At 44.3% G+C, this 71,497-nt stretch overlaps 2 protein-coding genes across 2 annotated transcripts; both read left to right on the top strand.

The window, feature by feature from the left end:
* The first annotated feature begins 16,040 nt into the window (after nt 1-16,040).
* On the top strand, nt 16,041-17,009 carry LOC104355681 (olfactory receptor 10AC1). Its single transcript, XM_009963073.3, has one exon. It carries the CDS (start codon nt 16,041-16,043, stop codon nt 17,007-17,009), a length of 969 nt encoding a protein of 322 aa, XP_009961375.3.
* A 10,504-nt stretch (nt 17,010-27,513) lies between these two features.
* Nucleotides 27,514-71,268, top strand: EPHA1 (EPH receptor A1). Its single transcript, XM_042788859.1, has 18 exons — nt 27,514-27,833; nt 30,961-31,028; nt 43,381-43,656; nt 45,312-45,702; nt 50,895-51,050; nt 51,979-52,311; nt 53,557-53,681; nt 53,784-53,943; nt 56,076-56,172; nt 56,978-57,033; nt 57,305-57,427; nt 57,531-57,716; nt 58,159-58,220; nt 58,596-58,805; nt 65,617-65,766; nt 68,694-68,887; nt 69,207-69,362; nt 70,245-71,268. Exons 1-18 carry the CDS (start codon nt 27,737-27,739, stop codon nt 70,321-70,323), a joined length of 2,919 nt encoding a protein of 972 aa, XP_042644793.1. The 5' UTR covers nt 27,514-27,736; the 3' UTR covers nt 70,324-71,268.
* The last annotated feature ends 229 nt before the right edge of the window (nt 71,269-71,497 follow it).

The following is a 71,497-nucleotide window of genomic DNA, read 5'->3' as shown; positions in this document are numbered from 1 at the left end:
AAAAAAATGTAAGACACATTCAGCATAGTCATTTCTTATTTTATAATGAGGAGATATCATAGGTTATAGTATCATGCATTTCTTCTTTTGAAAATATAGTTAGATATGGTCATTTTATCAAGTTCCCCTCATACTTCTAGGGATGCCTGATGTGTCTATGTATAAAAAAGATAAAAATCTGGTTTTACTTGCCCCAACAGAGCTAGCTGCCTCTATAGGTGGTGTTTGCAATGTGACAGCTGACCTTTACTTTTCTCGCCTTTTATAAACACTAAAAATGCTCCACTGGTTTATTAGCGCTAAATACAAATAAATTCCTGATTTTGATTTCTCTTGAAATCTTCCTTGTGTCAGCCATTTTTCATGAGAAAACTAACTGTGCAATCCAGGTGTAGTTCACAAAAAAACAGAATTTATATCCTGATATTTCTAATGGTAGCTTGTACAGGTGGATGCTTCCAGCTGCAGTAAAAATCTCCAGTTAACACTCCAATTTTGCATCTCTGAAGTGAAAACAAGAACATAACCTAAAAAGTTGTAAAATTTAACTTTTCACATTGCCCAGTTTAGAATTTGCATTAAGTCCCTGAATAAAAGGACCCTTCCCATTAATTTCAGTAGTGTCTGGATAAGGATGATGTAATATATGACTCTTAGGGTATCTTTTCCTGTACCAAGGGAATAATAGTAATAAATTCAGCTTAAATATGTATTTAAGTGTTAGAAGAGGTCACCATTCTCTGTGGCTATTTTCTATATTCTATGTGGCTATTTTTTAAAAAAAGATTTAGACTTGGTTGCGTGCTGTGGACTTCAGCTCCAATAATAAGCATGAAGAAACCGTCTACCTGAGGATCCTATTTAGTAAATGAATGTTAATAAGGGAATTTTATATTTAGAAGATGTTGTGTACTTTGCAAGTATGAATGTTCCAAATTGGGCCCACTGGTGTCCTAAACAGTGACTGACTTATAACATGTCACGTTAAACAATCAAGTACCACCTTAATAACTCTGTAATTATACAGCCAATCGCAATCAATTGCTAGAAAATCTAATACTTCCTCTTCAAAATGTTATCTTGACTATTAACATAATATCACATGTAGCTGTAGTAACTGATAATAATGAAAGGACATTTAACACTTGTGGAGCACTGCATGACTTCAGATTTGGTACAAACATTTGACTCTTGAAGTGAAGTGCTAGTTCTTTAGAACTTTGTTTTGTTTTTTAAATTAGCTTATTTTTTAAAGGCTGAGCCATCCCATTTTCTGCCTCCCTACCTCCCCTAAGGTGAAGAGTACAGAGGAAAATTAAACCTGGTGTGTTTTTTTTTTACCTTTTCTCATTTTTCAGGACAGCTTCTGAATTCATAATTCATGCTTCTCTGAATTGAAACATTTAAATTTGGGGGGGAATTTGCCGTCCCCTGGACTTGTCCACAACAGCAGAATAAGTGTGGCAGATATGTTTTAATTGAAGATGAAGAGAGATCCTTTCTCTCTGTGTGATGGTAGCTGGTAACAACCCCTTCCAGCTCTAGTCCCAGCTGGGGAAGTCTATACAGACAAACAGGAGATGTGCCGTGTCCTAGAGAAGCTCACAGAAATGTACTCTATCCATCAAAGCCCAGAACAAAAAAATCAGTTTTTGTAACATGCAACATTTGCAGAGTTTCAGCTCTGATATTTCCAGCTGGCGTTTAAGAGATTTCTGTAATTTCATATCATTCAAAGCCATGGGTGATCCATCCTCATCATGACTAAGGTTGTATTCAGATGCATGAGGGGGGTGAGTATGGCTGTATCTGTTACAGCGTAAATTAGGATCAACTTTCCCAGCTGACTACTCACCTCTTGAGACTATAAGAGGTGTTGTAGGATGATCTTAATTTGTCTAGATCCTCAGCAGAGAGAAAACAGTCTACATTCGTGCACTTGTGATGATAGAAAAAAAAAAATGGATTGCCAACTTCCCTTTCATTTATCTCATTGATGGACTTTCATATCTGCAGCCCCTTTGAACTGTCTGCCCTGTCATTTGGAAGACCTGACCACTGTGAACTGAAAGTAGTGAATAAGAGAGATATGGTGATTCATGATCTTATGATGGGGAAAAAAGCAAACACAAAAGAAAAATTCTAAACAGAGCTTTGCTGTCAGTGTGTCCCAGGAGTATAAGATATTTGTCATGCACAGACTCAGTTGCAGTAGGTCCTCCATCCATCTGTATGGGAACCAAAACAGAAGTGGGACTATACTGGAGGCTGAACTGTTTCACTACACAGCTACCTACAGTCAGCTCAGCTCAAGCTCAAGCAATGCAATAGCCAACAGGCTCTGCCTGCTGAGCTCTTGCCCCATAGCACAGAAGACAGTAGATTTCATGATTTTCATTCCAGTACCAGTTCAAATGCAGTTGCTTAGCATGGAAAGACTGCTGGCTAATGAACACAGCAGTTTGAAGGAAGGCATTGCATTTACATGGTGCTTTCTGCAAAGAAGCTCTAGACTTCACTGTCTCTCTGCTCCTTCTACTCTTTCACCTTGGGACTTCATGCAAAAAAGAGTAAAGAAGGCTACTCCTTTATGCTTTTCTAACAGGCTGTTTTCCAACATGGTCTTGATGTACCGACCTGTTTTTCCTCCTTCCTGTCCCATTCCTTTCTTCCCCCCACCTTCCAGTCCCAAATAGCAGAGGTTTATGACAGCTCCATTAAATCAACAGGAATGGTCAATCACAGTTTGGGAGGTTCTGGTTGGACATTGGGAAAAACTTTCACCAAGAGGCAGCACAGCACTGGATCTGGGATTCTCCAACCCTGTAGGCTTTCAAGACTCAGTTAGACAAGGCCATGATGATGTGATGTGGCATTAGTGACACTGCAGCTCTGAGAAGGAGGCTGGATCTTACGTTTGTGTGATTCAGTGAAGAGCTTCTGTAGAGCTGGAGAGCATTTCAGTATCACATCCACTTGATGCAGTTTCATTACATTTCCCATTCATCAGCCTGGAAGAACATCTGAGTGCTTAGCTTGGTTTGCTGCTCAGGCTGTCACAAGATTTTTAGCCTATGTTCCCTAATTAGGGAAAGTTAGGTTTTGCTAATAAAAAGTTCCTGAAACTGAATATGGAGAAAGCTCTTCTCTGTGTTTGAATATACAGGAATAGGCATAGACATGCTTCTCAGCTAGCAGGTACTCTAACAAGCTGTTTATTTCTAAATACAAGTTTTTGCACCGGATATATCCATGAAAATACAGCTTGAAATACACTAGGGGCACCAGAGATATCAGGCTTTTGGTCACCTATCCAAGGCCCAGCTCTGCTACTTTGGTCAGCAATCATGTAAACATGAGCACTGTCTTTTGCAAAAGGTAAGTGTGCCCACAGGTCCCCTGCCCAGGACAGGGTTCAGGACTCTGACAGCTGAAGGATGCTTGTCAGGGCTGTAAAGCAAGGTGACACATGAGGCTCCAGAGGGCCCAGCCAAGCACAAGTCCTCTGTTACTGCCACACCTTCACTGAGACTCCCAGAAGGTGATAAGGGCCTAATCTTTTTGTCCTTTGTTTACAGTGAATAATCAATGTCACCTCCCCTGCCGACTATTTGTGCTAGGGGAGTCCCAGTAACAAAACTGGATGGAAATGGGCAGTGAAACTGACTGGTATAATTTGCTTGCTCAGCAGAAGAATAATAGGGCTATTGTCCCCTTCTTCCCCCAGTTCCTCCATGCAGATCATGATTTTGTTGTGCCATGTGATGTCTCCTTTCAGATAAGGGCACAATGAAGAAATTAAATAAATGACACATCTGCAGACAAGGACCCCTGAAGGCTCTTTCCCATATCTCTAACAGGCCCTCAGGAAGAAAAACTATTAAAAATCTGTCTCTTTTGCATCCACTTATCTTTAAACTATTTCCTGTAAATGTGTGTTCATGGACACCTGCACTAGTATCATTTTACTGCATCTCACTCTGTATTCTTCAGTGGTCCTGCAATGCTTGGCTTTGTATTAAGGATAGTTTGATGGATTCTGAGTTGTTTTATTTTTTGCTCTTATGCTAGATAAGTATACAGAGATGTTGTGAACACAAGGAACAGAATAATAGTAGTAGATAATGTATACATCATTGTGTGAGACAACAAATAGAAATAATGCTAAAGAATGCTGAAGGCAAGAGCTGGATGGCTCTTTGTTTGTGCATCTGCTGCCCTGCTATCCAGTCCAACAAACAGCTATATATGGTTTCTAAAACATAGGTTCTGTCCACTATTAGTGACAGATTGTTCTTTTTTTCCACCTCCAACTAACCTGCTCAAAACAACCTCAAGAGTTCAGTGCTAGAATGGATTCTGCAGGTCGCCTACTTTCTCTGACCACACATATATTGACTGTCTACCATGGCTGCTCTGTCTAACTGCGATCCAGTTTATCTGGAGTTTGTTCATTTAGTCTGGGATGCTGGTTTACTTTCTGCAGTAAGCTGCTTTGGAAAAACATGTTGGTCTAACGGTTACTTGCCTTGCTACCCTGAAAATGAGCCTTGTGTTCCTAAGTGACAGAGGTGCAAAACATTAACCTAGATGGCTAAACATGAGATGGGAGGAGGAGGAAATGAGCAGTAGATCGGGTGCATTGGGGATGGAGTGTGTGCGGCATCAGCTTGGGATGGTGTCACCTGTGGAATACATCATAAAAGAATGAGTTTTTCTACCATTCCTCTTAGGAGCTGCAGTTGCATTGGATCAAATTAAGAGAAAACAAATGATGTCCCCAGGTGGAGCGTCTCAGCCACTTCCACCCTAAGGAAGAGCTCAGGTGGGACAATGCCTCGTTTACCACTGCACAAAGAACAAAAGGAGGGAATAAATACATGATTTTCAGATGTCAACACCAGTGATTCTCAGCAAGGACCCAGAGTGCTGTGATCCCTGTCCCAAGAGGGGCTGAGCACTGCTGAGCTCCTTTAAGGACTGTAAGAGATGTATCTACTCTGTTCCTTTCCAGATGAGCCCCTCTGGCTGCAGGTTATAAGCTGGCAGTTAGAAAACAAACTTTTAATTAGATCCACAGAGACATCCACAAAGTTGTCCAAATGACTCTGAAACTAACTTCCAATAACATTAAGAGCTACATTCTCCAGATATCTCCTGGTCAGCAGCTCGTTTTGGACAACTGGAAAAGTCTTCCAGGCTAAAGTTTAAAGGGATTTCAGCCCCCATTAACATCACCTGGTGTCATGTATGTACTCATTTCACATGACTGGGGTGGACTTTCTCAGTTCTTGGTCTCACAGTGGTCAAGTCCCACCACCTTCTTCTCCACCCCAATATTTCTAAGGTCCATGTTATTCTACTTGAATTTTTTCACTCTTGTATGCTTTTAGTTACTAATATGTGACTATGTCATGCTTCTTCTCTTGCCCTACAGCAATATGAGGCCATGTCATTTTGTGTTCTTGAGGCCTGACATTTGAGGCTCATGGGGTTATCTTGTTGAGAACTTGACTGAAGTTGTAGATAAGATGGAGTGGTCACAGCATGAGACCTAATGTGATGGGCTGTCACATGGCAAGAGGAAGAGTTGAAAAGGGCAGCTACTGGGCACCTCGAGTTTTTCAGAATTAGTGAAGGGTGCTGCCTGTAATAGCTGTGAAGGGCTGAGGACATCTATACTGATTACTTCACAGAAACAACCAGATGCCCAGGAAAGCTGAAATCCAAGAATAATCATGAAGCAAGTTCTCAATCAGATGAGAAAACTTTAATCTGTCTTCAAAATGTCAGCCTTCCTTACTACCTTCACCTTCTTTCTTGTCTTAATTACAGTAGTTCAAGTTAATTTTTTCCAGGGTCTGTAGCTTGATTTTCAGTTTCTCTGTCCTTTTCACTTTCACCTGCTGTTTTCAGTTTAAACCTTTCCATCCTCTCTTTCATGGCTTCCTTTTTTAGATTTGCCCTTTCTCTCTCTAATTCTAAACAAGTTTTCTTTCAGTAACTTTTTTTTTTTTAAGAGGAAAATCCTGCATGTTTATGATAGCATTAACTGATGTATGCAACCGTTTTCTTAGCAGAGGTGCAAGACAATGCCTTTGGCTGAGTTAGAGTATAAGTACGATGAGGTGAAAGAAATGCCCCACCTCTAATGAACCATGAGGAAAAGCCAGCTGCCAGACTGCCTAGCCCTTTTTTACAAAACTCTGTTTTGGTTGGTTTAAGGTTCAGCATTTTTCCTGCAGTGAGTTCCCAGCCAGTGTTCATCAAGTCAAACAACAGAAACACAATGACAAAAGGGTGATGCTTTTTCTCACCAAGGCAAATTGATGTCAGTCATCCTGCTGTTACTACCTCAGACAGTTTCAGTTCCTGGTTTCCAGAAAGCTCTGAACATTACAGGAATAAGGAAACACTGCTTCTCCTAAAGGCAATGCACAATTGTTTCAGTGTCTTGCCTCTGTGGGAGGCAGCATTTCTTGACTGCTGTTGACTACAGAGTGGGATCCAGTACCTGTTAAACAGTCTCTGTCAAGACGCTGCAGTTTCCAACCCCTGGCCCAACTACATCCTGATCATAACCAGCCTTACTGCAGTCAAAAATGTACTTTCTCAAATGATATTAACGTTTATTTTCATATTGCCACAGTTACATTTTCATTAGTGTGAATCTTACATTTACTCAATCACCAAAACCAATTCAAGCAATCTACCTTAAAACTGCCATAGTTTCTCTAACCAGATAAGTCACCATAATGTTTCTGAATAACAAAGTAGCTTCTGCTTGTGAACATACCTGCAGCAGAACATCAGTGAAGCTGCTAAGGCCAAAATCTTTGCTTCCTACAACAGTATGATATCCCTGGAGGATTAATATTGGCGTGCTTTTGCATGCAAAGATCATCTTCAATCTTTCTTATCCTCTTTATTCTCTTTTACCACTGGCTAGTTACTTCATGCTGTTCAAACTTTATTTTCAATCACTGGCTGACTGGAGAGACTTGAAGTTTGCATAACCCAGCAATGGGGCAATGTTCTGTGACCATCTTCACAGGCCAAGGGCATTCATCCTACCTGACTCTCAAGGCAGGACGGCAGGAGCTTGTCTGAGAGCGGAGGCTGCAGCTCTGGCTGGGGGGTCTGCACCATCTGCCCCAGTGGTTGCCAGTGCTTCCATCCAGCCGGAGCTGCTCAAGGGAGAAGCAGCAGTGCAGGGCTCAGGCTGCAGGAAGCGCCTGGACCTTTCTCCTTGGGTAGGGACAAGCAGCAGACCTCCCAGCAAAAGGTGTGCCCAGGTAGAGGCCCTCCGGCTACAGGTGGCTGAGCTGCAGGAGGTGGTGAGAAGGCTGTGTAGCATCAGCGAGGCTGAGAAGGCGTGTCATGGTTTGAGCCTGGTCAGCAACCAACCCCCGCAGCTGGTCACCCACCCTTTCCCCTCCCCACCTGGGAATGGGGGAGGGAATTAGAGGGGTGAAGGGAGACTCGCAGGTTGAGATAGGAACAGTTTAATAATGGCAATAAAATGAGAACAATGACAATAATAGAAAAAAAAATATAAACGGGCAATGCACAATGTAATTGCTCACCACCTGCTGACCAATACCCAGCCCGTTCCCGGCCAGCGACCCCGAAATACCAAGATCCTGTAATCGCAATCCCAGAAGCGAGAGAGCTCCTTCCCAGCCACCCCTCCTTTATATAGTGAGCATGACGTTCCATGATATGGAATATTTCACTGGCCAGTTTGGGTCAGGTGCTCTGGCCGTGCTCCCTCCCTGCTCCCTGTGCCCTGGCGCACGGGCAGGACATGGAGAGTCAGAGAGTCCTTGAAATCTCAGTAGCAGCTGAAAACATCAGTGTGCTATCAGCATTCTTCTCATACCAAACCCAAAGCTAAATCCAAAACACAGCACTCATCTAGTCCCGAAAAGGAATATTAACTCTATTTCAGCCCAAACCAGGACAAGGCGTTAAATAACTGGATGCATAAGCAGTCTGCAGCGGACCCACAGCCCATGACCAAGCAGCCAACTCCCCCACCAGCACACACAGAAGGGAGGGTGAGCAAAAATGCAGAAGAATGGAAGCTGCAAGGAGGAAGGACATGCAGGAGGAAGAGGCTTTCCCCCAAAGCCTGATGTGCCCTTGCAGAACTGCTTCACTGCTCTGCAGGCTGAATAGGAAAGACCCATCACAGCAGGAGAGGCTGTGGAGCTGAGTAAGGCAGCCTGGTCTGCCCCTCGTATAATCAGCACAACTAGGAAAAGGAAAAGGATGATAGTGGTAGGTGACTCTCTTCTGAGAGGTATGGAGGGAGCCACGTGCTGACCTGACTCACTCTCTAGAGAGGTGTGCTGCTTACTGAGGGGTTTGTATCAGGGATATCACTGAGAGACTGCCAAGCCTTGTACAGTCCACTGACTATTATCTGATGCTGTTGTTTTGTGTGGGCACCAATGATACAGCCAACAGCAATCTGAGGAGTATCAAGGCTGGTTAATACTCAAGGATCACCACCTCCAAGCTTAGGACAAAGAAGAAGTCAGGTAAGACCATCAGGATGCCTGCATGGAGGAACAAGGAGCTCCTGGACAAGCTCAAGCATAAAAAGGAAGTGTACAGAGGGTGGAAACAAGGACGGGTAACATGGGAGGAATACAGAGAAACTGTCTGGGTATCCAGGGATCAGGTTAGGAATGCCAAAGCCCTGATAGAATTAAATATGGCCATGGATGTGAAGGGTAATAAAAAAAGCTTTTACGGGTATGTTGGTGATAAAAGGAAGACTAGGGAAAATGTGGGCCCTCTCCAGAAGGAAACAGGAGACTTAGTCACCTGGGATGTAAAGAAGACTGAGGTACTCAGCAACTTTTTTGCCTCAGTCTTTGCCAGCAAGTGCTCCAGCCACTAAGATGCAGAAGGTAAAGGTGAGAACTGGGAGAAGGGAGAACTTCCCACTGTAGGAGAAGATCAGGTTTGAGACCATCTAAGGAACATCAAGGTGCACAAGTCCATGGGACCTGATGAGATGCATCTGCAGGTCCTGAGGGAACTGGCAGCTGAAGTGGGTAAGCCACTATCCATCATATTTGAGAAGTCATGGCAGTCTGGTGAAGTTCCTGCTGATTGTAAAAGGGAAAATATTACCCCCATTTTTAAAATAGGAAATAAAAAGAACCTAGGGGACTACAGGCCAGTCAGTCTTACCTCTGTGCTCTTCAAGATCATGGAGCAAATCCTCCTGGAAAAATATGCTAGGGCACATGTAAAATGAGGAGGTGACTGGTGACATCCAACATGTCTTCACTAAGGGCAAATCGCGCCTGATGAATCTGGTGACATTCTACAATGGGTTTTGGATTCTACAGTGTTGATGGACAAGGTGGACAAGGGAAGAGCAACTGGTATCTTCTACCTTGACTTGCGCAAAGCATTTGACACTGTCTCGCATGACATCCTTATCTCTAAATTGGAGAGACATGGATTTGATGGATGGACCACGTGCTGGATAAGGAACTGGCAGGATGGTTGCACTCAACGAGTTGCAGTCAACAGCTCAATGTCCAAGTGGAGAGCAGTGACAAAGGGTGTTCCTCAGGGTTCGGTGTTGGGACCAGTGCTGTTTAACATATTTGTTGGTGACATGGATAGTTTGCAAATGACACCAAGCTGAGTGATGTGGTGGTGTGGTCGACATGCTGGAGGGCAGGGATGTCATCCAGAGGGACTTTGGCAGGCTTGAGAGGTGGGCCTGTGAAAACCTCATGAAGTTCAACAAGGCCAAGTGAAAGGTCCTGCACATGGTCAGGGCAATCCCATGCACAAATACAGGCTGGGCAATGAGTGGATTGAGAGCAGCCCTGCGGAGGAGGACTTGGGGGGTATTAGTGCCTGGAAAACTGTGATCCAGCAATGTGCACTCGCAGCCCAGAAAGACAACCATTTCCTGGGCTGTGTCAAGAGCAGTGTGGCTAGTAGGTCAGGGGAGGTGATTCTCCCCCTCTACTCCACTCTTGTGAAACCCAACCTGGAGTCCTGTGTCCAGCTCTGGGGCCCCAAACATAAGAAGGAGATGGGTCTGCTTGAGTAGGTCCAGAGGAGGGTCATGAGGATGTTCAGGGGGCTGGGAGAACCTCCCATAGGATGACAGACTGAGAGAGTTGGGGTTGTTCAGCCTATATAAGAGAAGCCTCTGGGGAGACCTTATATCTGTCTTTCACTACTTAAATGGGAGCGACAGGAAAGAAAGGGAGTGACTCTTTATCTGGGATTGTAGTGATATGACAAGGGGTAATGGTCTTAAACCGAAAGAGGGTAGATTTAGATTACACATAAGGAAGAAATTCTTTACTGTGGGGGTGGTGAGACACTGGAGCAGGTTGCCCAGAGAAGCTGTGGCTGCCCCCTCCCTGGAAATGTTCAAGGCCAGGCTGGATGAGGCTTTGAGCAACCTGATCTAGTGGAAGGTGTTGCTGCCCATGACAGAGGGGTTGGAACTAGATGATCTTTAAGGTCCTTTCCATCCCTAATCATTCTAAGAAAAAAAGTTTTGTGTTTCTCTGTCATGTCAGAGCCACAGGGCTGTCTGGGCTGCGAGTGCTGTTTCCTCAACTGTCATTGGGACACTCTGTCCCTGTCCTCCAGGATTCCTGATAGTGTGTCTCAGGTGTTTCCATTTTTGTCCAGATTGCTCCAGATTACTTTGAGCTTCCCAGTAATGCTTCCCAGGCAACTTCATTGTTTCTCTTGCCTTCTTTGGAGCTGGCTGGCAATTCATGGTTGTGGATAGTCAAGCCAAGTCCTCGTCCTTTTTCTGAAGTATGTTGCAATTGCTGATAGAAATGGATATGATATGATTCATAAACTGTAGCTGGATTCCAATAAACTATACAAATTTGGGCTAAGGCAGGTCCCAAAGCCTTACAGGTGTGTACCAAAAAAAAAAAAAAAATCACACACTTAGAGTGTGGGGGAGGAGAGCAGAGCTGAACTCTGTAGCAAGGAAGAAGGTACATCTCTCTAACATGCTGCAGACTCAAGACATGCAAACATTAATGCCAACATGCAGATTTTATTAATCTGTTATGAATCTGGCTGTAAGCTGATGCAATGAAAATTCTGGGAACCTGAAAGGTGTGGGCTAGAGGAGGAAGTATGGAGTCACTTTGACATGCATATTCTCATCCTTTCCTGCTCGTTGTTTGTCCCGTTGCTGTGTGTTCTGGCACTGGGATGCGTATGCCACTCTGGCCAACGCTCCCCTGTTTGGTGAGCCGTGTTTTGGAGGTGATGTGTAGGCATGTGTTGAAATGTTACAGGGAGGGGTAAGTTGCATGTTAATAAATGACACCTTGCCTACACACACACAAACAGAAACAATAATTTGCCTTACTTATTTCAGTGTAAGGCTGGTCGCTATGGTAAAAAAAATTAGTGTGTATTACTCTGACTGTGTGGTCTTGGTTTACCGTGTATATGCTGACTCACCTAGGTTCACCTCCAGTCCAGCATCAGAAAAGGACCATCTGAAGATGAGAAAGTAGGAACAGGCTTGTCAAAATAGTTCCTTGTAATTATTTTTGCATTTTTACTGAGGTAGCAGATCTTCTCCTGTGGTTTGGGTTAGAGAAGAGGATAAATATAAATTAAAGTAAGAAATGGCACCTAAGCCCCTGAGTTTTATTTTACAACACAGAAAAACTATACATGAATTAATCAGCTGGTGTTCTGAAATTCTCACAGAGTTTGCTAGAGGGAGCAATCTTACTCTGCAAAGCATTTGACTAAAATAGACTCCTCATTGTAAAGAATTATTTCCACTTATAATCTGCCCAATTTGCTATATGGAATTATAAAATAACCAGCTCCTCAATTTTACTCCTGTTACAGCTGCAGAGACAACATGGCACAGAGAGAGGCTTCAGGGTTGTTGTTTTATCCATTATTATACAGCAGTATCTAGAAATTCCAGCCAGATTCAGAGTTCAGTTTTGTAAATGCTTTAAGGACACTCTGTACCCTGAATTGTTTGCAGTATCTTAAACAAAAAAAAAGCGTAGGGAAAAAACTTGAATTAAAAAAAATGTTTTAAAAGTTGAAAGTTAAGAAAGTGAATTGAGAGACTAAAGAGGATAGCTTCCACTGTCATAGCTTTAATTGCAAAAAGTTACACGACAGGTTTAAAAGAGAGTAAACCCACTTAAATACAACTTTGGCATTTAAGTTCTGCCTAATTTCAAAATTGTGTGACAATATAGAATCCCAGTTAGGGGCACTGCAGGATCCATAACTCCACAAGCATTTCAGTTTGTGACAGTGAAGCTTCTCAGGTACACACAGTTCTGCTCCTGTCCATATTGGACATCTGACCAAGGCTGAACAGAAGGCTCAAATAAAGGTTTAGATGGGAGGGGACCTATGGAGGTCTCTAGTCCAACACCCTGATCCCTGTACAGCTAGCTCCAGAGCTAGATCAGGATGCTCATGGCCTTGTCCAGGCAACATGTGAACATCTCCAAGGAGGAAGACCTCCCAGCCTTTCTGGACATCTGTTCAGTGCTGAACCACCCTTGTGAGAAGAAATGTTTTTTTCTTTATGGCCAATCAGAATGTTTGCTGATGTAAATGTGACTGTTTCATGGTGCCCTTGTGAGACTACTCTGGCTCTGTTGTTTCTGTAGCCCTCCCACTAGCTAGCTAAAGTAATCTGTTAGACCCCCCTTTGGCCTCCTCTTCACCAGGCTGAACAAACTTAACTCCCTCAGACTCTACCTGTACCTCACGTGCTCCTCTTGAGCCTGTTGTCTTCTCTTGTATGGGGGACTTCAACAGTGGGCACAGTGTTCCAGATGTGGCTTCATGTATGACAGATAAAGGGGAATAATCACTTCCCTTCAACTTATAGCCACATTCTTGCGATTGCAGCACAGTATGTGGTTGATCTTTGTTGCCTCTTCTGGTTCATGTTCATCTTGTGGTCCACTGGAAGCCCAGGTTCTTTTCTGCAGACCTGCTTCCAACACATTTAGTCCCCAGACTATACTGATGCATGGTGTAGTTTTGTCCCCAGATGACAATGCCATATAAATAAGATATTACAGGAGAATATTTTGAAAGGTAGACTTCCTCTAAACCCTGTACTGGGGAAAATCTTAAGGTACCATACTGACACATTTCTGCCAAGCTGGGTGAACAGAAAGCAGTTCCATTCTAGCAGTGAAAAATCTCGAATTTGCCTCTCTTTTCTACTTACATAAGCCTACAGTTACCTTCAATTATTTCAGTGTAAGAAAGGCCAGGAATGAATGTAACAATGGTAATAAAAATAAATTGGGCCCAAATAATCTCAGTCCTATCCACTGCTGAACAGCGATTTCATCTGTATCAGTAAGAAATAACGGATTATCTGATTGGTGAAAACTCCACACACAGTGATACGGATGATTTTAAAGTTTTTATATCTGTTTTGCTTTGACTTTAAGTGTGAGTTTGATTTAAATTTACTTAAAGACCCACAGATTTATTTTTATTTAAGAGGAGCACCAGTGTATTCTGTTAATTAAATTGTTGCCATTTTGAGTACAAACCAGCCCAATGTATAATCAGCTCCTTTCAACTGCTTCAGTGAGCTCTCTAGGAGGGTGTTACAACACTGCCTTTCTCTGAAGGTGCAATTACATCCTGTTGCTTGATCTACAGAAAAAGCGCAAACCCCCTTTTCTTGGGAGGAATGGAACTGCCTGCTATTCATGCAGGGAGAGCAGAGGCAGTGTGGAAGAGGAAAGACCTCTGTGTCGTACTGTATATAAGGAACTGGGTCCTGCAGAAGAGAAGAGAGGATGATTATGAAACGCTGAATGAAAACATTTGCTCCAGGGACACTCACAGCAGAGGGACCCCAGACTGGGCAAGAAACAGAATCTCAGCCTAGACTGAACTGCAGACATCACCAAGAGGAAGAAGTCTCTATTTCCTTATCTTCTAACCCAGAGATGGTATGTTGTCACTGAAGTGATCAGCTCCAAATGAAAGGAAGGGAAACCCCTGTTTCTTCCCCACTCTTTAGCTTTGTTGTATTTAGTAGAATCCTCCTAAAGTCTCAGTACTTGGAGTGAGGGCAGCCCCAGCTGGTCCCCAGTGATTGAGTCCACAGTCTTGAGACCCAATACTTCTGCCTTCTGTATATACTTGCATACAGTGTCAAGAAAGCTTTATAACCAGGCTGTTTAGAATAGCTATGAGGAAGGTTAGCCATGGCTTTATAATCACTAGGAACTGTGTCTAGTGGTAGTCCTTGTTGAGTTACCTGCTTTTGCAGGATCATTTCTCCCCCTAATTTCTCTAAAGAGCTCCTTTTTGGTGTTTATTGACTTTCTATTTTTTTGTCTTGGAGCTGATGGTAAAGTTTCTCCCTAACAGTCATTTTCCTGACCTATACTCTGAAGCACAGAGATTTAATTCATAGTTTTGCACCCGAGGTAATAGAATAGTGGCTATTTTCATTATTCACCTCAGTCTGCAGATGTTTTGAATCCTGCTGAGATACTGGATCACAAGGAAACCTTGAAGCAACAAGTTCCAGTGATTGCAGTGGCAAAAATAAAGGTAAAGGCTTGTAGGTTTATGAGATTCATCTCCTCAACTTCATTGATTATTTCTTTCTGGAGCTTTTTTGAGATGTCTTCTTTCCAGGAAGATCCCTGTCTCCACTAATATTTTTTTTTTCCATCAACTTCCCATTCCTTCTATTTGCTCTTGATGGCATTGGAATATTTAATATAATTTTCCAGCTTCTTTCATACTTAAATATTGCTGTTTTTTTGATGTGAGCAGAAGTCTTCAAGGAACCTCTGCTTTTATTCCTGGCTTACAGTAAAGTGTAGAGAGAGTTGGAATTATTCCTTGCAGTAAATACTGCATTACATGATGAACACATGAGCAATGAGCAATGTTCACCTGTGATGAGTGTATGTAATTTACTCCTATACAGCTCTCTATGTTCTTATCTTTTCTAGATCTTTACAACTTAAACAGCTTTGTATCACTCAACATTTCTAGGAACTTTCCATTCTTCCTGTGACAAGCAAGATCTCATTCCCTCTAAGTCCATGATTTTAGCTTTATATTTTCTTTAAAAAATTGTTATGCACAGTACATTGCCATGGACATATTTGGTTTTGAGTTTGGAAATTTGTTTACTTTAACTCTGATGTTAGGGCTGAGACAGGCATAAAGATGTAAGCAGCCAAAATGTCAGCATTGATTTTGGAATCCTCATGTTTAATCACTGACCCCTTCAATTGGAAACCCTGTTTCCATATGAACTTTAAGGCAGATCCATTGTGGGAAAGGGAGAAGCCAGTCAGCAAACACCTCAATTTCCCATTAATTGAAGTCAGATTGTAGAGCAGAAGCTCTGGCTCAGTGTCTGGTTGTCCTTGTACATCTCTGGCACAGATGTAGACAACTGCAGTATTGGTGTGAATAGAGAATGAACAGGTCTGTCTGGGAGTGGAAACACCAGAAGGAGCAGTAGCAGTATGTCTGTAAGACCTGGGTGTTGATGGTCATCAAGATCCCAACACATCCACCTGAAGCTTCTTAGGACACTCAGATCAGGAGGGAGAGTCAAATGATGACTCTCAAAAGCAGGACAGGACAGAGAGATTAATCAGTGTCAACTCCTAAAGGATACCTAATGCATGTTCAAAACCTGCACGTGGTCACCAACCTAAGAACAACTCAGAAGAAGTAATGAAGACCCAACAGCTGATATTAGTTGTCATCAGTGTCATGGCAAAGAATCCTAGGCAGATCATTTGGACACATGAACCTTGGTGGTTGTGAGAATATGGGTCTGAGAGCGTGTTGAATGTGACTGATTTAAATCAGTTTTATTTATAAATTAAATCATCTTCCTCCCCACACAATGAGCTTTACTACACTGGTTCTACAGTATTGCAACATTAATTCCTATATGGAATTGATTGACAGGCATCAAGTCAAATTCAACTGTCTCCCTTTTGTTTCTCTCCCTGTAGATGCCATGTGAAGGCTGCATGGAGAGGGACAATAAGAGCACTCATGCAACCATGGAGTTCCTCCTTCTTGGCTTCTCCGAGCTGCTCTGTCTGCGGGTCCTCCTCTTTCTTATCTTTCTCATTGTCCATTTGGTCACGTTGGCAGGGAATGTGATGATCTTCATGGCAGTGGTTATGGAGCCTTCCCGTCCTCCCATGGTTTTCTTCCTCTGTCAGCTCTCTGTCATCGAGCTCTGCTATACCTTAATCATTGTCCCTAAGGCACTCCTCAGCCTGATACTGGTGGGTGGCAGCACCATCTCTTTCATAGGCTGTGCTGCACAGATGCATCTTTTTGTGGCACTTGGTGGGGCTGAATGCTTCCTCCTGGTAGCCATGTCATACGACCGTTACGTTGCTATCTGTCAGCCACTTCACTACGTAGCTGTGATGACTGAGGGGTTCTGCCTCAGGCTGGCTGTGGCGTGCTATCTGGGAGGCTTTCCTGTGGCCCTGGGGTTAACAGTAGCTGTTTTCCGCTTACCTTTCTATCAGTCGCATCGTATCAATCACTTCTTCTGTGATGTCCCTGCTGTGCTGCACTTGGCCTGTACACAGAGTTACATGCTTGAGCTGCCCTTGCTGACTGCTTGTGTGCTCCTCCTGCTGCTCCCCTTCCTCCTAATCCTGACCTCATATGTTTGCATTGTTGCTGCTTTGTTACATGCCCCCTCCTCTGTGGGAAGGGGCAAGGCCTTTTCCACCTGCATTTCACACTTGGTCATCACCTTGCTGCACTATGGATGTGCCACCTTCATGTACATTCGTCCTAAGACCAGTTACTCACCAGCTCGAGACAAGATGGTGTCTCTGGTCTACACCAACATTACTCCATCACTGTATCCCCTCATTTACAGCCTGAGAAACAAGGAAATCAGAGAGATCCTTAGGAAAATGTTGAGGAAGAAGAAAATAGCTCAGATGAACTGAGATACTATCAGAGCTGTGATGTGTGTGTGTGGTAAATTTTAGTAGAACAAACGTGTGCTTGTTGGAAAATAGCCCCATAACCATGTTAGGACCAGATTCTCTGTAGACTTCATTACGGCAAATATCCAGGCAGAATTCAACATGCGTCAGTGCACTTATGACAAAAAGACATCTCTTCTAAAAAAACAAACAAGAAAACATCTCTAACATAACACTTTACCTAAGGGGAAATGCTTTAATGACTTCTGAGGAAGAAGAGCTTTGATCAATTTGTGTTCTCACTTCTGCAATCACATACTTTCTCATGCTTACATTCATAGTCATCTCAGCATAATCAAAAGACCAACAAAAAGTTATTTAAAGATGCTGTATTGGCTTCATTATTTGTCTAACAAGATGAAAGTAGAGACTTGAAACTGGGAAGACAATAAAAAGTTTTAGACTGGTAAGTTTATCCACACAAAAAATCTAAAGAGGGTTATTGGAAGGTTAGAAGAGGAAAGCCCATGCCTAGAAAGAAACGGAAATTAAGCTGTGGTCTTCTCCAAATTTAGCAGAAGGCTGCACTCCAGCACCCCATCGCAAGTGGGAAGATCATTAATGTAAACTCATTTTACTTCAAATTATTATAGATAATGAAAATGAAAGTGCCATTGATTTGACAAGAGTATGACTTTCCTATGCCTGCTTTGCAGGAAGCAATCTTTCCTTTTATAGGGACATGCTTTAGGTTTGGATTGTTCCTATGGCAACATAAAGACTAAGATACTGGATATCATGTGACTTTGATCAGGAAAGTCTGTATCACATATATAAATAAGGATGCCTGAGGAGTGTTGAAATCTATCATCATAAGATTAATAATAACGTTGCTAGTGTTATTGTAATTTCTTTGGCATAACCAGTGAGAGTTACAGCACATGCTGGACTGTAGCAGACACAAGAGTCTGAAACGTGCAAAGCAGCGTTATTCTGCATGTTTCCTACATGAAGGTAGAACAAGATGATTCAGACAAATTAGGGAAGATCAGTTTTGGACAGGAACAGGGAGGAAAGAGGCAACTTCCTTATTTTATTTAATACTTCCCTCCCCCATGGCTCTTTAGAGCCCCAAACAGACTCTATGATTCAGAATCCACTTCTTACATATCAAATTGTTGAGAAAAAAATTAAAAGGCTTGCTCCTGTTTCTCTGTCTAATCCAAAGGAATTTCAGCACTCCAGCTGCCCTCAACTCTCTTCCTTGGCAGACTGAGAGAGCAGAGTGCTGTTTGCTTTCTTTGGGCTACAGTCATTAAAAATTATGGTAAATGGATTTGACTAATATAAAAAATTGGCACTGTGACTAAGGAAGTTAACTTGGAGCCGTCTGACAAAAGAGAAATGTGGAATTTAAAACTCACATTAAAAGCTGTCTTCAAGTTAACAGTCTAGCCAGCCTAAAACATTAACACATAATATTGGCTATCATGTCAATGAATATCTAATTACTGCTGTGAGTAGAGGTTTAGCTGCATTATTTAAAATGATCAGAGTTGTAGTGAACATTTTAATCACCTGCCAGGTCTTCCAAAAATGAGGAGGGTCTCAATAAAAGCACATTACTTTAGTACTTTAGAAGTGCATTAGAGAAGTACTTTGAATCAAATACTATTAAATAATTGTAATGAGCATAGGACAGAAGTGAAGCATCAATTCCAAATCCTGTCAAGACAAACCAAGCTTTGAAGATAGTTCTGCTGCAGGCAGCGGGCTGGACTAGAGACCTCCAGAGGTCCCTTTTGAGATTAGTAGGATTCTATAGCAGAGGTTTCTAACCTGCCTTCTAGGAGATACTGATATGCTCAAATACCTGGCAATGAAACTAAGGGACAGAAAGACACTGAGATTTATAATACCGATCAAACCCTTGGTAGAGGCCCTCAAGTGTTTCTAGCAGCTGTGGGCATGGGATAGCATATGGGATATAGTCTGCTGCTAGCTGTGAGAAGATAGTAGGGAGGTGTCCCGAACTAGAGATGTTCCTCATGAACAACTACTGATCGGAGGCACCTGGGTAGACCTCTTCTCACTGTAAGGATATGGATGATGCCTTTGGGAGGGGTGACATGACTGAAACAGCAGCCAGGCTAGACTCTCAGCTCTATAGTTCTGAGATACATGTGGGAAGGACAACAAGCAGTGGAGGCTTTCTGTGATGACACTGTCTCCACCCAATGTCCTTGCAGATGGATGGAGTGAAGAGATATCCCAGAGCCCAAGACTATCCTCATCCTATCCCCACCAGTATTCCCACACCCATTCACAGCATCCTTGGCCCCTCTCCTATGCCCAGCTGTGTTGAGTGCAGAGCTTTGCTGTATGGATCTGTACAGAAGACTCAGGGATGAGAGTGGGTAGAAGGATACTTATGAGGTAAGAGGAACAACAATGTGTAAGAGACATCAGAACCACTTTACTTTTAAATGTTATCTTTAATTTGCCTGAGGTCTTTTTTCCACCTACCCTCACTTACCTTTACAAGTGGATGTTTCAGTCCTGATCACCCAGTAGACTGTATGCTAAGAGCTGGAGAGGGCTCAAGTGAAGTAAGACACCAACATCCCTGATGTAGGGCATGAGCACAGAAAAAAAAAATGAGAATTTTTAAGTCCTTTTCAGAACTTCACAGGGAACAGCAGGATCCAGTCAGGCAGTGCAGTTAGACAAGTGCATATTATACCTCCAACCAAAGATGGATAGGGCAAACATCTTGCCATGGGCACCATAACTGAGTTGGGTAGGGTCTCAAGACCGTCAGTGTATGAGTTGGGCACCCACATTCCACCTATGGTCCTATCCTTTCTTGGAAGAAGAATGCCTACATCCCCAAATTTGCAGAGGCCTGAGATGTCATGAAATTTTCCAGTGAAACAAGCTAAAACATCTCTAAGAAGCCCTTAATGGTTTACACAGCCACAAAACTGGAGTATTCATCCTTGCAATTGCTTTTGTAGAGGCTGCCCTGAGCTAGGCACTGGATGAGAACACAGATCTTATCAGTGGTTGCGCACCAGAGCTCAACCTGTAAGAGCTCAACCTGTAAGTCCTGTAAGATCACATCAGTGCTGTCCATGTGCTCAGAAATGAAGAGAGTTTGGTGGATGATGGCAGAGATGTTGAATAACATTCAGGGTACTCAAGGTCCAGTACCTTGAATGGTGCATACCATTTAAGAGGTACCTTCGTTCAAGGAGATATTTCAAGGTGATATCTTGGGTGCTACCTACCAGTACCACTGATACTGGTAGGGTACCAATGAAATCTCCTTTTCAGTATAGAGAAACCTTTCTTTTTTTTTTTTTTTTTTTTAAATGGCCATCCAAGCAAGACATTTCCTAAAAATTGTTCATATAGATAATCGATCTCCTAAAAGAATTAAATGCACTTGCATTAAAAATATTTCTTTACTTCTCTAGGAGTCTAAATACAAGAAATTTACTAGGGAATGTCTTTCTGTTATGGGTTAGAGAAGTGGAAATTCTGTTGGAAGTCCAATTTTAAGAGCATGGAAGAAGTTTCAATGTATTCACCTCCCCTTGACAAAGTCATGATATCACAGCCTATCCATTTTGGCTTACATGGAGAGTGAGTTCACCAGCCTCTCTTCTTCTGGATTCTTTAAAAGCTTAGAAAACCTGCAGATAACCCTATATTTACCCAAATAGCTTCTTTTGTCCTTTGATCTGAAGCAGAACAAAAGCATCAAGGTGAAATTAATACAGCTATTTACAACAATGGGGTTGTAGCCAGTGAAAATGGATGTGGGGATAGGATTAAACCTAGAAAATGTCCTTTAACATTATGAAGCTGAAAAGCTGTAAAAGATGATGATTTGCTTTATTGAGAAAAAGCCCCTGTTTTCCTTATGTTTATCATACAACATGCCAAGGGCAATAGCTATATTGACTTTACTGTGATAGAAACTAGAATGTTATAGGAGTTTCTCTCACAGATATTTATAGATAGAATATTTACAGTAGAAGAGAGATGAGTCCTTTCTGAGATTGTTTTGTGCCATTATATGAAATTACTTACCCAGCATATAAAATCTGATAGGATCCTATATGATATGAAAAAATAAAGTCCACACCCCTATAAACAGACTAATGGGGAACAAATACGCTTAAATATTCTGCCCATTCCCCCCAGAATCAAAAATTTCTAGACTCTAAAACCTTTTCATTTTCCAGCTGGGTTGTTGTGCAAGGCCTTAAGTCCCCTTAAACTGCCATTAAACAGTCTATTAAACTGCCACAGGAAGCAACCAGGAACATAGGACAAGAAATAATCAGGAGACCAAAGTGGAGTTGAGGAATGAGGTGAAGCTCCATGCCAGCTGGTTGGTTTCAGAGTCAGTTTTGCTTTGTCCTGCAATCATCTCCATATCAGAAAGCTGACTGAAGGTGCTATTAATAATTCCAGCATTGTATCTCTAACCTAAAGCTCTTGGCTCTAAAGATCCTGCTGTGCTCAGTTATCTTCTATACAGGTCCATGGAAAAATGAGAATGGGAAGATCAATCAATACCCACTCAGTGTGTATCCTTGGCTTCACCTGCATAAGTGCAAAGATATGAGACAGTCTCGTTTTACAGATTGGTATGTAAAGATATGAGACCATCTGGTTCTACAAATTGGTATTTAAAGCTGAGGGAAGACCAGATGGCTCAGCAGCATATGTCCTCTAGCCTAGTCACTGCTGAAATTCGGGTCTCCTAAAATCTGTGTTGCGTTTTATTATAGTTTTGGTCTACAGTTGCTCTCAGCATTCATTTTAGTTTTCATGTTTTGATTTAATTAAGAGTTCAAGTTTCAAAAATAAAGTGGGAAACTGAACTGGGAATAGAGTTGACAAGTGAGCTGGGAAGATGCTACAACAATCAATGCCCTCTTTCCACCTGCAAGACAGCAAGGTGTCTGTTTCAAATATCTTCTCTTTATGTGAATGCTGAAACCACTCAGGATGAACACAGGTTGGTCATGCAGCGACCAGTGGCAACCATTTAATTTCCACACGGGATAGCAACACTACAACACCAAGAATAAGCTACAGCAGCATGAAATAGGAGCAAGCTTACTGTGTTTAGATTGTGGAGGCAACTGGAATTTATCAAGAAAAGGACCATAAAAATAACTGCAGATTTGAAAGAGATATCAAAACTTTAAAATTTCTGTTTAAAAACCCAGAAACTAAAAGATTCATTAACTCACACATTCAACTGGCAGTGTAGAAAAAAGAAATTTAAAATCACACTATCAAAGTGACTAGTAATATGGCTGCTTACTGCATGTTATTAATGATAATGATTTTTTTCATTATTGATGAGTTTTTTTCACACTTAGGCATAATTAATCTAAGAGTGGGAAAGAACAGCTAGAAAATATGAATGAATTACAAATTACAGAGGTGTGTATTTGTCATGCAGAAGCTACTATTGCTATATTTTGAGCTGTATTTCAATTACCAAAAATATGATAATCCTACTTTTCTACAACTTAGTTGAAGAAGTCATGAGCATCTCTACTAGAAATCAAATTTCTCTGGGTCAGATTTTATATTTATTGTACATATGCTGTTGTGTTAGTGCTATTGTGTTAATGCTCAAGAAGAAACTGAATCTTGCTTTTTTTTTTGTTTGTTTTTTTTTTTTTTGTTTGTTTGTTTGTTTTTGTGGTTTTTTTTTTCTTCCAGAGGTGAGTAATAGAAGAAAGTAAGCAAAAAGTGAAAACTTAATGCCACCAAGATAAGTAATTATCTTCAAATGTTCCCAGGAAGAATGTGCTCTTGAAGAGGAGTAGTAAGTGTAGAACTGCACTTTTTGGATTAATAAGTATATAATGTGCTATAATACCTATTAGAAAGTAACTAACTTGTGACTACTTAGGGCAGTTTTTTGAATTGGAATATGAATCAGATATTATGGCTGGGTTTGCATTACTTTCCACTTGTCTATCCAAAATGTTGCATCTTAACATAAATGAACCCCCGTTTTCCCTAGATTTTTTTTTTTTTTTGCAATAGGTACATTGGTCCTCTTCACTGTTGACCAAAATTGGTCATTCTCTTGGAAAGAAACAAAATCCCAGCCATCACCAGACAAAACTGATTGCATCACCCTTAAACTTCATGTGGTTGTGATGTGTGGGGTGGGATGTCCTCTGCTCCTGTCACAGCACCTTGAGGCAGCTGAGACTTCTTGAGCTCCACACCCACTGGACCACCATAGGGAGCAGAACTGGGATATGAAGGCAAGAGAATTTTCTTAGGTAATTTCTGGCGAAAAGAAAGGTCCTCCTCCTCATTTTCAAGACGGTACAATAGTTTAATTTCCTCCTGTTTTGCAAGCCCAGTAAAAGCATGGCAGACCATGTGCAGGATAGATTATCAAGAAATAAAAGCCAGAAAGCCTGCAGTTCAGCCAACAGTGGAAATGTGCTTCTGCACCTAATTAGGTGCCCAGCCAGGGCATCAGTAGGTAAACACCTATGAGTACATTGCTGATGTATGTGGGGTACTGGACTTCTAGTCCATGTCCATGTCCATGTCTGTGTCCGTGTCCATGTCCATGTCCATGTCCATGTCCATGTTCTTCTCACTGGTATGCCATCTCTATTAGGTGGAGAATACATATGGGAAGCTGCCCTCACATTTTGACTGGAGCCCAAGTAAGGAGCTGTCTATATTCCTGGTGGTAAGAAGACATGATAGTTCATCTATTGGTGATGAACAGAATCAGAAAAAGATTAAGTTGAGAGGGAACTACTAGAGGTCTCGCCCAATTACCTACTTACAGCAGGGTTAATGCCAAAGCTGTGTCAGGTTGCTCAGGGCCTTGTTCGGGCAAATCCTGTGCATCTCCAAGGTTGTTTCTCTTTGGATATGTGAGGAAGAGTGAGGGAGTATCCCCTGTTTCTGCTGGGAATGAAACCCCAGATTTACACCCTCTATCTCTCAGCTTAATTCATTCCCTTGCATTTGTTATTCTTCTCAGGAGAGAAAGATAACCAGCTTGACTCCTTGTGCAGTCACTACTTGTGCTCAAGTCCCTAAGCTAGGGGTGACCACTTTGTGATTAAAAGGAGTCACTTATGCTGCTTTGTAGGAATTTAAAATACCTGTTTAAAATAAAGTCTGAGTTTTTGAATGAAAAAAGTCCATGTAAAAAATTAATTTAGCAGCTGAAACCACTAGATGGTAGGAGTCTATTTTCTGCAGAAAGACCGTCTGAAGTCAGTTGTTTGAAATATTCTAAGATAATTGCTGGTGGAGTGGATCCAGGAAACTTTGCAAGATAAAAAAGAAAGCACTAGAATATTAAACTGTGGTCATGGAGATGAGAATAAGAGAGAGAGAGCATGAATACTCTACAGGGAATGAAGCATTGAAACAGAGCATCCCCTATGCTCTACACAGTTGTCATAGATTTCTCTTAGAGTTATAGAGATAGTGGGTAAAAGGAATGAATCAGAGGCAACAACTGCAAGTTCCACCTTTAGACTGAAGTGGGGGTTGTTGCAGAATGTGATTGGGGCCCCTGGGATCTCTATACATCTATGTTACTATAACACCTTACTGAAAGGCAGTTCAAGATGCAGAGATTCAAGTTATCAGTACCAAAGGGATGCTTTGATAGTTTGGGAAGTAATAAAAAGTGAGGAACTCCAAAGATTGTTTCTAGGTTCAGTTTCATTCATCATCTAGAAGGACATTTAACAGCACAATGGCTCTTAGTTCCTTCTAAAATGTGAGCAGCAGCAAACACAGTAAACTATTTATAAGAAACATATGAAAGAACTCTGTCTGAACTGCAGCTCAAAAGAAGCACATCCCAATTCAGTCTTGGGAGTGCCTTTTGACTGTCCTAATAGTACATCAAGACCTGGTGCATACCATTCCTCCTCACTTCCCTCACCACAAGCCCACATATCCGTAGGAGGGATGCCCAGGTGTGTTGTATAATGATATTTTCCAGCTAGATACCTGATCTCAACAATACATGAAACAGGTTACTGGGAAATGGAAGGAAAAAATATGCCCTGTGATTCGGAAATACTCAGAGGGACAGGATGAGATTCAACTCAAAGACATGCTGAGAGTGAGTTTAAAAGATGAAGTTATCTTCTTATCATCAAAATGCATGCCAGAGATGGGAAGCTCACTGGGAAGCCATGACAATGAAAAGGTTATGGAGGTATAAATCATAGAGTCATAAAATATAATTGTAAAGAAAAAGATTTTTTGACATTATTTCAGATTTTTTTTTTTTTTGCACTAGACACTCATGAAATTAGTTTTGTCCAACAGCTTACAAAGGCAAAATCCAAACTTGTGATGCACAAACAAAAGAATCCTGTCAATTCACATGTAGTACTCCACTGTATTGGGCATAGTCTCTGTGTAAATACTGTCTTTTTCCCCTTGGATCAGCATTTTGGTGCAGAAGACACATGGCAAAGCAATGCAGCAGAGCTTTTACTGATATCAGTAAAGCTCCAGGCATTTGGGTTTTCTATTTCTTTATACCTCCACTTGGTTATAGATCTGCTGCAGATCTTCATGTAACATCAGATCATATTTTGTTTGACTACCATTGTACACATTCTGACTGGGAGCTACAGTAGGTGAACTCCAATCTAAAAAATAACAAAGCTGTACATTCAAGTTCTGGCCACTGTTATCTGGAATACCCCAGTTTCTGACACCCACCAGTCAACACTAACAAGGGGGAGAAAAAGAAAGCAAGTATTTTTTTGGCCATCTTCTCCAATAAGCTCTAATAAATCTGCTCCTGTCTATTCCCAATAGCTTAGATCTGTCCACTAATGAAATGGAGACAGAGCATCCCCAGGTTCTTCACCCCAGAGCTTTGGCACCTCTGAGATTCTACAGATGCAAACTTAGTGAGCTCTGAGGAACCAAATGAAAGGCTGCAACATTGATTTTTTTTTTTTTTTTTTTTTGCCTTAGGAAGGATATGAGCTCCTGAGCTGCCCTAGAGCCTTACTCTCCAGTTGCAAATGGTTCTTTCCCATTTCATGTCTGTCTACAAAGGCCTCACCTGTGTTTTCCTGTCACAGAGAAGGTAGCCATGTGTCCATCTGCCCCACTGCTACATCATAGGCTGAAGAAGACACAGTATTGTGCAAATGAAGACTGAAATGTATACATTCCACTAGTGCAAACTCAAGGTATGGGGTATAGACAAGGAAGTCTTATACTGGTGCTGCAACAGGAGTCCTTCAAACTTGTGGGAAAGGTGGGCATAAAAATTTGAGACTTAGTATCACCGACTGAGAAAGAGCACTTTAGACAGGATTAAACTGGAATAAATTTAAGATAGAACTACTCCAAATGACATTAACATTTGAATTATTTGTACTGATATTTTACTTCATGGGCTATGTAAAATTTAAAGTTTAATATTTTAACCATCTGTTCTCAAATTTCTCTTGCCTGTGTTCAGACTTCTTGGGATAGATTTTGGTTTTCCAAGATGTATGGTTAGCGACTCAGAGAATTCACTGAAAGATTTAGATGCAAGGGACCTCAGGAGGTCTGTTGTTCCAACCCTTGCTCACAGCACGACCGACTCCAGAAGCAGGTAAGTTACTCACAGCAGTGTCCTGGCGAGTCTGGAGGATCTCCAAGGGTGGAGATCACCCAGTTTCTCTAGGCAACCTGACAAAGCCCTTTCTTTAGCTTTCCTTGAGAAGGGGGAGGTGGAGAGCAGGAGGAATGCAGCCTTACAGCAAGCGGAAGAATAACGCCATCTGTATTTTATTGGGAGGGCTGTAATAGCTGTGTATGGTGGGAGTAACATCTTTGATGAAAGGCAGAAGAGATACAACAAATGCAAGTTCTATCGTATTTATGTCCCTCAGGAAGGAAACTAAAAGTCCCATGAGGTCTTTGTACACAGAGGGAGACTGCTCCTGGCTCAGTTCCTCTCCCGTGATTTTTCAATTGAAAAGCAGGCACCTTCCATCGATGCCGGGGAGCATCCTAAAAGAAAAACAGCAATTCTGCCAGATAAAATGGCATGGCGCGCTATCGCAGCTCGGGGAACAAAACGGGCCGCTGCCACTGTGTACAGATGGATTTCCTAAATACCCACCGCAAGGATGGCTCAGCCGTTTCAGCCACTTTATCACCGAGAGAAGCGGACAGAGCAGTCTCTAACGCAGCGCCTGAGCTGCTTTAATCTCTAGGAGTTACGAGAGGGGAGCCGGGGGCGGGGGGGGGGGGGGGGGGAAGCCCTGGCCGGGGGCCTCGCCGGGCACCCGCGGGGCAGGACCCGGGGAGCCGGGCAGTGTCAGAGCAAGAGCCGAGACGGTGTCGAGGGCTGCCCAGGAGGTGGCAGACGGGATCCTCTTACAGGACTGGAGCAAAGGTGGAGGGAGGCTCCCAGGAAAAAGGTGGCTGCCTTTAAGGTGGGTTTATTTGCCTGACAGATGGGAAGTCTGTGACCAGCCCCTTTAAAACAGGTAAAGGCAGTAAGGCTTCTCCACCCACTTGCCTTGATCTTTCATCATAACTGTGGGCCAGGCGGGGAGGTTGTGCAATGTGTGCGCTCCAGTCAGGAGGCTGTGGGAGAGGTTCATGCACTGCGAGCAGAAGCCAAGGTTCGGAGGCCTGAGCTGGGAGAGCAGGCAGGGGCTGGGAGCCAGCCCCGCTCTCCAGCCAGCATGGAGCTGCGGACCTGGAGCAGCGGGATCAATCATCTCTCTCTCGGGTTCCTTCTCTTTTGGGCTATCCTTCCTCCAGAGGTGCCTGGGAAAGAAGGTAAGCGTGGGACCCGCTGCTCCCTCTGCCTGGAGGGTTGGGCGTAGGTGTATAGGCAGAGAGGGACCTCTCTCAAGGGGCAGGGAACATGGCCTGGCCAACACACTTGGGGCCCCAGGGGCACCAGACCCTGCCCAGACGGAGCTGGGGAGGGACTGGGGTGTCTGGGGAGGGCAGGTTGGTGTGGGGGGATGAAGGCCAGGAGCAAACCCCATCCAACTCTTGGTGGCTCAGTGAACTGAGCCCAGGTATGTTCTTCCCCTCCCTCTCTACCCCCTCCCAACTGAAGCACATATCCAGTGATCCAGGAGAATTCTGCCTCTGTTTCCCTTAAACGCAAGCCTTGCGGATAACAAGTTTAAACACAAACTCAGAAGTTTCTTTTCCCCCTGCCAACACCCCTGAAGTTTCTTCAGGAAGCCCATTTGGGAGTTAACCCTTGTGAGCAAGAGGACAGCCATATTTTTGGAGGCTTAGAAGGTGAGACAGTCTCTTTCACGTACTACAGTGTTGGAAGGTAGAGCTGGGCTTTACAGTTTCCTCTTCCACCTCTTCTTTTAAGACTCTCTCCATTCTCTGTTCCACACAGTCCCTTTTATTAGATGCAGTGATCTTTTTTCTTCCATCTTGGCAGTTGCACAGTGGTTATGAAACATCTGTTGAATGGGAATTTTTAATAGGTGAGGAAGAGTAAATCTGTGTTCTGTTCCCTACCTCCTCCTCCAGCTAATTCCTGCCAGAGACTTCTAGTCTCTGTTTTGCACAGTGAGAGGTGTTGCAGCTTTTCCATCCCAAGGACAGCCCTCTCCTTTGCTGCTGCAGGCTCTCAATCAAGAGGACTTAGTCATAACTGGCAGTTCAGCCATGGGCTCATCTCAGACTCCAAGAGTGCCGAGTGCTCTTTTAAAGTGTTCTTGACAATCACGTTTGTATTAAGGATCCAGCTACATGAATGCAGCTAGCAGACATTGTGGACAAGGCCAGCCTAGGTGAGAAGCGATATAAGGTAGCACCACACAGGCTCTGGTTTCCCTAAGTGTGTGACCAGTAGTTGGCAGTAATGCTCAGGGACTTCTCTGCCAGCTTCTCCCCCATCTCAACCATCTCACTTGGGCTCTGTCTGTGATCCAATCTTCCTTCATTTCCCTGGCAGCCTCTCTTATCTGAAGTCTTCTTTTTGGGCAGACCTCCTCCCGTGTGGCTGGACAGCCACATGAGATTCCTAGCAGTGAGGTTGTGGACCAAAGGGCTAGTAGCCCCGGAGTACTTATATGCCCTGTGCTCCTGTAGTCTTGCTGACTCATTCTTCCTTGCCTTGGAGAAAGGCTGTTGTGGGTTTTACTATGAGAGGTACTTCTTGAGAATGGACTTCGCCCCTCCAGAGGGCAGTTGGCAGCTAAAGGAGACGCTGCTGGTTGTGCAGCGGTTGCACCTTGCAGTTGAACCTTGCAGCCTTGCAAGGTTCCTGTCCTGGCCACTTCTGAGTTTCTTTTCCCTTGCTCTGCTAGAACTTGCCATACAGCCCCTCTCACTTCCACATCACTGCTTCAGGCCTGAAGTCTGTGGGATAGATATTATCTGGGTGACAGTTCTGGAAGGTCAGGCTACCTCACCCTGAGAGTTTTTTGAGCCAACAACACAAGAATAGTATCTCGAATAGAGAGATTGAGAACATAAAGGAAGTCAGTGAGGAGCTTTGTCTGGACAGGGAGTCTGTGGCTAGGAAGGTTTTGCCATACGACCATTCTATGAACGTTGGGAACCTGCAAAACCTGGATTCCTGCTTTTCCCTTCTCCCAAACCTGAAAGGGTGTTTCAGAGGTGAGAGCAGCACTACAATCCCTCTTATCTCTGATTCTGGGCCCACAGCCTGCTTCCTCATTCCACAGGACTCTTGCTGATCTGCACTTTACACTCTATTACTTATAGTTGGCAGACAGTATTTGTAAAGCAGTCAAATGAGGGGGAGGAGATCTTGGTATTTAAATGTCATTTAAATATTTCCCCCCTCCTACCTTTCACCCCCAAATTCTTTTCTGAGATGTTTAGAAATGATCCCTCTGAATACACCCACAAGAATCTAAAAGAGAATCCAGGGAATTTTTCCTGTTTCCTATGTTCCCAAGCTGGGGCTGTCATAGGGGGACTGAAACCAGTAGTCTGGCAGCACTGGCAGACCCAAAGGCAGGCACGAAGCTGCACATCCAGCAATACAGTTTATTCCAACTCCTCTCTCTTCTCCCTGTTTGTCTACGAAGTGATGCATTTTTAACTCCAGATTAAGGTTTTATGGCAAACTCTGAGCACATTCTCAGATATCTTTGAAGGCTAAAAATGAACATACTGCTGAATTTCTCCTTTGTCTCATGACTCCAGGAGCCAAGGCTTAACACAGCCACGCAGGGCAATTCTGCAAGAGGTGGCAATGCTATGCCTGGGATCTGTTACTCTCTGCTGTCATGACTAAAACAGTTGTGGGGGGGAAAGGGTGACAGCAATTTCTAGGCCACCATCAGATGGTGAAGAGCCTGGGTCAGAGGTAGAGGGCTCAGCAGTTTGAGCAACTGATGCCTCATGGCTTTTGGGTACTGTGACAGTGGAAAGTCCCTTCTACAACCTCACGCTGCTGCTGTACTTTCTCACTGTGTTTCAAGCACTGAATAGTACCTCTAGGTGACACTGATCTTTTGTGTTGGTAGTTTATTTGACTGCATGCTGCTTCATCCATTTTGCCTGCTGCTTTCCTGTTCCAAGGAAAGATGTGTTCAGCTGCTAATGCTGGGTTCCCCTTTCAGTAGGGTTCAGCCTCCTGCTCCCATTTTGGGACAGCTTTAGGAAGCAGAAAAACTTGTCATGGTTGCATTTTTTGGATGTGTGTGGGTATTACTTGAAAGGAGGGTGGAATGGGAGCGGGGTCTCATATATGAGGAAAACTAGTTGCACTATCTTGTATTTTCCCATCCTTACTCTAGCCATACTTTCTGAAGGTAAAAAGCTCACAAAGGATGTGGGGTTGAGAGAGGAAGTGTAGGCTTTGTCTTCTGTGAGCAAACAAGGCTGAAGCCATTCCACGGACCATATGAATTGGGTCACTGATCTTTTTTTCCCCCCTTCTTCTGGTTTTCAGTGGATCTACTCGACACAAGCACTGCGCAAGGTGAACTGGGCTGGCTTCCAGACCCTCCAGAAGTAGGGGTGAGTACACACACGTTCAAGGAAGGGGAGCCAATGAGAGTACTAAATGATGGAAAAGCATAATCCAAATTGAAATTTCACCCTGCCTCCCAAAATCAGGCTTCTGCAGCTCCAGCCTCTCCTGGACATTATATGCTTTGTAAGTCTTTCCCTTGCAGCCCCTTCACCTCTGTGGCCTCACACACTAGCCAGCTATTTGAGTCAATGCCTCATTGACTCCCAGTAGCTCTCAGTGATTAAACATGTCCTTGGAATATTGTTTTCATGAAATAATAAAACTTAATGGAGAAAAAGGAAGAAATAAAATCATCATCCAGTTTTTAATTCTAACATGTTGCAAATACTTCTTATGTCTCCTTTTCTGGTCAGATAGCCATGGCACAAGTATTTCTGTCTCCAAGTCTCTCAAGAATTTAGAATCTTTGTCTGTTTAAGATTGTTCTGTCTTTTTTCCTCTTGAGTACTAGACTGAATGATTCAGTTGCACATTTTTCAACTCAGCAGCTGAGTGAAGAAATAACTGTTAACTCATGGGGCAACAATCTGGCCTACTGGCTGGGCTGCAAGGTTCTAGGACTTTACACCCAGCTCTAATGCTCTAGCTGGCCCACACAGCTGATAATGAGAGAGGCATTTCCCTTTGTTTCATGACTGTAAAATTGAGTTGATGGAAGTGCTTCAAAATCTACTCATGAAACCACTGCAAAATTGGACCCGAAAAGACAGCTGAGCTCTTGGCTATTTTTGTACAAGTACAGCTATTTTATATGAAGTACAGTTGAGCCGTCCCTCTAGCATCACAACCTACATTATTGAAGATGGTTTCCTTTGTAACAGCAGGACTGTGGGAGTGGTGGAAGGAAGGCACAAAGAAAAGGGAATTCAAGGACTAAACTGCAGTAGTCAGAAGGACGTATGTTAATGCACAGTTCCGGTTCCTCATCCACGCTCTTATCTTTCTAGTGAGCCCCAAGCTCTCCTATGGAGAATGAGTCTTTACCTTTGCTGCTTATAAGTAGATCTGGGCTCAGCCTGTTCCTAACTAATTTTCATAACTTTCCTCTGCAATTCACTGTGGCTGGTTTAAATTCACCCCAGCTTCCTCCTCCTCTTGGTAGTCTTGCTGGGTGAACTAGAGCCAGAGAATGAGGTTCTCCTGTACTGGCATAACTGTACTTGTTTCATTAGTAAAGCTGCTATTATTTTTATATTATTTTTATGTTATTTTTACATTATTTTTATATTATTTTTAATACATTATTATTGTTATTGTTATTGTTATTGTTATTGTTATTGTTATTATTATTATTTCCTACTCAAAACAGTTGCCCTAGTGAGACATATGTAGATCATGTTTTGCCCATTGTTCCCTTTTTTGCCCCCATCATCTGTCTGTGTGGTAATTTTAACCCAGTACTAGGCTCCAGGCATGTTCAAGATGAAGTCTGCCTCTTGAAGAGATTGGAAAAAAACCACTGAATAATACATTCTAAAAATAATCTGATAGAAAAAAACCAAAACCTTTGTTAAAGAACATATGATTTTTGCACAGTAGGTTTGCAGCAGTGCGAGGAGTTGGCATACACTTCTGCTTGTGCTAGATCTGCTTTGTAAAATACATATATTTAAAATATAGTAGTTGTAACTGGGCATTGTAGAAGATGCTGGAAAACATGGCCTGAGAGCAATCTAAACTAACAGATCAGCATACTGATCTATTAGTTTACTGACTGATAAAGCAACAGAGGATGAAGAACTGATTCACTGACTTCTGATGTTCAACTCTTTTGCAGCGATTTGACTAATTATGTAATTTCTCAATAACTGTTAAGTGGAAGACTGACAAGCAAAAAGGGAACAATGGGTGATACTTTTGGAATCAGAACTCTGAACAGCTGTTTCTGAAACCATTCTTCCAAAATGAAGAAGGAAATATGTTTGAAAAAGAACTGAGATTAATTCAGAACATTTTTTGACACAAAAGAGCTAAGATTTATTAATCTGAATAGTCTGACTAGCTGGATTAATAACAGGCTGGAAACATCTGAGCTCTATTGCATACAGAGTTGAAGGGTATATTTTGCGTTACACTGCTACTTGTACCTAACCTCAAATGCCAGAGATCTCCCATCTGTCAGCTGGATTTGTGTCAATATGCTTATCATAAAATAGTTTGAATTGTAAGGGATCTTAAAGATCATCTAGTTCCAAACCCCCTACCATGGGCAGGGACATCTTCTACTAGATCAGGTTGCTCAGAGCCTCATCCAGCCTGGCCTTGAACCCTTCCAGGGAGGAGGCATTCACAAATTCTCTGAGCAGCCTGTTCCAGTGCCTCACCACAATCACAGTAACAAATGTCTTCCTTACGTGTAATCTAAATCTACCCTCTTTCAGTTTAAGACTGTCACCCCTTGTCCTGTCCCTGCACTCCCAGATAAAGAGTCCCTCCCCATCTTTCCTGTAGGCCCCCTCTAAGTACTGGAAGCCTGCCATGAAGTCTCTCTGGAGGCTTCCCTTCTCTAGGCTGTATACCAGTCAGTTTTGAACAGCATGGGCCATTTTTCTGGACTTTAAGAATACATTAATTGGCAGTGAAATCTTGCCTAAGATTAAAGGTAGACTTTAAGTGAAAGTAGCTGTATTTTAAGTAAAATGTCTGTAGAGGTTTGCTAAAATGCTTGTGCTAGCTTGCTTTGTAGTAGCTGTTTAGAAAGGGCTTCACTTATTTTAGGCTACTATTGGAAACTAGGCCCTTAAAAGGCAGACTGGAGTTCCTATAATCACTTTCTTAGCTATCCTACCACCCCCAACATCTAATAGATTTATTGATAATTTTTTTGTCTGTGAAGTTTTGACACAGCAATACCAGTTGGGCATGGGGAGGTGTATTACAGTACTAGTACAGATTCTCATCTTTTAGCATATATTAGAGAGCTAATGATGATCACTTTGAAGGTGTCAGAAGTCCAGAATTTACTTGCTCTGATATTTATTTAAGGCTCCCCATGCTGCTCAAACAGCCTGGATACTTGAACTGATTTAAAAAATCACCAAAACTGTCCAAAAAGGACTTCTCAAATCCTGTCATGAACAAATGGAGTTATCAGGCATAGTAGCATTGCTTCTTGGCAGCATGTAAAAGAACAGTATAAAAAGTTATTTATCTCTATTTTGCTTTCAAGTATAATTGAATCAGCTTTGAACAGATGGTGATGAGGAGTCATGTTATCCTTTTGCATTTTGCTTTTAATAGACAAGGCCCCAAGCAACCCAATCTTGCTTTGAAGTTAGCCTTGCTGTGAGCAAAGGATTGGAGTAGAGACCCAAAGGTCCCTTCCCACCTAAATCTTTCTGTGTTCATGTGATAGTTTTGCATTGTTTGTTCATCAGCATTCTGAGCTTGAATTTTTAGCCTGGGCACAAAAGGTCCTTCCAGTTTTACCTGATTTAATGTTCCGCACTCTGTAATATTTATTCCAATGGATTTTCTGTATCCGTTTATGGAGGCCTATATGGGGGTCGACAGTTGGGAGGGGGACCTTGAAGGGGACTGGAGTGTGGATCCTGACTGGGTTCTCACCCTTGAACAGATAAAAATGTATCCTTAGTAGCGCAACATGCCCCGCTCGTGCTGAGTAACCTTGGGAGAGGAACAAAAGCTAACTGTACAATGCTTGCTAGACTAACCGTGGGAAACTGCAACTGTAAGACATGAAATCGCAACTGTAGATTTTTAGGGCCTAGGCCTTAGTTACAGGAGGCTGCTAAGGAAAAGGCCAATAGAAACTAAATCAGATAAGCAACTGCCAATAGACTATGATCTAACTGCTCTGGCTTGCCTTAAGGGTTTCAAATAGTGTGTGAAAAAGGGCAATAAAGATGATCATCATTGATCTGCAACCCATATTGTTGTCTGTCCGTCTATACCACGACAGGCCTACGATACAACATGTTGGGCAATCCAATATTTGTCTTTAGTTGCTATGATTATTTCACCCCCCCAGTTTATAGGCCTATCTTGAAATTTTCTTTTTGTTCACTGTTTCCAATTTCCTTTTTGTGTATGTGAACAGTATTTGCATAATCCAGTCATACTCATGAATTCATGTGACTGCTTATATTCCTAGCCATTTGTACTGTAGGATGCTGCATACTGGGCCACTCAATATGACTTTCTGTCTCTATGCAGTTGAATGGATTGTAAATTAAACACACTTTATTATTTTTCAGCTGGTATGTTTTCTTGGGAGGCATTCTTTCACCAGTTCTACAGCTTTCTTTGCTTGTAGGAGTCCTTTTTCACAGTAACTTTGTTTTTAAATTGGATATCTGTTATTTCAGAAATCACATGAATTCTGCTGCTGCCACTAATTGCCAAATTGTGTAATATTTATTACATATTAAAGGTTCAGCAATGCTTAGTTCTCAACTGATAGCTGGTTTACGGAGCTTATTTTTCCCAAATTATATTCCTCCATGGATCATAATATTATTAAAACATCCTGATGATTTTCTTAGTCTCCTTTCTAGGCTGCCATTGTTCTCAATCTCCTATGCCTGGTGAGGTGGAGGACATAATTTTTTTTCCTGCCCCTATTCTTGCTTGCTTCCACACATACTTGAAAGTGTTGCTATCAGTTTCAAACTTTATACTAGGTCTCCCAGTGTGCATGGCATCTGATCTGCTCAACTTTTCCAAAGTTTACCTTTGCACAGGACTAAGGATGTGCATTTAATTAAGTGACTTACCGTATCCCAGAGGCTATTCATAAATAGCCACTAACTGCGACTGTTGTGACTCCAAAAACACTTGGAAAACTTTGAAAATGATTCAATTCTTGTGCAGTTCTGCACCCCATGTTTCACAGGAGGTCTGATTATGAGCATAGCAGCTGCCAGAGCTATGTGAATGCAATTTGAGTAAGCCAGTGTTCAGGTTGATTTTTGTTGTGGTTTTGTTGTTGTTGTTGTTGTTGTTGTTTTTTTGATACTGTTATTTTCCTCTTAAATCCTAGGCATAGTGCAAATTATACACTGCTCAATTATTTTCTTTAGGCAATAGACTAGATTAAGTACCTGTGACCTGTCAGCACCTTTTATATCACTGACCACATGACAATGTTTACATGTCTTCAGGTTCTAGCAAGGCAAGGTTGTGTTCCACCAGTCTAAGAGGTCCCAGATGTTAACAGCTGATGGCTGGTTTCTGTTTCCACCACTGCTGCTCAGACAAGATAGGCCTGGTCATGAAGGAAATAGTGTTGAGGGCCTTAACCTGCAAGTGATTCCAGCACAGTACTCCTATTTCATTAAACCTGGCTAGTTCACTTAATCATGCTTCTTGGTATCTTATTCAGATAGTCCTACCTGGAATGTGTGTGAGCCAGTCAGCTTTTTGTAGCATCTGAATGTGGTGTGAAAAATAACCATCAGAAATGCTATTGTATGCATCTCTTCCTACAACTGTTGGCAATGCATGTTCTTTAAGATCTAACTCAAAGGGATGTCACCATCTCTGAACCTAGAATAGAGTAGCCGTATATATCTCAGGCTGCTCTCAGTTTAAGTATCAGGCACAGGGGATTAGCTCTTCCAAGTAAACAGGATCTGTATAGAAATAACGGACAAATGCTTAGTAAAGTCAAGAACTAACTGGAAATGGGAACAGCTCTGGCTTCAGGGTGATATCCTGACATGTCCTGATGCTGTTGATGTGTGGACTGGTGGAGATACATCTTTATGATACTCTGCTAAGTGAAAATTAGTTATTTTGTGTGGATTTGGGAGAGAAGGAAAAAAATATGCTCTGCATATCCAGATATACTTTACTCAGAGGGGTGAGAGGGGAGGAGGAAAAAAAGTGAGGTGAGAGGAAGTAAAGTGTAAATTAAGAGCTGCACTGTCGACCTGATTCCATGATCCACCAGCCAGGTGACCTAGGATGTAGTCACTGCCACAGACCCAAGTAGCGACCTCAGCTAGTGCACTCAGTGTTCTGATCGGAAGGGCAGAAAAGACCATGTTCTGAGCCAAAGCAAAGATGCTGTACGACCATGACATTCATCACCATGTCTGCTCAGGCACTACAGTGATGACAGCACTGTTGCCTAGCAGCTTCAGGAAGCTGATTCACCCTTTTATAGATGTTGAATGAAAGTGGACAAGGTTCACTGAACTTCCTCCTGTCAACACAGAAGCACGAGTCAGCTGGAGCTTTGAGATGAGTGCCTATAGCATGGCCCTCCAAGAAGACTAACAGGCTATTTAAAATCAACACCCCAACTTTTATTGTAATACCAACCAAAATACTGGTGAGTTTTCAGGCAGACAGGTTAGAAAGGAAAGGCTTTGTATATTTGTTGCCTGCTCTGTCCTTGCTAGATGGACATACGCTTTGTGATTCTTATCATCTCAGAGGCAGAGTTGCAGAAAAATGTGCTCATTCCCTCTGATTTCTTGGAAGGTTATTTCCATTGCTTCTAAGGCCTAGTTCCTGGCTCCTCTATGTTTGACCTGGAGTCTGCCAGCTCCTGCAGCTTCTCTTCTCCAAGCAGGTTTGATCATCTTAAAGGAAAGGTACAATTACCCTCTCCCTGTGTGGGATTCCACCTGATCCATCTTTCAAAGGAACCTATACAAACAGCAAGTACTGCCCATCACCATCAGACTAAATTCCCAGGTTCTCTGTAAATACTGGAAGTATACTTGACACACCTTACAAAACCATAACTCACACCATACAAAGCCCTTTGCCTTGAAAAAAACCCAATCACTTCCATTTAGAATGGATCCTACGCAGCGTACAATGTAGTGCAAAAATATCATGAGATCTAACATTTGCTTTACTGGTAATATAATTTTAGCTATGAATTATGAACTCTTGAGATGCATCATCTGATTTTCTACTCCTGTCCTTTTTGTAGTTACTGATATTGTTAGTGGGTGTTAGCAAAATAGGTATATATGACACAAGTGTTCCAAAACAGCTAGGTAAAATGTTGGACTGGAATATCATTATTCCTTACCTTGTATCATCTGTTGTGACCAGAACTGTTTTCATGCAAGACCTTAATGTGTCTGCTTAAAGCAGACAGCAGAACTTGGGTTTCATAAACGAGTTCTGTAATCAATGCACTGGAGCTCTCTGGCTCACATTAGCACCTTATCTTCCCATAAGAACCTGCGTACCAGTTAAATTGGAAGGAGATGGGTAGGATGGAGACCTATGTGCTAGTGCCCTAAGTTGCTCCTCCCTGAAAATATCAATGGATCACTGGGGAAAAGATATATCATCCCACCCAGAAAGATACTGTAGACAAGTAAACATCACTTCTATGTTCAGTTGTGTCAAAGACTCCGTGGTGATGTGATGAAATCAAACTCCCCTGACCATTGCCAAATGATCAAAGAAATAAAGTCATCCTCTTTGCTGTTCCCAGTTCTAAAGTTACAGGACTCATGAAGTTAGGTGTCTTGATGTCACCACACTTCTTTCATCATCATCATCATCTAAATTGTCTTCCACACCAGCAAAAGAACTTGCAACAGTGTTGAGAAACTTTCAGTGAAGGGTCACAGAAACTTCTTTCTGTAGTACTGCCAAAACACCACTATGGTGCTGCTTTTTTGACTGACTGGTCTAGCTTTACCTACTGACAGATTTTTGTCAGATGTATTTTAGCTGAAGAGGAGCTGCTTATTGTAACATGGCAGCTACCAGCAAGATGTCTCTACTGTCACAGTCTTTCCTCTGAGGCACTATGCTAATAATGCAGTACAGCCAAACCTGTAATGTACAACTGCCTCGAACTCTGAATCTATTCCAGGAGGGTTTTTTTGGTCGTGGTAGCATGGAAATGCTACTATACAAAAGTCAAAAAGAGATTCCACAAGCAAAAGTGCTGCCAGGGGAGAGAGCCAGAAACTGTTCAGCAGTGCATGTTCTGCTAGGTGGTTTCAGGCTTGGCACACAAGTGATGTATTGTTGCCGAAAAAGATTGCTGTTCTGGGGCCCTGTGCCTTCTCTTCATAAAGAGATTTCATGGATGAAACCAGCACTCTGAATTCTGTCACAAATCAGATGGGAAAGAGATGTGCTTGCTAAGCACAGGTACTCTGTAGCTGGCTGTACTATCTCAGCTGGTCTCTTCATCTTAGTGCAACTCTCTAACACAAACTTAAACAAGTTACTGGTTTTCTGTATATGAACTCCTAACTTTTCCAGTGGAGACATGCATCTTAGTTTAGTAACTTTAAGCCTATTGACAAGATGGTAAGTCTCTTAAAAGTATCACTACCTTTCTCCAGGGATCTGCAGGCCACATATTGGAAGCCACTGTGCTAAGCTGATGTGAAAGCAAATGAAACACAGGTCACAGTAGGCAGGCTCTTATCTGAGAGGAGACAGGGCAAGTCTCTGGCAAGCTGGAGATGGAGATGGCATTACTGTTGTGAGCCACAAGCAATTTTGACACCAGTCTGAGCCTAAGGATTTGCAATACTCTCACAGTCTGCTGCCTCCATCACTGGTAGCCTACCTCTTTATTATCAAGGATGAAAATTGTATTTATCATCATCAAGAGTTTGTTGGTTTTTTTGTTCATATCAAACTGTCTAAAACCAAAGGAGACCACTTAATTGATGCCTGAAGAGCCTGAGACAGTAGTTCCAAGAAGATACGCGAACTGTCTCTGTTTCCATTTTATACCTTATGTCAGATCCTAGGAACAGTAGCCCAGAGATGAATGGAGGAATCACAGGTTGTCCTAGATTGACACAGACCTAACCTAGAGGAGTCTCATGTATAGAAAAAGCAGAGTAAGCCTTCCCTAGGCTTAAGAGCTTCAAACTGTATAATCAGTTCAGAGTCGATCAAGGCAGATATTAAAAGGTACCTTATCTTTGGATTTTTACTCACATGGCAGACCAAACCCATACTGTTTACTACAGGTATCTGTTGGTGCCCTTCCAGATTGTTGTTCAACTCATTCTGAACTGCCTTCATAAAGACAGCTCATCTCCACCTCTGCTTTCTTAATACTGAATCCAACCTAGCAATGGGAGAAAAGTTGCCTTCCTTTTTCCTAAACTTGCAGTGTTTTGAGGTTATTGAGATAGTACTTCTGCTTTGAGGCTGTCATTTACTTAACACTAACTGCTGTGCTGGAATTATTTTGCTTTGTATTATACCACCACACCAAGAATTTCAAGAAGAAATCTCTGGAACTAAATGTCTGCGTTAGTATATGGGTTCCTGAGAGGTACAGAACACCCTTTTGTTCTCAAATCCAATGGCTACATCTGTAGACTTTTTTAGAAAGTCAAGCTACTAATTTATGTCCCTCTCCTGAATGCACTGGCTTTTGTTTTCTTAGCAACTTTCTAAGAATTCTAAAAGGTTTTAAAAGTTTGACTAGCTTGAAGACAGATTAAACTTAAAAAAGAATTTAAATTTGAAAGAGTTTAAAAGTAGTTTTAAATAATAAAATATACAGACTTTATGAACTCTTTAGCTTGATTGGAGCAGGGAATTGGACTAGATGATCTCCAAGGGTCCTTTCCAACCTAAGTCTTTCTCCAGTTCTGAATCTCATGAGAAAATTTTCTGTAGCATCATAAACCCACAGTTCACTTACTGCCAAAATGAGGAAGTCTGACTTGCACTGTCCCCCACTTCTCCTAGAAGAATATTTCCCATCCTATGGCCAAACTGATGACTGGAGTAAGGATATAGTGTCTGGAATGAAATAGGTAGAAATTTATATTATCAAAGGAGGTTGATTCAGTGTCATTGGTAGACAAGCTGGAGAGCCAAGTAATTTATATTGATTGAGCCAAACTTTACCACACAAGTTCATTAAGAACATTACATTAAAAATTAGAGGCATACATTTTGATTTTGCAGCAGATTCTTTGAGGATGTGAAACTGTTGCCTAGCAACTTCTGGATTCATTACCCTTTCATTAAGTGTTGTATGTAACAGTTTTCCTCTACTACTTTGAATTTAAAAGCTTCACTGAATAATGAAAAGAAGTCCCAAGCATGTTTAACAATAGTTCTATATTGTTAGCATAAATAATATCCTCATTTTACTTCCTTTACCCATCAGCAGTAGAGTCTAGAAAAAACAAGTCTGACTCTCTTGTTATTTCTTTGCACCACACTGAATATGAAACTGTGTAATAGTCAGTGCTAAGCATCTTTGCCCTGAAGAATTCAGTCTGGAAGAAGCTGGGCTGAGGTGAGTTAAGAAATATAGGAGTTAGCAGCTGGGATTTTTTCCAGCAATAGAGCTTAAAGGAAATTTTTCTGCTAGAGTTGTTACTATTGAAAATGAACTTTGGTCCTGTGTCACTTTAAGTTTTGAAAATGGTATATTCAGGACATGCATCACAATAGCTTATGTCTTTTGGCGACACATGCAGAAAATCGCTTTCTGGTGACACTTGTCTGTGGTACTGCCTTAGGATAAACTGGTAATGAAAACTTGTCTAACTCTTGGCCTTCAAATGCAATTATGCCTTTCCCATCAGCCTGGAGGAGGCAGACACCCATGGAAACATGCTTCTAAAAGCCAGTCCTAACATTGGCAGTTTCTTACAAAAGCTACTTTGCTTTTATTCTCCTTTCTAACTTATTTTCTTCTATTCCATTATACTTCCAGACGTGTTGTAAATTCAGGTCTGTAGCGTCTTCCAGAGATTTTCAATGAAATAGTGCAAGAAGTGATGAAGTGATTGTCCCTTCTGGTTGATCAATTGGGATCGATCAGACTGTTTCTCTCTTTTGATATCCTAAATCCTTTGACCTCTAGTAAGTGAAATAAGTGTACATCCTGTGTGGTGCAGGTATATGCCAGCTGGATCAAATTAAGAGGGTGGGGTAACACTGGAGATTAATTACATAGAGAAAAAGGAAACAAGAAGGGACACATAGATACCATCCACAGAACTTCCTGGGAGGAGACTGCTAGCATGCACTTCAGTAAATTGCTGAAATCAGCCAGATATGAGCTTTGTGCTATCAGCAGGGCTTGCTAGCTTGGAGAAAGCACCCTCACAGTTTTCAGAATGGGGACTGCATAGGAGGTATGCTCTAAGTCATGGCATAAAAGCAGAGCCTCCTTTGGCACTCTGTGGGTTCATCTCTTGTGTTCCACCAGTGGAGTGACCTGTTCTGTGGGATCAGAAGCTAGGAGAGAGGCTGAAGGGTTGTGCTGTGACTACAGGAGATGGTGGTGCTGGAGAAGTGTGTGAACCTCACACTCAGCCCATGAGACTTGACGAGCCTAGAGTAGTATAGAGACTGAGGCCTTGTTTAAATTGCATCTTAACCTGGGGGGTGATTTAAAACCAAGATGCTTAAACTTGTGCCAGTACCTATGTGGGCACTTTTTTCAACTTGATTTGATTAAACATTTAAAGCATAATGAGAAAGGCAGTCTTAGCATGGGGAGAAGAAGGCTCTAAGTTATTTTCCCTGTGGACAAATCCTTGCTTTCCAAGTTTTCAGTTCTCATGTGTGATTTAATTGAAAGTGAATATTCTTTGCATTTTGTATCTGACCTGTGGTGAGGAAACAAAATTACAGCCACATAAAATTCAGCAAAAGTGTATGTTAAAATACGTATCAAACCCTATTGGATTTATACAAATAGTATGAGCTGGGCCCATGTCCTCCTCTCATCCATTATTTGCCTGGGGAAGAAGCAGAACCTAGTATGAAGTCAGGAAGATCAATTGAGTTTTAATAGTTAAATTAGGGTTTGCAAAATATCACACTTAAAGAAGCATGAACTCCAAATTAATGAGTTCTTGCTCTAGTACAGTCCTTCTGCAATTGACCTTCCCATTATGTCGGGCCATCTTTTCTCTTACCCCAAAGTGCTGTGCGTTATTTTCAGGGGCAGATAAAAGTCCTGATCTGACACGTCTTATTGTATACTTTGAATGTAAATGGTGACAGAGAGAAGTGGCTAATACATGGGAATAGGGGGTCTTTTTCTCAATCTAGTATAAGGCAGTGTATGAAAGACATAAATTGGAACCAAGGTAGGATGAAGGGGATTTGCAGGGGTCCACGAACATTGGTTCCCTTCAATTTGGCATTAGTCAGATCCTAATTACAATATCCTCTCTGCTTCCTGGGTAAATAGTTGAGGCAGATAGGGTGCTCCAGACCCACAGATGCAGCGTTTACTCAGTGTAAGAGACCTTTTAGCTAGCCAGGTTTTGAGCCCTGAATGCTATATGGAAAACCATCTTTTAGGCAAGATTTTGTCATATTTGAAGCAAAACTTGTTTCTCACATCTGCCTAACAATGTGTGCTTTCTTCTACCCTGAGAGCAGTGGAGTGAAGTGCAGCAGATGATAAATGGTACCCCAGTCTATATGTACCAGGACTGCAGTGTGCTTTCTGAGGGTGACACTGATCACTGGCTACGCACCAACTGGATTTATCGGGGTGAGGCAGCCTCCCGCATTTATGTGGAGCTAAAGTTTACTGTGAGGGACTGCAAGAGCTTCAGAGGTGAAGTGGTGACCTGCAAAGAGACCTTCAATCTCTATTACATGGAGTCTGAACAAGATGTCGGGATCCAGTTCCGCCGCCCGCTGTTTATCAAGGTCTGTAGCACTGGGAGTGAAGACTGAGTCATATCTTTCAGCTTAAACTAGTCATATCTTTCATCTTAAACTAGGTGTGTCTTGCTGTCTGGGGGAGGCCAGGAGAACCAGCAGGTGGGGAGGGGCATGGATAGTAGGTGTTGTCCTTAAAATAAACTTTGTCCCCAGTGCCCTCAGTGATGCTCTGAGCAGTCTTTGCCACAGGAGGCACAGGAGTTTTCATATGAGATCAGACCTCCATTCTGCATAACCACTTATTTAACTGGACACCACATAGGTAAGGATTCTAAAGGGTTGTAACAGTGTTAGCTGGTTACACCAACTTTTAGAAATAATAAAGCAGAGACTGAAGGAATTTGACTTGCCTTAGGTAATAAAGCAAGACTAGTCCAAGTGAAGAACAGAATCCGGTGCAGGTGTCTGTGCTCCTGATCATTTACTCTGATTGTTATGAGACATAGGGTCTTATCTTCTAAAAGAGGACGTGATGGCTTGCTATAATGAAATTCTCCCTTGTGTGGAAGTATTTAGCACCGCTGTATTTTAAGGGCTGTTCCTCTCAATGTAGTGCCCTCTTGCCATGGAAACACCTGAATTGCAGAACAGGGAACCTCAGCTTTTTTTGTAGAGGGAATTCATTGTAACCCAGTTCTGTCCTAAAAGAAGCCACTGACCTAAATTATTTGACTGCCCTTTCCTCTGCAGTTTAAATGGCATGTGGCGAAAAACAAGGAAGAGTATAGGCTACCACAGGCAGAGCGGGACTCTGGTAACTGATTCCCCTCCCTCCACAGTGCTCCTCCACCTCCCCTGCAGTCTACCACACGAATTTGTGTGATACCTCCACAGCTCTTAAACCTGCTTTACGATCCCACTGCCAGATGCAGCTGCTGTGCAGATCCTTTCATCTGCCATCCAACTAGACAGAATGGGTGGTGTCATGCAATGGGGAGGGGCCCGTGGTGGAGAAGATCAGTTATCCAGAAGATCTCTTCCTCTGAGAAGAAAGGCTACCCCATCTGCAGTCTAGCTTTTCCATATCACATAATGACACAGAGGCCTTTTGTATTTGACCAAGCACTGAAACCATCTCTCACTCTCATCCTTTGCCTGCTGAGGGTAGTGGGAATGTAAGAGTATGGGAGCATTTTTCACTGAAGTATTTACAGTGCTGAAATATATAGGGTGCTGCATGAGAAGCACCTTGCAGTAGATGATCTGATCTGCATCAAGTACAGCCTAGAAACAGGTGGCTGTAATTCACTGGTCCATTTAAAAACATAACTCTAAGTGGTGGCATAATTTTACTGCATACAATTTACAGACAAAGAAAAACATCACTGAGAGAGATTTTCTCCTTTAGGGGCAGTTCCTAAAGTCCTCTGAGGTCAGAGACCCAGAACGTAGGGTACTGTGTAAGACTAGTGAATGATTGCAAAGGAGTTGAAAGGAGATGATGGCAAGTATGGAGGCAAGAAAGGATGTGGGCCCCATTGTTAACACCTCTTTGAAGTGCAAAGAAAGCATGCACTGCACTGGTATTAGAAAGCATGTAGCCACTAAAAGGCCTTAGTGTAAAAGAAGTTTGAAAGGCGTGGGTATCTCAGCTGCAGCTGCCTGCTCAGATTGTTAAAGCTGTTGTCTTTTTCACTTAGCTCAACACTGTGGCAGCAGATCGAAGCTTCACAAGCAGAGACATCGAATCGGGCGCCATGCAGCTGAACACAGAAGTGTGTCCCATTGGGAAGCTGTCTCGCCGGGGCTTCTACTTGGCTTTCCAGAACTCCGGGGCTTGTGTGGCGATGGTGTCTGTCCGAGTGTATTACAAGACTTGCCCAGAGGCAGAGCGGGGCCTGGCCCGTTTTCCAGAGACACTAGCAGGTTCAGAGGGGCTGACAGAAGTGCCCGGGGTCTGCGTGGAGTATGCAGATGAAGAAGTGGGATCTCCCCCCAGGATGCACTGCAGCACTGACGGCGAGTGGCTGGTACCAATGGGCCGATGCCTTTGTGCTGTGGGGTTTGAGGAAGTCGATGGGAGCTGCGTAGGTGAGTATGCAGACACTGGCTGTAGGCCATGGGAGAGGTTCCAGGGAGCTAGAGATCAGAGCTTCTGTAAGCATAAAGTAGGATCAGGGAAGTTAGTGTGGTCTACCTTTCTCTTGCCTGACCTCTGTGCCTGCCGGGTGTATCTTATACCTTTCCTCCCCTCCTTGGCTTCTCTTCAGCTGTGATTTTTTCCTCATGTGTCAGGTGTAAGACCTGCACACATCTCTCCACTCCCTCTTGGGCTTCATCCAGGAACCTTCAGCTCTGGAGCTAGTTTCTGTGAGCTGTAACTGTGTGATTGACACTGACTCACTCAACAAATGGCTCCCAACCCTTAAATGGCAGCCTTGTTCTCTCAGGGCAGACGGAGATGCATGGAACAGTGTATTTGCCCTGTGAGTAGAAAGCTAAGAGCTGGAGAGGGGCAAGTTTCTCCTCTGTGTCCCCTTCTACTTGGACTGGGATGGTTCTTCTGCCATGGGAAACTATGTAAAGCACATTGCACAATACTGTCTGTGCCTGGCTCATTTCTGAGGAAAAGCAATTAGTAAGCATAGGAGTCACCAGGGTACTGGAGCCACAGGGTGAGCCAGGGTTGTTGGAGCAAGCAGTGCAGGCCTCTCCCTTTGCCACAGAGAGGACAAGATTCAGCTTCTTAGGGCAACTTTGTGTGCTTGTCAAGGGAGAGGACATGTGTGGTGTTCTGGGGTATATGTATTACTGCAGAGAGGGAAGTAAAAGACAGCACATCTCTGCTCTTGTTGTCAGAGCCAGATGGCACAAGGCTAAGGCATACAGAAAAAGGAATCCATGCACTGCTCTCAGGGTCAGCGAGTGCCCTGACTCTGCTTTGTTCTGCCTTTGCTCCACTATAAGGATCTGCTGCCTCTCTGAATCCTCACCGCTTGTTGCTGCTCCTTTCTTTTGGGGAGCTGGTTGAAGCACAAGATCCTCGCTCTCCTCCAGCAATCCCCTCTCCTTGCACAGCCCAGCCAGTTTTTCCACTTAGGTGTTACAGAGCTTTCCCCGCCCTCCTGAGAGCACAACCCTGGGAAGGGGCAGGGAAGCTGTCAAGTCTGGACAAGCCCTGACTGCTATCACAGCATAGGTTCATTCTACATCTGTGCTTTTATCCCACTCCACCCAAGTACAGCTGCAGCCAAAAGTGTCTATTGTAGGATCAGTGGGGACTGGGGAGGTCTTCCAGGAGAGGAAGGGAAGAGGGGAGAACCTGGCAGGAGTAGGGAGAGGTACTTCATGGCTAGAGCAGTGTCTTATTGGAGGATCAGAGAAGGGGAACATAGGTTACCTACTCAGGGATATCTTGGGGTCCTTTTCCTCAGTGGAAAAGACCAGGTATTGTGCAAAAGAACAATCCAGGTCAGGTTAAAGACTGAGGTCACGGCTTCTACTTTGTCCTCAGAAGATGGCAGGACTTCTTTAAACATGTAATGGGGGACAGGATAAAGAAAGACCTTCTGGCAGTGTCTTCTGGTTCTGAGTCCTGCCTTAAGTAGGACAAAAAAAGATGAACGTTTGCCTCGTAGCAGAAAGAAGAACCTGACCTCTGTTACAGGACAGGAGGCAGCAGAAAACCAGAGGTCAAGGTTCTTAGCTAGTTCACTCAACCTCTGGGTGAATTCCCAGCTGTATAAAGCTCTGCTGGGTACATAGTGGCTCTGCCATCTCATGATCCCAGAAAAACTGCCTGCCCAGAGCATTACATCTCAGCTTCTCATAGTGTTGCAGACTTTGCTGCCGATAAACCCAGAGCTCTGTGATTAACGTCCTCAAGTATGTAATTTACAGTGAACACAAAGGCTGGCTGGTGCCCTTGGCCCGAGTTCTGGTTCCCTGCTGGGCTCTGCAGCGTGAAGTGAGAAGAGCTCCCTGTCAGCTCAGATCTGGTGTCTGCAGGCTGCCGGGTGCTTGCCGGCAGTTTCCAGATGAGCACCTGTAGGAATAAGGAACGAAGGGAGGGCCCCAGCCATCCTCTCTGCCCTCTGGTGCCCGACAAGAGGTGCTGAGCAGGCCCTTTCCCGGGCCTGTTTTTCCCACCGTTGTCACCTGGAGCGGGCGCCCAAGGGCCGGGGAAACCAGGGGCTGGGCGGGAGCTGAGACTGCTGGCTGTGCATCCCCCCGCCGCCGGCTGCACTCCTGGGGGACCCGAGGGCAGCTACTCATCCGCTTCAGCCCAGAGGGCCCCCGGGGAGGGGAGGCAGGCAAGCGACGGGAGCCGAGCTCCCTAGCCTGGCAGCAGCTCCCAACCGTCCCACACGGCAGGCCCGCTCCGCCGCCCGCCGGTGCCGCCTGCCGCGGCTGCCCCCGCCCCCGGACACCCCGGGCGCTCCGGGGGCGGCTTTTGCACCGCCTCCGGGGCGGGGCCGGCCGCCTCCCTGCCGGCGGGCCCCGGCAGCCGCGGGCGGCCGCCTGCCGGCTGCTGGCGGCACGGCGGGTGCGTTGGGCCCTGGTTGCGGCGGCGGGGGGAGCTGAGGCGCCGGGCGCTGGTGACGGCGACGCCTCGCGCGGGCCCGCGGCGGCGGGGCCGCGGGGGTGGTGGGGCGGGGGATGGCGGCCAGAAGGGAGCTCCGCCCGGAGGCGCCAGGGCCGCTTCCCTCTCCGGGGCCGCGGGCTCTTCCCGGGTGCGGGGGCTGTGCTGTGCGCGCCGCTCCCAGGGCTGGCCTGGGCTTGTGTGGCCCGACGGCCCGGGGCTGGATGGCCTCATGCCCGATGCCCGCGGGAGGTGCCCCCGTCCTGTGTCCCGTCCCGCCCAGTGTGCCTCGACCAGGACCTGGGGCTGTGCTGGGGTCCGGGCTGTGCAGGCAGCTGGGTGCCTCCGTTCCCGCCTGCACCTCCTGCCACCTTTTTAGTTTACTGACCTGGGACGCAGCCTCAGGTGATGTGACCCGGTTCGGCCGGCTGGTGCCTGTCCTGGGTTTGTCGGCCCAGATGTCCCCCCCCCCGCCGTGCAGTTCCTTCCCTGCAGTCTGCATGAGCTGTGCTGTCGCCACGCAAGGCAACTCTCCTGCCTGAAGGGTCTCGGCACCACTCGGGGGTAAAGCAGATGTGCGCTAGGGGCTGGAGCAGCACCAGAGCCTAGGCCTGGAGGAACAGAAGCCTAACAGAAGCTCTCTTGGGGTTGGAGCTGACTGTTCTTGCAAAGTTCCCCAAACCCAAATTTCCCTAATTTACTTGCTGATTGTCTCAGCCTGATGATAAGAGAGTGTGCAAGTCATCCCATATTTACTGCAGGTAGTACTACCCAGGGAACATCAGAACCTCCGTGTTACACAAGTCAGTGGTCCTGTGCTTCATTTGTTTTTCGTGTTGCTGTCAAAGCTCTCCTGGACCAAACTGATCTGGTGTCAGGAATTTTGAAATCTTACAGTGGAGCAAAGTGACAGGAGGCCACAAAGCTTTCATTTTCACTTGAGCATGTAGAAGTGCTCTCAGTTGTGAGCAACCTAGAGGTCTAAGTAACTTTTCTTCTTATTGCCTATTTCTCAAGGAGATGATTTGATCTGGAACATAGATAGGATGTCTTTGGGCTGGTGACAATCAATGCTTGAGCCTTTTAATTCTTTCAACAGCCTGTGCTATCGCTGACCACATAGTTGCATGATAATAGCTCAGAATGATAGAATTTCCTGAGTGGTTCTGTTATTTCCTGAAATCAGAAGGTGCTGGTTGCTCCTACTTCTTGTGATTATTTCTCCTTTCTGCGCTGTTTATGCTTCACTGCTGCACATTTGTTTGGTCCGTGTACTGTCACAGTGTTGCCAAATGGTTGTGTGATGGTATTACTATGCAACTGGTAGGCAAAGTTGTCATCATCCAGTGTTAATGGGACAGTCTGCCTGCCATCCCAGGGCAAGAAGAGGGACTCAGAGGAGTGAGTTGAAGCAACTTCTTCGATGACAATCTAGACAGAGATCTCAGCATATAGTGAGGATAATGACTCTTCCTGAGACTGATGGTGAAGAGTGTTGTTTGGCCTTTGTTAGTAGAAATTTTTTTAGGTCCCTCTGGTGTTCCTCTGTGTCACATAGTAGGAATGGCTGGATTGTTTTTTGTCTTCTGGATAAAGGATCATTTCCTATGCTGTGCTCCACCATGGTGAGCCATTTGTGTCAGGCTCCTGAGCAGATGGCTTTCTCTGTTGGGATCTCCTGAGGGATTACACAGTACATTGTTGCTTTTATAGTGCAGTATGAAAAAGGTCATTCCCTTGGTGCTCAAGTTAAATGCAAGGTGGTAGCTGTGGCAGAAAATTAGTGGGTATGTTCCTGAAACATCTGATTAGTGATAGATTGTTTCTCTAGTTTAAGAACATCTGATAGATTCATTTAGCACAGGCTGGTAAACCATTAAATTCACATGTCACTTCAACCTCCCTCACTCATTTTCTCCTTGCTAAACTCCTATAGAGGTGAAGCATTAATCTTGAGATAACTGCTAGACAGGCCAGTACTTTTGTAGATCAAGCTAATAGTAATGCAGCAAAACCCGAGTGTCAGATGTCATACTTAGAGAAAGGTATGGCTGATTATTTTTGCAGGACTGGAAATGGAAAGGACATGGCACCTATTCTCTTGTAGTCTGTGTTGGCTCTATAGCTAGTTACACTGAATGCTGTTAGGTCAACTCTTAGTTTTCTAGATATTCCCCAGGGCCCTGCTAGGTGATGCTCTGATACAACACTTGAAATCAGAAAAGATGCTTCTGCTAAAAAGCCCACTGGCTATCCTGTGTGAAGTCAGCAAACAGAGGACTCTAAGAAGTATAAGGACTTGGAGCTAGTATTTACAGCTCTTATTTATGGTGTGGAAAGCTTGAAGGGCAAGGTGGGGACCAGTCTGGGTTTATGTTGAAATAAGTTTCTGATGCTGACCAGCTTCTGTTTTCATACAGCATCTGTGAAAAATGAGATCCCCCTTCTTCAATCTACAAGTCCTATCATAACATTGAACCTTCCTTCAGTTTGCATCTCCTCTCTGTCTGCTCTGAGAAGATGATTGGTCTAAGTGACCTCTAGGAGTCCCTTCCAACCTAAATATTTCTGTGAGCTAAGAAAATGCAAGAAAAGCAAGCAGATAAAGGGGCATTCAGTAAGCCGAACAAAACTGGCAGGTGGTTTCTTGTTGAACTTGGTTTAGTGTTGATCTTATGTTGACTTGTTTGTCACTTTACAGCCTGCCAGCGAGGATTCTACCGTTACTCTCTGGAGACTAAACACTGCCTGAAGTGCCCCCCCAACAGCTTGTCCAATGAGTCAGGGGCTACGTCCTGTTCCTGCAATACAGGTTTCTACCGAGCACCTTTGGAGGGCCAGAACATTGCCTGCACCCGTGAGTCGTAAATAGGAAGAAAGAACAATATCTATACAGACTGGGGGATGAACTTATTGAGACCAGCCATACAGAGAACTTAGGGATGCTGGTGGGTGAAAAATTGGACATGAGCTGGCCATGTGCACTTGAAGCCCAGAAGGCCAACTGTATCCTTGGCTGCATAAAAAGAAGCATGGCCAGCAGGTCAAAAGAGATGATTCCATCCTTCTGCTCTGGTGGGACACCACCTGGAGTACTGCATCCAGCTCTGGCTTCCCCAGTACAAAAGAGACATAGACCTGTTTAAGTGAGTCCAGAAGTGGGCCACAAAAATAATCAGAGGGCTGGAACACCTCTTCTAATGGAGAAAGGCTGAGAGTTGGGGTTGTTCAGCCTGGAGAAGAGAAGGCTTTGGAGAGATCTTACTGTGGCCTTTCAGTACTTAAAGGAGATGTATAAGGAAGATGGAGAAAGACTTTTTACCAGGGCCTGTAGTGACAGGACAAGGGACAATGATTTTAAACTGAAAGAGAGTAGATTTATGTGGGATACATGGAAGAATTTTTTTACAAGGAAGGTGGTGAGACAGTGGAACAGGTTGCTCTGCTCAGAGAAGTTGTGGATGCCCTGTGCTTGGAAATGCTCAAGGTCAGGTTGGAGGGGGCTTTGAGCAATATCATCTAGTGGACGATCTCCCTGCCCATGGCAGTGGGGTTGGATTAGGTGATCTTTAAAGGTCCCTTCCAACCCAAATCATTCTTTGTTTCTATGAACAAGGAGATGGGAGGAAACAAAACATTGGGAAACGTGGATGAGAGATTAGAGAGGGAGAGGCTGGGGGGACAGAGGGCTCCGTTTGAAATGCATCAGCAGATGGGAAACTGCTGCAGTACTTTAGGTAGGTATTAACATCTGGATCTAATACTTTCTTTCATGCTTCTTGTAGGCCCGCCCTCAGCTCCCCGCAATGTCAGCTTCTCACTTATTGGCACGCAGCTGAGTCTGTGGTGGCAACCACCCAGCGATCATGGTGGGCGAAAGGACCTGACTTACACAGTCTTCTGTCAGCGCTGCCATTTCCTGTCGTGTGAGCCGTGTGAGGCTGGTGTAGTATTCTCCCCCAGTGCTTTTGGTCTCACTAAACCTGCTGTGGATGTGGACGGCCTAGAAGCTTACACCAACTACACATTTGCTGTGGAAGCCCATAATGGTGTCTCTGGAATGGGACCTGCTCCACAGAGAACTGCTCCAGCTGTCTGGGTCACAGTTGGACATGCAGGTTAGCAGAGGCAGAGAGAAGTTCTTCCTGCTCATCAGGAAAAGGAAGAGGAATCTCTGTGAATGTTTAAGCTTTCTCCATCTTCTCCTTCTGTCTGCCACACGTGTTGGTATGGTATGATAAGGACTCTAAGGTACCTCTGCCTCTGGCATGTAAAGTCCACCAGTCATATTCCTTGCATGTCAATATTTAATTTATAGTAATCATTACCTACCAAGAGCTTAACACAGGTGAGGAGGATAAAGCCCTTCCTGTTGTACATTAGTGTAGTCCAGCCTAAGTATTGTTACCTGTGTGACAGGAAGAACAGGGACTGTGGCGTGAAATATTTCCCATGACTCAGATATTACAAAAAATCTGACCAAATGCAACAGAAACTCTGCTGTAGCTGGGAAAAAAAAAAAAAAAAAAAAAAAAAAAGTAAAGCTTAGAAAGAACGGAGAAACAAGAATATTAAAAGCATATAAGTTCTTGACACATTTCTGTAGTCTAGCTTCAAGCTGGCTAGTTTGACTGTCCCATGAGTATTTTACAGAGTTCTGTGAAGCGTGGTTATAGACAAGTGATTGTACAGTGCTCAACAGACCTTGGTGCTTTCCCCAAGTTTTGATTTAGTGACAAAATACGACTTCCTGATGCTATGTGAGGACAGCACAACTCTGAACTAGAAAAGCAAAGCTGCTTTTGGCTCACATCATCACTTCCTGGTGATGATGAAGGACAAGGAGAGAACCAGGCTTGACTCTTCAGTCCTTGCAGACTGTTGAGAATTATCTTTTTATTCACAAACAGCATGCATTCGCAGTCAGCTGAGAGATTGTGGGCAATGAATTTCACTATAACCTTATGAAATGAAGCTGCATTCATAAGTCACATAGGGTAGTTGTGTTACTGCTGCTGGAAGAGTGTAAGATCCTAACATTTTTATTTCAAACTGAGCACTTTCAGAGGAGTACTGGATTAAACATAATTTCTGGGAACACTGATTTTGTTCTGAGGGCCAAACAAATCTATGCTTCCACTGTTGGGATAGAAGCATACATGGAAAACAACTAATTACAGTCGGAGACCTCATTTCCCTTTCACCACAGAAGAGCAAGATAAGGGAGTGGCAGTGTCAATGAGAGTCAGTTCCAGTTGCATGGTGTGACTAGAGAAGGAAAGAGAGGGCTTCTGGTGGAGAGAGGGCCTAGTCTGCATGATGTTTGTATTTCTTCCTGATGTTCTTTGTTCTTTCCCCCGCAGCTCCGGTGACAGTATCCCAGTTTATCCTGACACAGAGAGATGACAGTAGTCTTTCTGTTTCTTGGCTTGCCCCACGGCAGCGCAGCCGGACCTCAGTGGAGTATGAGGTCATGTTCTTCGAGAAGGTGAGGCCTGACTTATTTGTTCTTCTCACTTTCACCCAAAGGGCGGAAGTGTCCTCTTTGTTCAAGGTGTGTTTGTTACTCGAACCTGTTTGATTTCTGCAGGGAGAGGAGGCACGTTACACAGTGAAGCACCTTGTTGAGCCAAATGTCACCCTGAGAGACCTGCAGCCAGACACAGCCTACCTGCTTCGTGTGAGATCAATCACACCCCTTGGGCCTGGGCCCTACTCCCCAGAGCAGGAATTCCGCACCCTTCCGCCAGGTAAAGGACAACCACTGGTATCTCATTTGGGAGAAACTCACTTCTCCATCAGGTTGTATATTCACATGGCACACAGATCTCTTGTTATGTTCTGCTAGCTGCAAGGCAGAGACTCCACACTCCTGAGTTCCTTGTCACCAGGGCCAAGCCTGTTGCTTTGTAAAACTGTAGAACAAGTAGACATTTATCCTGTTTCCTTGCTGTCATATAAAATCCACTTGTACCTTCCTGTCAGAACTGATCAGAACCAGCTCTTCATCTAGTTCTCCTGAAAGACGTTTTTATTCTGGCTAATGTTTCTAAGTTTGAGTTTTAGCAAAATGATTACCATATGCCTGCTTTTGTGTGAAATTAGTGGAAAGGAGAATTCAAAGGACCTCACCACTATTTTTTTCCAGTGTTTATTATTTCTACTGTATGTAGTCCAGCCCCTGAATGTAACTCTGCTCAAAAAGATGGTATTTGCCACTGAAAAATGTTCTCCACCAAAACAAAGTCTATAAGGCCAAGCTGTTGAGGCCACAAGAAGACCTTTCTCCTGTGTCAAAGAACATCTCATACAGGCCTTACTTCCAACCTCCCATTTCCTTGGGTTACCCCTTTATCAAAAGTTTTCTGTAACGGAGTTTGCTCTCTCTTCATTCCACTCATTCACAGATCCTCCTATTGACCCTATGGATAATTTTAGAAATACATCTGTTGAAATTATACCTTTGAAAGGCTAGTTTTATTGTAATGAAATAAGGACATAGAAGAAAGCAAAGGCATACCTTAATGTAACTAAATAATTAAGTTAAGTGTGTAAAAGCTGATAAGGAGTTGTGATACCATGATTGGAATATAATTTAAAGACTGGGCTTTTTTTTTTTTGGCACCAGGAGCTTTTGGTAAAATTTTCATGAAGTCAAAGTGCCAAATGATGATGACATAAATTATCTTTAACCAATAGAATAACATACCACAAAGGAAAATATGTAAGAACATGTACCTTAGATGGTTTTGATTATAAAAAAACATGTTAGAAAGTACTTTTATCAAGATTATGCTTTTTTTAAAATAAAAGTTGATCACTTCATCATACCAAGACAAAGGTATTTTGAATATGAAAGGGATTCAAAAGAAGTGTCAGCAAGATTTCATTTGGTGGGAGTACTTTGATAATACTAGAAGCATTGTTTAGCTGTAATGGTCTAGAGATTTTAGTGGAACAAGATTTACAGGGGGAGGCAATTGTTTTCCATCTGAATTTGAGAATTCAGATCCCTTAATTTCCTGCAGAAGTGCTATGTACCTAAAAGCTTGTCTGTTTTATTAATAACAGATATTATTTCACATTCCAAATCTTGTATTTTTGATTTTAACAAAAAAGAACATTAGCTCTGCCTCTTGATTTCTGATTAACTAAGCTGATGATTTTAAATGATTTTAGTGGGATGAGTCAGCATCAAATTTAACAAGTGTTAATTGGGCTTTACGGATGCTGACCCTTGGGCTGGATGTTAGGAAACAATTCCAGGCACGGTTGTCTGTGTCACACAAGCTGTTCCTTGCTTAAAATCTGTTCATTTTTGAAACAATTTCTTAAGGAATTCTCTTTCTCCTGGATGTTTTCCTAAATCTCTTTAGGGAAAATATTAAAAAATGTAGATTATCCTTAGATATGGATATGAACAGTTTTCAGTAATGTATTTTTAATTTTTTAAAACAAGTTTTTAAGTTACGGGAAATAAAGTTTAAAAGCACATACTTCACCAACAGAGGTCATTTAGCATTTCCTGTAATGAATTCAAATATACTGTGTGGAAATGGATGGATTTAGCTTGAGAATCTGAATGGAAGAAGACAACCTGTGTTATGTGAATGCTATCTGAATGTGGGAATTCACGCATAGGGGCAAATTGATCAACTAGAAGACCAATATTGTAGATAAGAGTCAACCAGATATTCACCAGAAGGTGCTCCAGGTACATAAATAACAGTGCAATAGGACTCAAATCTGGTAGCTCTGCTGCCTAGACAACAAATGGCTGTAGCTTACCTAATACCACTGGCTGGTAGCAGCTGCTTGCTACATTCCAGACAAATAGTTCTTGGTCTTTTAAATCATATGGCCTTTTTCTTCGTTTCTGCAGACACGGGAGCTCTGTCTGGTGGAGTCATAGTCTCTATTGTCTTTGGAGTTCTACTATTTATTGGGCTACTTCTGGGACTTCTCATCTTTCGGCAAAAGTAAGTGTTGATTTTTGGTATTGAAAAAGGTATAGATGTAGGAATATCTAAGCTATGGCAGCTTGAGAAAGGGAGGGAAGCCCTGATTTCTCACAGAGTATTGGATAGGTAGAGGTAAGTTAGAGAATAAAGAGTAAGACCAGTGTGCTGCAGCAAGATGGAATGCGTAAGTAATTTTGATTAGCAGGATTGGAGGGATTGGTATGTCTGTAAGATACTGCTTGCTGCTGAAGACAGAGGAAAATGTGGTAATTTCTCAGTTTTCTTATAATCCATCACTATCATACTGTTATTATGGCAGATGAATAAAAATATTGCTATGGTACAACCATTTCTATAGTTGCTGATCAATTAAGTGGGCAATATATGTATCCAGTCATTTCAAACCGTTTTCCATATACCATTCCTTTTAGTGGTCCTCTGCTCAGGTACAAAATTATTTCCTTCCTAAAGAAAAGGAAAGCCTTCTATAAGGCTGCTATTGTTTGGATTTTAGAAGATCAGGTATTGAGCTGAAAGTGTACAGAAAACATAAAATAAATTGAAATTCATCTGTAATTCGGCAAGCAGAAGGATGAACAAAACTGCCTGCATAGAAACAAAGCTCCATTTCTAAATGTCAACGAAGCATCACATTTTCTTCCTAGCTCTACTCTACCAAGCGGGTGCAGTGTCTGGTTCCACTTTGCTCTATGTTACCTTGAACTCTGTCCCTGACCAACTAGGGCAGATACCCTAGAAGTCTTGCTTTTCTCTTTGCTATCTGCTGAGCATTTTATTTTCATGACTGCTTCTAATGTTCCAGGCAGGCTCGTCGGAGACAAGCACGGCCAGACTACAATACTTCAGGCTTTGATCGAGGTGAGCTTTAAAGGGGTGGTAGAACCAGGGAGAAGCCTAAAATGGGTTGGGAGAAGAGAAACAGTAGTTTCAAACCAGCCACTGACATGGATTTTCTGATGTAATTTGCCTCTTCCCGTGACAGATCTAGTCTTCAATGCATGTTTGGTAGATTTGTTCACCGCCATTGTCAGAATCCCATGGATTCACCTCTGCTTCTGTAGCTTTGCCCTACAAAGCTTGTCCAAAGAGTTGACAGGTTAATTTTCTCTTTTCTTTCCCTTTACCATAGAGAAGGTCTGGTTGAAGCCCTATGTAGACCTGCAACCATATGATGACCCCAGCAGAGGGGTACTGGAATTCACTAAGGAACTGGATGTCTCTTGTGTCACTATGGAGAATGTGATTGGAGAGGGTGAGTTACGTGTTGCTCTCCCCATCTTTCAGTTCCCCTATGATGTTATTTTGCTGCCTGTTCCTGAGTTTGCCTGTGACTTTTTGCCTCTGGTTGCCCTCAGGGGAGTTTGGGGAGGTCTATCGTGGGTCCTTGAGGCTCCCAGGGAAAGAACGTATTGTGGTTGCCATCAAGACCCTGAAGTCAACGTACTCAGATTCACAGTGGTGGAACTTTCTGCGCGAGGCAACAATTATGGGACAATTCAATCACCCGAACATTGTGCGTCTGGAAGGGGTTGTCACCAAAAGTAAGAGCGTGTGGGAGAGTGTCCTGGAATGAGAGCAGAAACTGGTGCATTTCTTGGTCCTTTCTTAGAGAGGATGCTGTCAGAGAGGCTGTGCTGGGAGAAGACAGGCATTGTCATATTAGCCTACAGCAGAGAATGAGGAAGGCAGGAGAAGTACGTATTTCCAACAGAGTCATGAGGCAGTGTTAGTCTTCTTGAGTTGGTGGGTGGATGAGAAATTGAGATAGAAGTAAGGGGTGTTGTAAAGTTATATGTGTGAGACAAGGAGGAATACAAAATCATTGGGGGAGGTCTAAGGAGAAGGGTGAGCCAGCTGTGCCAGTGGAATGGGGATGTTGGCTGGGGTTGGATATGGTACTTTGTGTTGGGGCAATGTGGGGAGCATTGAAAGGCAAGAGTAGGACAACTACAAAAAGGCTGACACCTTCTTGTCTTCCTCAAGGGAGACCAATGATGATCATCACTGAGTATATGGAGAATGGAGCGCTGGATACCTTCCTCCGGGTGAGAGACTCCAATCTGTAATATGCTTGTGTACTGCCAGAACTTGCGCTTGACCTGGATTTAGGACCCTAAAAGAAGACTAGAAATAAGATCCAGACATCCACTTACTTTCTGCTCACTAACATTTCCAGTCTCAGCAGTTGAAGCTTGAATGCCATCCAGTTTGCTCAGTGTCCAGAGTGCTGTAGTTGAAGTGCAGGTGCCTGATGATGACTCTGGAGACCACCACTAGTCCCTTAATGAGAACCTGTTGTGTCCTTTGGGCTGCGGCATGGCCTTTTTGCTCGTTCACCAATGCCCACTTTTGGCCAGTAACTAGAAACCAAGCAGATTGATGTCACTTGACCAGGATCTTCTCTCGCTTCTTTTATGCAGGAGAATGAGGAAAAATTTAGCCCTGTGCAGCTTGTGAACATGCTGCAAGGAATAGCCTCTGGCATGACCTACCTTTCAGAACACAACTATGTGCACCGGGATCTGGCAGCTCGCAACATCCTGGTAACACGCAGTCTTCAATGCAAGGTGTCTGACTTTGGTCTCTCCCGAATATTGGAGAATGATGCAGAGGGAACCTATGAAACCAAGGTAATGCAAAAAAAATCTCTCAGTCTTGTAAATGAACTGTAGTCTCAGGGGGATTGGGATTCTGCCAGATAACAATGGCAGAATTTCTTCCCAATAGGAAACACCAGGCCAGGGGGAGATTTGGATGGAAAATCTCTGAGAAAAACCCATAGTAAAACTGCAAGTCACAAGGTGGATGAATCAGAAGGTGTTACTTTTCTAGCTGGAGTCCATGTTGATTTTGTTTGCTAAGAGATTCAGAGAGACTGATTCTGAAATGAGAAGCAAAGTAAGAGGTCTAATCTTTTGGACTCAGTTAACTAAATCTAGCTTTGAAGATAATCCTGCTGAGATCAGGGGTTTGGACTAGAGATGTCTACAGGTCCCTTTCATTGGAATTTCCAGTGATTCTAATGTCTGGTGTCATTCAAAGTAGGGCTGTGACTGGTGTCAGGCTCTTAGGCCCACAGCAGTGGTTTTAGGTAGCATTCAACTGAACAGAGGGCTTAAACTCCTTCATGTGGTGAATTCTCGTGCCCGTGCGCAGCCTGGCCTCATGTCGGTGTCGGAGCCAGTCCCAGACACCAATATGGTGTGCAGAAAGCGCTCGTTTATTAAGCCTCAGTGATACATATTTATCTTATTTTATGTTCCATACACGCACCGAGCATGCATGCTACGTTGCAATTACAGGCTACTAATTACGTATGTTAGTTTGTGATTGGTGCTGCAGGCTGACCACTCGCTGTTCACGCGCCTTAGCGGATGGGCTGCTGCTCACCTGAGCCCGTTGCCAGCTGCTTCTTTAAGTGTTGAGCCATCACTTTTGTTTCCAAGTGTTGAACCATCACTTTGGTTTCCTTGTGTCCTCGGTTGCCTTGGTGACTTTTATCATAGGTCCTGATATGGCCGCTGGGCCACATAAACCCCCACACTTCCCCCTTTCCCTATAATTGAAAAGATACAACGATTTATAGAACGAAGGAGGCAACTAAAAATTAGAAAGACACATAAAAGGAAAAGGAGCAAATGGAGGCCTTCTTTGATTAGCTGGCTAAACCAGGGCCCAAGACCCCAACCCGTGAAGAAGCTGTCAAAAGGAGAGGCGCCTTCTTGAATGCGGTTGATATTTTCCCTAATCTGGGCCAACTGCTTGTGGATACTTACACGATGGTCCGACAAGTTCATGCAGCACATGCCTTCGAACTCCTGGCACCCATGTCCCTGAGCTAATAGGAGGAAATCAATAGCGGCTCTGTGCTGCAAGACTGCATGATTAACAGAGGTGACATCACATCGTTTAAGAGCTGTTCAAGCACAGCTGAGGTGATGTTGCTTTGTTTTACAGACCAGCAGGCTAGGCGTCTTAATTGATTTAAAGCACGTCCCGCTGCAGCACCTGGGATAAGTATAGCTAAGGCCGCATCGACAGCTTTTGAATTTAGTTTGACCTCACCATCACAGCTGGAAGCAAAGGCATGTAAAGAGCGTTTGACTCGAGTCGTGTTAAGTGAAAGCAATTCTCGAAAATGTGGGGCAAACATGGCCAGTTGTCCCAGATAACGTGGTCCTCCAATGATGCCCGCCGGGATACCCTGCCAAGCACGACTGCCACATATAAGGAATATATCGGGGGGTAGTACCTTTGCATCACGAGGGGATGGTACCAAACTATGAATGTTGCACTTTGGCCAATCTGTGTGTGTAGCATTAATTTGAGAAGTTCCGTTTGGACCTATGTAACGTATTTCCCTGAGACCCTTGTTGGTGGGTCCCCATTCTCTGAACATTACATAGCCGGAACCGTTAAAGCATCGGGCACTGGGGCTAATGGTAGTGCACCTGGCATCGGGATCGGATGGTTGATTCCCAACGTGTGACACATTAGTAGGAGCACCAGGTGCGAAGCTACCCATGATATCTAAAGTAGGAATAACAATTGGGTTTGTTACGTTGAGTGCTTGGATTAGGGTGGCCTCAATGGAGGACCCTGATACGACCGGCCAATAGTCTGAACAATTGAGAAGACTTTGCCAGTGACTGGAGTTATAACAGATGTTGCCTATGTATCCTATGAAATCAGTGTAATTAGCAGTGAGCTGCTTTGCTAAAGTGTCATTGCCTTCCCAAGCGACCGGTACGCCAATCAAACAGGTCCTGAAAGGATCACCTATGGTTTGCAAGCTTAGGCAGAAATCCATATTCCCTGTTTGATTTGCCCATGTTACCCAAATATTTTTTCGAGGATCTACGCGTGCGATTATTGCTAAAGCAACTGTTACACAAGGTAAGAGTATTAGTAACGAGGACTTTGATGCCATTGCCAGCGTTGCAAAGCCTGCTCCCAGTTGTTGGCTTCAGTGATCTGAGAACGGGGCAGCCTTAGATGTTTCCCACACCAGACTCCCGGTACTTGCTCTTGCGAAAGAATTTGCTTTAAAATTGCCTGGTTCGTTTCAAAGAATTTACAATGTGTCGTGGCATGTGACATCAAATCCCCTATCAATTGTGAGATTTCTGCCTTGGTTACCAGCCTTTCTAGCTCAGTACAGGGTAGGCCTAATGCCGTGGCTTCAACTTGAGAGGTGAGGTCGAAGTCTGCTTCTACCCAGTCTTATTCCTGGCGTAGTTTTTGCCATCTGATTCTTGGCTCTTCTGGGTCGTTTCTGGAACGGGTGCTGTAATGGGATCGTTGCATGAGGTGTGAATGTCGGGTTTCATCCATTTAGCGGGTGTCCACTGTGGTTCTTTCCCCTGTGTTGAGACACAAGCATATCCTCGACCATATGTTAATAACAAATATCCTGATTCCCACAGTTGTGTTTTGGGGTTCCATACTTTCACCTGGGGAGGTTTATTTGGTGTGGTTTCTGTGCGGGCATGTCTTTGTGCTGCAGTGGTATCATCGCACGCCAAGAGCCAGTTGAGCACAAATAGAGTTTGATTCAGAAGTTCTTGGGGCGACAGGTCCTATTCCCCCTCTTTCAATAATGTGAGGTACCGTTTTAATGTGGCATGTTTTTGTTCCACAGTGCTCTGGCTTGTGGAGTTATAAGGGATGCCTGATGTGTGTAGGGTGGACCATGTCACACAGAACTGTGATATTTTATGGGAGAGGTAAGCCGGGTCGTTGGCTGTAGGGATGGTAGCCGGCTTACCCATGGCTGTGCTGTGTGCTGTGGCCCACGTGAAACCCGAATCGGTGTCTACCGAAACATGGATATATTTATAGCGACCGAGGGGGGAGTATTCTGTGACATCTGTTTGCCAGAGGGTGTTTGGCTGCAGACCTCTAGGGTTTGCCCCCTCACCCAAAGCAGGAATTCTGGTGCACCCAGGACACATGGCGATTATCTCACGAGCTACCTGTAGGGGAATATGAAATAGTTCGACAAATGATTTAGCAGGCTGGTGAAAAAATGTATGTGATGTCTCAGCTTGAGCCCTGAGGTTTACCTGAGCAGAAGAGACCAATTTATCTGCTTCTGCATTGCCGCGTGTCAGATATCTGGGGGTGTTAGTATGGCTTTGAATATGCATGATCTAGAAAGGTGATGATCGGGCATTAATCAAATTCCACCGCGTGAACAATTCCTGAAACAAAATTTTGTTATCAATATATTTTAGAACTGCACGGTGTAAACGAGGGACCAGAGTTGCTACGTATTTGGAATCTGTGACAATGTTAATAGGTTGAGAGTGTAATTGCAGTGCTACTCTGACTGCTCGTAATTCCAATACTTGCACTGAACCTTGACCACATACACGGTGCATCTTTTTCTGTTGAGCTGTTGGATCCGTCCACCAGATGCCTCCCTGACCTGTACGGCTGCTGGCATCTGTGAAAACTGTGAGGGCTTGTAGTGGTCTGGAAGAGACGATAGGGACAGGTTCAAAGAGCACTTGTGAAGTGAACAGGTCATAAGGAGGGTAGTGGGAACTGAGGCACTGCCGCTTAAAGTGACCTGGCTTCCCACAATTGAAACAAGTGGCTGCTCTGCATTCTTCCTGTAGCTCCTATTCCTCCCACTGCTCTCGAGCCTCTGTCCCCCCCTCCCCGTTGCAGGAAGGGGCGTAGCGCCGCTGTCATTGCTGAAGCCTGAACTTGGGCGGCTTGTTGTAAAGGAATCTGAGCGCAACGCTCGATCATCTCCTCCAGTGTGGCATGTGGTGACATGGACTGTATGGCTCTTTTGCAGGCGCTCGAGCAGTTTTGCGTGGCTAGATCTCTAGTGACGGCTGCTTTTGCCTCTTGTGGCAAATTTGGGGCAGCTTCGATAGCCTGATGGAGGCGGGATACAAAGGAGGTGAATGATTCTTCAGGGCCCTGTGTTATTTTTCCATATTCCGGCTGCGGGGAAAACACTTGCAGCATCATCTGCATGGCCTTTAAAGCCAGATTTTGTGATTGTTAAATCACCTCAGGCCGCATGGCTGCTTGTCTCTTTGGGTCTATGAATTGTCCGATACCCAGGAGTAATGGAGGCGTGACACCATTCAAAGGGTGTCCATCCCCTAATTCAAAATTTTCCAGCTCAGCTCGTTCCGCAAGGCGTTGCCATTTCTCCTGGAAGATGAGTGCTTGCATCGGAGGGAATATTAATTCAGCCAAGGTGCGGGTATCGTGTGGCAGCACAAGTGTAGTTTGATACAAGCGTCGGATGGTTGCCGTAGCTTGGGAATTAATTTCATGATCATTCTTTGTATTTCTTTCACAACTCTCCAATCAAGTGGCTGCCATTCTGCATGTTGTTCTCACCCGATGATAGGGAACGCCTGCGGGGTGGTTTTTATCGTCCCTTCTAGGATTCCGTTTGTAATTACGGCTTGCCACTTGTGTGAGCCATTATAGGATGGGTCTGATGGGGGCAGTGTTGGCTTATTTTTTGGCGCTGTTGTCCCGTCCGGCTTTTCAGGGAACCGTCGCTCCATTATTTGTCTTAAATTTCGCGGCTGCTTTCCCCTTTTTATGTCATCCTCGTTTTCTCGTAGCCAATTTATATGTAAAGGGTGTTGGTCCAATCCCTTCTCTATTACTTCTTTTTTATACTTCTCCAGGAAGGCTGGCTTAGGTTCCCATTCTAATGAATTCTGCCACCATTTGAGCCATTTGACATCGTATTCTGGCGTGTGCTTTGGTGGGATCTCTGAGGGGGTCAATCCCATTCCCAACCTATTATCATCATTTAAATCAATTAAGTCAGGCATATTAGTGTCTTCATCCTCAGAGCCATAGATGGGCACTGATTTTTTAGCCTTGTTTCCTGACAGGTTAGGCCGTGCTCTGGGGTCTTGTTCATCGTCACTAGGTGGTAATGGGATATCTTGTGGCTGTAGCTTAGGTTGCAGCATTCTCAACATTGGCAGGAGTTGCTCATTTTGCTTTCTAAGTTCCTGAAGGAGGGCAGAGTCCTTCCCTAAGTCATTTGTTTCGTCTACCTCCATTTTATTAGCGTCGATAATCGCGGGGGCCGTTGGGATAACCGCTTCTAAGCTCCAAGGGATGAATTTTTTCCCTCTCTGAGCTGGAAAAGCCATCCTTTGCGGCCGTTTTAGAGCACTGTCAGGAATGCATGGGGAACGTGCCGGCAACATTGTAGCCTCTCGCATAGTTTTTAGGCTCGGGTACAGAGAGTTTTCATTTGGCCTTAGATTTTGAGCCTCTGTCTTAGTCATATCTTTGAGTCCACGGCCATCGGTAATCGGCTGATCACCTATACCTTCCTCATTTCTATCAGATTTTTCTCCAAATTCGTCCTCGGTGTCCGAGTCAGGGTTATTTTTGGTAGTTAATGCGAGTAAGGCATGCCTAGTGTCTTGATCGACAGCCAATTGTTCGAGGGTGTTTCTACGTGTTTTCCACGTTTGTGCTAATCGTCCTGCCTGTTTGTTCCCGCCCGAATAGCTTTCCCGAATGCCCTGGCCTAGTTTGTCCCAGACACTGAGAGCAGAAGCCTGATCAGTATTTTGCAAAATGTTCCTGCGCCGACCCCATCGCAGAAGATCTGCTAACGTTCCTTTATGTGCCGGGGTTTTTGTGCATTTGGTGACTTCCTTTAAAGCGGAGAAACCAGCCTTCTCCTGAGCTGATGCAGCTACTCCCATGGTTGCCTCCTTTTTATATTCTCCTGGGCCCAGTATTTCACATGCAACCGTATCACCCACCGACCTTTTCTTCACGCAGGGCTTACCTGGTTCAGTGGCTTGACATCAGTGAGTTTGAGGACGAGCCCCCAGTTGTGGTGAATTCTCGTGCCTGTGTGCAGCCTGGTCTCATGTCGGTGATGGAGCCAGTCCCAGACACCAATAGGGTGTGCAGAAAGCGCTCGTTTATTAAGCCTCAGTGATACATATTTATCTTATTTTATGTTCCATACACGCACCGAGCATGCATGCTACGTTGCGATTACAGGCTACTAATTACGTATGTTAGTTTGTGATTGGTGCTGCAGGCTGACCACTCGCTGTTCACGCGCCTTAGCGGATGGGCTGCTGCTCACCTGAGTCCGTTGCCAGCTGCTTCTTTAAGTGTTGAGCCATCACTTTTGTTTCCAAGTGTTGAACCATCACTTTGGTTTCCTTGTGTCCTTGGTTGCCCTGGTGACTTTTATCATAGGTCCTGATATGGCCGCTGGGCCACATAAACCCCCCCACTTCACTTTCCAAGAATGAATCTGTCCTTTTGAGAAATTTCCCCAGGGGTGGTTACATGTCACTTCAAGTGAAGTGGGCCCAGTCTTTGAACCACCCTGTAAGCTCCTTGCTTGAAGGCACTGGAGAAATACACGCCAGTGATACCTGCTGGATACACTATGTTTATGCTCTTCCTCAGGGTGGTAAGATTCCCATCCGCTGGACAGCCCCAGAGGCCATTGCTCATCGGATTTTCACATCAGCCAGTGATGTCTGGAGCTTTGGAATTGTCATGTGGGAGGTGCTGTCGTTTGGTGACAAGCCATATGGGAACATGAGCAATCAAGAGGTAAGAGTCAATAAGCTCAAGTGCTGATTTAAAAAAATCATAGAATGGTTCGGGTTGGAAGGGACCTTAAAGATCATCTAGTTCCAAACCCCCTACCATGGGCAGGGACACCTTCCACTAGATCAGGTTGCTCAAAGACTCATCCAGCCTGGCCTTGAACACTTCAGGGATGGGGCATCCACAACTTCTCTGGGCAACCTGTTTCAGTGTCTCACCACCCTCACAGTGAAGAATTTCTTCCTTACGTGTAATCTAAATCTACCCTCTTTCACTTTAAGACTGTTAGTCCTTGTCCTGTCCCTGCACTCCCAGATAAAGAGTCTCTCCCCATCTTTCCTGTAGGTCCCCTTTAAGTACTAGAAGGCTGCTATAAGGTCTCTCCAGAGCCTTCCCTTCTCTAAGCTGAACAACCTCTCAGTCTGTCATCCTATGGGAGGTTCTCCCAGCCCCCTGAACATCCTCATGACCCTCCTCTGGACCTGCTCAAGCAGACCCATCTCCTTCTTATGTTTGGGGCCCCAGAGCTGGACACAGGACTCCAGGTTGGGTCTCACAAGAGTGGAGTAGAGGGGGAGAATCACCTCCCCTGACCTGCTAGCCACACTGCTCTTGACACAGCCCAGGAAATGGTTGGCTTTCTGGACTGCGAGTGCACATTGCTGGATCACAGTCAGTTTTCCAGGCACTAATACCCCCCAAGTCCTCCTCCACAGGGCTGCTCTCAATCCACTCATTGCCCAGCCTGTATTTGTGCATGGGATTGCCCTGACCATGTGCAGGACCTTTCACTTGGCCTTGTTGAACCTCATGAGGTTTTCACAGGCCCACCTCTCAAGCCTGCCAAAGTCCCTCTGGATGACATCCCTGCCCTCCAGCATGTTGACCACATCACTCAGCTTGGTGTCACTGGTGAACTTGCTGAGGGTGCACTCAATCCCGCTGTACATGTTGCCAATAAAGATGTTAAACAGCACTGGTCCCAACACCGAACCCTGAGGAACGCCACTCATCACGGCTCTCCACTTGGACATCGAACCGTTGACCACAACTCTTTGAGTGTGACCATCCTGCCAATTCCTTATCCAGAGAGTGATCCATCCATCAAATCCATGTCTCTCCAATTTAGAGACAACGATGTAATGTGGGACAGTGGCAAATGCTTTGCACAAGTCCAGGTAGAGTTGCTCAAAAAACCTCCACCTCAAGCCATGTAGGCCCAACTTTTGTAGATCTCCTTCAGCCTGCAGTCTTGACATTCCTTTGAGCACATAACTACTCTGTCTCCCTCCCTGCTAAAAATCAATGCGCCTAGGTCAAGGGCAGTAAGTGTTTGGGCTTCTGAGCCATGTTCAGGTATCAACAGCAGTGAATCAAATTAAGAACTGGTTAGAGCAGCCATGGCCTTTGGGTCTGGAGATGTTCTCTGTTTGTTTATTTCCCTTCTTGCTCTGGAGTATTGTCTGGTCTCATTCTGGGTTCAGCACATCTGTGAGGTTAGCATATGCTGAAATTATTTCTCAGAGTCTGATTCCCCTTTTCTCACTGGGCCTGTGCCAGGATCATTTGATCCTCATTTCTTGTCGTGGTTTGAGCCCAGAGGACAACTGAGCACCATGCAGCCGCTCGCTCACTCCTTCCCCCTCAGGGATGAGGAGAAAATAAAACAAAAGGCTCAAGACAAAGGACAGGGAGGGCTCACTCACCGATTATGGTTACAGGCAGAAGACAGACTCTATTAGGGAAGAAGAAAAGAACATCAATTTAATTTGAACACCACCACCACTTAATTTACCAATCAGAGTAGGACAGTGAGAAATGCAACGACATCTTAAATAAAACACCTTCCACCCACCCCTCCCCTCTTCTTGGGTTCAGCTTCACCATTTCTCTTCCTCTTCCCCTGAGAGGCACAAGGGGGCAGGGGATGGGGGGGTTGTGGTCAGTTCATCACCTGTTGTCTCTGCTGCTCCTTCCTCCTCAGGGGGAGGAGTCCTTACACCCCTCCCCTGCTTCAGCCTGGGGTCCCTCTCACGGGAGAAAGTCCTCCATGAACTTTCTACGACGTGAGTCCTTCTGACGGTCTGCAGCTCTTCACGAACGTGTGTGTTCCCCCCAGGCTACAGCTCTTCACGAGCGGCTCCAGCGTGAGTCCCTCCCCCAGGCTGCAGCCCTTCATGAACTGGCACAGCATGGGGCCCTGCCACGGGGCTGCAGGCCTCCCAGCAACAGACTGCTCCAGCACAGGCTTCCCTCAAGAGTCCTGGCCTTCTTTGGGCACAGACACCTGCTCTGGCTTGGGGTCCTCTGGGGCTGCAGGTGGGCATCTACTCCACTGGTGACCTCCGTGGGCTGCAGGGGAACAGCCTGCCCTCTTACCATGGGCTGCAGGAGGGTCTCTGCTCTGGCCCACCTTGCCACCCCCCTCTTCCTCTCTTCAACCGACCTTGGTGTTTGCATAGGTATTTCCCTCACAACTCCTCCTTTCCAGGTTCCCCTTCTTAAATATGTTATGGCAGAGGCAGAGCCACCATCACTGATTGGCTCGGCCTTGGCCAGAGGCGGGTCCGACTTGGAGCTGGAGGTGCTTCAAGAAGCTTCTCACAGGAGCCACCTCTGTAGCCCCCTCCCCTGCTACCAACCCCCCCCACGCAAACCCAACACACTTCTTATGAGCACACGCCCTGAATGGCAAATGGGAGCTAAGCTAGTAGAGGATTGAAAGTACATGAATATGCCACTTCAGGTTTTGACCTCCCTTAAGTGTCCTGATCCTTTGCTGTACTGCCCAAACCCTATTTCAGCCACATGGAATCCGCTTCAACCCCTCCCTGACTGCACACTGTGCCTGCTCCCATCCCCACAGAGGTCTCTTGCTCCTCTTGTGCACTTTCTGCTCTTGGCCAGATTTCTCTCTGTCCTGTATGCAGGTGATGAAAAGCTTAGAGGATGGATACCGGCTCCCCCCACCTGTGGACTGCCCCTCTATCCTCTACGAGCTCATGAAGAGCTGCTGGTCACACGAGCGAATAAGGAGGCCTCATTTTCAGGAAATCAGGGCACAGCTGCAGCATTTCATCTCAAGTCCCCAGCTCCTCCGGCCTGTTGCAGACTTTGATCCCAGGTAAGCAGGCTATCCCTGGAGGAGGAGCAGTTAACTGGGAGATTTTTCACCTTCCTGCCTCCAGCAGGAGGAGTGGTAGTGATAGCAATGCAGGCTGGCAAGGCCCACCTTGATGCTCTGCGTGCAGAAGACAGTAGTCATCTCTTTTTTACGGTGAACAGAGGGCACAGCCATTGGCCTGGGCAGTCTGGCTTCACTGTGCGGAGAGCAGATAAGTTGGCCCAGCCCTGGCAGAGGGTGCTTGCCCTTTAACTGCTGTCTCATAGTACTGGCCATTTAAGGTAGTTGCCTGGCTAATGAGGGTTTTATCTGTCTTTAGGGTAACACTCCGGCTCCCCAGCTGCAGTGGATCTGATGGGATCCCCTATCGATCCATCCCTGAGTGGCTGGAATCCATTCGCATGAAGCGCTACATCTCCAACTTTCGTACTGCTGGCCTGGACACCATGGAGTCCATTCTGGAGCTCACTGCTGAGTAAGGGCAGGCAAAACTCCCACAAGACACCCTAGGCCATGCTACAAATAGCTGTGCCTGTCCCTGTGCTATCTGAAGAGGCACTTATACTTACTTGGAAGACTTCTTTCCATCCTTTCTATAGTTATATGGAAGTGGACTGGCTTCTTGCCCTAAAAGGGAAGAATCAGCCCAGAAGAACTGTGATCAACCCAAACTGTGAGCCTAATCCCATAGCTGTCCATGCTTGAGGCTCTTCAGGGGCCTGAGCTGCTCTGAACTCACATCAGACACAAACAGCAAGAAGGGGAAACAGTAGCTGGCAGACAGTTCTCTAACCTGACCATCTCACCACCCCTGTAGGACTTCATAAGATAATTTTCTTGCCTTGAACTCCGCATGGGCTATTGATATTCCCCGCTACATCAGCTAGGCACTGTCCTATCATAGAGCAAATCCCTTCTGGGCTCCTTAGAAAGACTCAAGTCAGCTGCTTTACCAACACAACCATGTTCCATTGTAGGGCCGGGGACATATAGCCAGCTCCAACAAGGGCAGTTACATAACACAAATGAGCAGATACAGCGCAGGGACAGACCTGCTAATGGGTTGAGACATGGCCCATATCACAGTCTGACGTGGACACAGTCCTGATTTAATAGCAGCACGGGCTTGAGGTGGGAGAAGCCAGTTAACGAGCTGGGCAGAGGTAGCCAGGGACGGGCAGGAACATCTAGAAGTTTCTTCCCTCTGTTAGCAAAGGTAGGGGTAGTAGGAGACACTGAGGGAAAGGAAGCTTTCTGATCTAATGCTCGGTGACTGTTTCTGCAGTTACCCACATCCCAGTCCCCAAGGAACAAGAACAGCAATTCACTTTTTCCTTTCTTTCCCCCTTTTCTTCAGGGACTTGAAACAGATGGGAGTGTCACTTCCAGGCCACCAGAAGAGGATCCTGTGTAGCATCCAAGGCTTTAAGGAGTGATCAGTTGTTGCTCTCTTAAGCTTGCAAAATGCCCATTCTTACCAGGTATCACTTGGAATCATTCCTATGGCAATTGCTTCCAAATGAGTGACTGGGACAAGCAAAGCAAAACAACCAGAACTGGAAAGGCTCATGAGGCAGCACCACCTGCTCTCATTTCTGTTTCCCCCTGCTTTAGCTCTACAGCAGCCATCAGTACGTTTCAGAGCACTGATCTTAGAAACTGTTCTCAACCCCGTCTTCTGTAGTCCATTCTGTGCAGTACCAAGTAATCCCTGTAGTCTGGAGTTTCAGACCCTCAGTATATCACATGGATACGTACAAAGCAGGTTGGAGGTGGTGAATAATGCTTTAAGACTGGAGATAAGGGTTCAGATAGACTGGGACATTCGGGAACGTGCACAAGGACACATCTAGAGATTGGGCCCATTCACTCCCTGGCATACATCCCTTCTCACTTCAGCAGCCTTCTGTCTTCCCTATTTTACAGCAGGAAGAAACTATTCAGTGTTTCACAAGGCTGCTGGTAAGTGATAGATTTTTTAATTCAGCTATTCTTACCTTAAGCACCAACTCATGGTGTACTTCTTTCTTCAGAGGAGAAGTTGGGAGCAGCAGCACACCCTGCTGTAACTTCTGTGATCGTATAACCTCAACATGCTGCTGTTTTGCATGTGCACGTCAGCAGGGAGATTTACATCTCTCCAATTTGCTTGATACCTTTACTTGTGCCATGGACAGAAAACCCTTTAAGTACTCATTTTTCTCTGGCCCTTTTTAAAAGGGAGAGTAGTCTTGTTTGGCCAGATAGGATATTTGTAACAGAAAAAATGTGTAGGTGGTCTGTCTTACTCCTTCTCTGTGGAGGAAACATTATTTATCAGAGCTCAAGACCATTACAGATTGTAAATAATATTTTGTAAATAAACTTGTGGCAGAGCAGGCTGTGTTGGAGTGCTTTGGCTTATTTCAAATATGATTTGGACCTTTTACTTGAGCATATATATTGTAAGTTCCAGCAGAGTCCTTACATCCATGTGTAGTTGTTTCAGCTAATGGTCTTTGTGCATTTAACTTCAAATTTAATGTGGAAATGCAGTTGCATTAGGATTAAAGGATACCTATGCAGCTGGTCACTTCAGCCTTTTTTTCTCTAAAACCAGTTAAAGCTGTA

Source organism: Tyto alba, unplaced genomic scaffold (genome assembly GCF_018691265.1).
Source record: "Tyto alba isolate M040663 unplaced genomic scaffold, T.alba_DEE_v4.0 Super-Scaffold_14, whole genome shotgun sequence".
Classification (NCBI taxonomy): Eukaryota; Metazoa; Chordata; class Aves; order Strigiformes; family Tytonidae; genus Tyto; species Tyto alba.
The sequence above is the reverse complement of the archived record's forward strand: the minus strand, read 5'-3'. Positions and strand labels throughout refer to the sequence as shown.

Bases quoted from the DNA above. Each gene is read 5' to 3' on its own strand.
- EPHA1 (XM_042788859.1), top strand. From the start codon at position 27,737: ATGGAGCTGCGGACCTGGAGCAGCGGGATCAATCATCTCTCTCTCGGG. The intron at 57,717-58,158 runs GTAAGAGCGTGT...GTCTTCCTCAAG, and splicing joins GGAAGGGGTTGTCACCAAAA to GGAGACCAATGATGATCATC. The intron at 58,806-65,616 runs GTAATGCAAAAA...GCTCTTCCTCAG, and splicing joins AGGGAACCTATGAAACCAAG to GGTGGTAAGATTCCCATCCG.
- LOC104355681 (XM_009963073.3), top strand. From the start codon at position 16,041: ATGCCATGTGAAGGCTGCATGGAGAGGGACAATAAGAGCACTCATGCA.